Genomic DNA, 72,089 nt, shown 5'->3' on the forward strand with positions numbered 1-72,089 from the left:
TCTTTAGCTGCCTCTGTTCCAAAATAAGTGTTAACTTTAGTAGTAGTACAACTTTGTACCAAAGTTTGCACAAAGTTAAGAAACTTATTTTGGAACGGAGGGAGTACATATTTGCTATGATCTGTCAATCATTGACATGCAATAGCATGCATGTTAGTCTCCTTTGTATTTGATGAAATGTTGCAATGAGCAACCTTGGACGCAAGATACATGTAACAGAAGCTGGAAGCTTCATAGCATTGTACAAATTTATCTCGCTGATAAATTACAGTATGTACTATACTAGTACTTCCTCCATTCCTAAATATAAGTATTTGTAGAGATTTCACCATGAACTACATGCGGATCATTGAGCCTGCGTGTTTTCACTTCTCTTGCACGCCGCCGCTGTAAGAATGGAGAAAATTGTAATCTAGTAGGTATACCTCCTTTCGCCGAAAGCGTGGGACATCCAGCAGTCCTACAACCTCAGTAATAAAGACCAATGAGCCATCAAATCACATAGACCCAGCAGTAAGTTGGACGGACGAAGCAACCATCACTCTTGCTCCAGTGAGAGGTCGCGTCCGCTCTGCCCGGGCATGAATGCGGCACCAATTCTTTGGAGCGGCGCTGACCGTTTCGGGCGGGAAGTGCGCGCGGGCGATGGAGGGGCTTTGGGTGGGCCAGGCTGGTCAGGAGCGGGCGTGGCAGCTGTCCGCATGTCCCTACCGGACACGCCCGAAAACGAGAGGATGCACCGACTCTCACGGCTACAATCGTACACTACACAACATCTCTCTGTAGGAGTAGGTCGATCTGTCGCTCTATCTAACACACACATGGTGTTAAACACACACGCGCGCGCGCGCGCGCACGCATGCACCTTGGTCCCGTTGCACCTTCTAACGTGACTTATTACACCTAGACGGAGGGAGTAGTAAGTATACGAGATACGGTGGCACACTGACTTAAGTCGAATACAAGTGCCCAAATTTTGTGTGCATGTTATAATAAGGATTCAGGAATGTATAAAAGGTTATTTCCCTCTCATTGAACATAACGGGAGGGTTGTGTAGCTGGTTAGCCTATTCGCTCATCAAACTTGAGGTCTCGGGTTCGATAACTACACTTGAGCATAATTTGTGCCAGGAGGATTCTTTGACTGGTCAAAATGTTTTCTAGGGTTTGCACGCTTCACACACTCTCTCCAGTATATATATACACGCTGGAGCCTCAGCACTTGTAGTTGCTCTCTTCACACACTCTCGCCCTCTCCCGCTGGAGCCTCAGCACTTGTAGTTGCTCTCTTCACACTCTCTCGCCCTCTCCAGATCTAAACAAGACTTCGTTGGCCTCTCTCTCCCCTCACTGCTGCTCAAAGAGCCGACAGGATCCGTCCACCAGGAAGGGAAGGAGGCTTAACGCTGCCGCCGTCGGCGAGGGACTATCGGCGCAGTTGTTCACTTTCCATCCAGCAGCGGCGCGGGAGGGCCTCCGACCCCTTCTTCTTCGCCGTCGTCCTGTTGCTCGCCGTACCACACCCCAAGAACCTTAAGGTATAATTTACTTACTCCACATGCATTGCTCTAGCTGCATGTATACCATGAATCTAGGACGTGGTTCAAAGAGGAAAGGAGTGGGAAAAGTTGTATATAGCATGAATCTAGGACGTGGTTCAAAGAGGAAATGAAGGGGGAAAGTTGTATAGCATTAATCTAGGACGTGGTTCAAAGAGGAAAGGAATGGGGGAAAGTAGTGGGGAAAGTTGTATCGCATAAATCTAGGACGTGGTTCAAAAAGGAAAGGAAGGGGCGAAAGTACTAGTTCAAAAAGGAAAGGAAGGGACAAGGCTGTAGAGTTTGAGCAAGACTAGATTTGCTGCGCTCACATAGGGAAAGGCGTCTGATAACAAAACTGGGACCAACACGGACTGACACGGAGTTTTTTTAGTCCCTACACCAAAATGTCCCTGTAAACAAACACCCTCTAATAATGCCGCTGCAAAATTGATGCAATGCCACAGTTAGAAAATAGCTTATTGAAGGGAATTATAGAGAAAGGTGTTTACAAGAGCCTTGCCGGGAGTAAGCAATTCGAGGAAATTGTACGCAAGCAAGGAAGGCACCGGAAGAACCAAGGTATTGGTTTTGAACGAAAGTTCAATGCCAATGGAGTAGAGTGGGAAGAAGATCAATACCCCAAGATGAAGTTTGTTCCTCAACAAGAGAAGTATGATCCTACTTCTTTCAAAGGGACACAAGCTCAAGATGATCTTCCACCACAAGACCACAAGCAAAAAGGCAAGGATAAGCTTCAAGAGGAAATTGATGCATTCGAAGAAGCTCCCAAGGCCTTGGTCAAGTGGGTTCCCAAGACTACATTAGGTTCTACCTCATCAAGTACAACTATGACTCCAAGGATTCCCGTCAAGATGGTGTCGATCCAAAAGAAGAAGAACTAGAGAGTTCTTGAGGGTGACTCCGCCAACGTACTTCACTCTTATCATTTTGGCAAGAACAAGTGTAATCAACTTCCACATCTTGCAATAGTTCAAGGAGTCACAAACCCTCTTGTTGGTAAGACAAGGGACAAGGTAACCTAATGCTTTCATAGACATCATCTTATATGTGCATCACTCTATGTCTATGGATATCCTTGTTTGTTCCTTGTGGGACTAACCCGTGTAGGTATTGAAAGTGCAACTCACTCCAAAGGATTGCTCCAAATGATCTACATCAACATTGAGCATCCACATCTTCAACACCTACATGAAGTCATCATCGACAAAACCCAAGGTTAGTTCATCCCTCTTAGGGGGATCTCACATCGAGGGGGAGCTTTATTCTAAGGATTGAGCTAAAGCAACTCTAATGGTGTGAACACAACAATGCTTTATGTAAAAGTGGTAACCCCACTTGTGCTTAAACGATGAGTATGACCTATGATCAAATGTTCTCATTTGGCTCCTAAGTCAATATACTCATATATAGATGACCTAGTCATCACCAATTGCTTGATAGATGTTAGAATTGGATGTGCATGCTTTGCCACATATTTCATTTGCCATTTTATTGTGTGAGCATGTTGATTGCATAATTCACTCATTTGAGGACATCCACTTGTTGTTTTGATTGATTGGTTTCTTTTTTCTCTTGCCAAGTGGATGGACAAGAAAGCCTAATAACCTTCTCTAGCTATCTATGCTTTTCTCATCTCAAACTCTATTCATGATGCATCACAAAGTTTGATCAAGTCAGATTCGAACCACTCTGTGTGAGGAGCACTTGGAGTCCCCGATTCATCAGAGACTTAAACTTCCAAAACCTCTTTGTGCATCTCGGTTAGACCGATTCATCCTTTTCGGTCCTACCGAGATCACATAGTTGATCTAGGTTTTCAATCTCAGTGCAACCGATTTGAACTTTTTGGTCACACTGAGTTGTTGTAACTGCTTGCAGTTATGCATCTCGGTGCCACCGAGTTGTTCCACTCGGTCACACCGACAGGGTCAGGCTATATATATCCACGGGAAAAAAATTGGAAATCTTTCTGAACCTCTTCGCCCGCGCCCAGCCTACTCTGCCTCCGTGGTCTCCGGATCGTCCTCCTCGTCGCCAGCCACCTCCAGTCGCTGGTGTCCGCCGCTCGTCTCCGCCGTTGCCGCCGTAGCGAGTCCATCGCTGCATTAGGGTATGGACTTGATCCTTGTGTTGTTCTCACTCCAATTCCCCAGCACATTGTTTTGCCATGTATCTTGCCACGATTGAAATCACTCTATCCATTGAAAACACTTCGTAGATTAGTCGCGGATTGAAAATTTAGGGTTAGGTTTCCGCCGAAACCATCTCGGACCGACCGAGTTGATGAAATCGGTCCCACCGATTTGGCTCAGGCCATTGCACATGTGATTCTCGGTCTGACCAAGAATTGCAAATCGGTGTGACCGAGTTCCAGTCTTTGTGAAACCCTAGAACTCTCGGTGCCACCGAACTGTGACTCGGTTTGACCAAGTTCACCAATTTAGGTTCCAACAGCTGCTTCGGTATCACCGAGATTTCAAATCGGTAGATCCGAAATGCTTTCTGTGGAAAACTAAAACTAAGTTTACGATTCATTCTTTTGCAAAATCCTCTGCACTTTGTGATGCTCATCCACTCTACCTCATCTATAATCTATTCACAGGGTCAGCTGTCAGTGTTTGCATCATGTCAGATCAAAGTGATAGTCAGAACAAGTCTGAGGAGCAGGTTCACTTAAGTTAGGGCACTAGTCCCTCTAGCAGCTCAGATGATGGTAGCAAAGAGACAGCCCATGTCAAAAGCCAGAAAATCAACTGCTGAAGCTTCAAAACCAGCTGCTAAAGAAGCTGAAAAAGGCAAGAAGAGGAAGGAAAGGGTCAAGAAGACCATTGCCACAATCATTGGGAAATCATCAATAATGAGATCAGATGATGAAGCAGAAGAGGAAGAGGTTGCTACACCAGCACCTAAAGCTCAGAAGCTTATGGGAGATGCCATAAGGTCAGGGGCTGCTCCATCTAAGCCCGAAGAAGCTCCCAAGACAGCTGCTCCAAAACCCATAACTGCACCCAAGAGGAGCACCAGGAACATCCCAGCAGCAGAGAAGAACAAGGCCCTAGTGCCTGAAGCTGCAATGGAAGAAGAAGATGATGAGACACAGGTCTTGAGGAAGCTGAAGCCAAAAATCCCAGATCACAATGATGCTCATCCAGTTGCTGAGAACATGAAGATAAGGAAGGACTCAGGATTGAGGCTACGGAGAGAGTCAGATCCATATGCCACCAGAAGAAGAACTATTGTGGATTACAGGTTCCATACCAAGGAACAGCAGGACTTCTATGAGACAATTCTGCTTTACAAGAAGCCAATAGTCTGTGACATGAGATGGGTTGACTGGAAGTACATCAAGGAGAATGAAGAGCACTATCCTGGAGTCTATAATAGTTTCAAGGCTTGTGGAGTTGATGAGTTTGTGGCTCAGAAGCTCACAAAGTGGAATGATGAGCTTATCATGCAATTCTACTCCACAGCTCACTTCTACCCAGATGGAAGGATTGCCTGGATGTCTGAAGGCACTAGATATCATTCAACAGTTGCAGAATGGGCTCAATTGATCAATGCTCCCGAGGAAAGAGAAGATGACTTGGATGTCTATGCCAAGAATAAGAAGGATCACAACTCCATGGCCAGCATGTACAAGGAAATTCCTGATGAAGATCTTGAAACTCACCAGTTTGGATCAGTGAAACATTTGTTGTCTGGCCTGCCCACAATCAACTGGATCCTCAGGCACACTCTTTTGCCCAAGTCAGGTGATCACAGGATGATCAGAGGTCACTCCATCAACTTGCTGCACATTTTTGATGTACCACAGAGATTCAAGGTCATGAGCCTCATTGTGGAAACTATAAAGAGGACAACAGTAGATCAGAAGAGGAGTTGTGGGTATGCCCCACAGATTCAGGAGCTGATTAACTCCAAGATGGGCACTAGCACATATCTTTTGGACAAGGAGCACCTGCCCATCTACCTAGACTTTGAGGATAACACCATAGTGATGGATGAGAATGAACCATCTTCTGTGCAAGAACAAGCAAAGAGGGGAAGGCAAAGACTGAAAAGGCTGCAAAGATGCCTACCATGGATGAGGCATCTCGGTATCTTCTGAAGAGCAAGCAAGATCAGATGGGCTACTTGATTGCATCCACTCTGAGGATTGAGAAGGGACTGGCCACCTTGACTCAAAACCAGGAGAGCTTGGAGAGGATCATGGAGCAGAAGTTCTATGATTTAGATGTGAAGGTCACTGAGATACAGTCTGTTGTTGAGCAACTTCAGGAGGAAGTGCAGGAGAAGAAGGGTAAGACAACCATTGATGCTTTTTCTAGAGTTCCCAGAGGTCAGAGGTCTGCTGCTATGCCTGTCACAGACACCAGAGCAACTTCATCTGCACCAGCTACAACTTCAGTGCTACCAGCTCCAGCATCAACTCCTCCAGCACCATCTGCATCGACTGAAGCCTTCGTCCTTGGAGTTCTCCGGACACCACCACCTGAATACCAAGCCTGAGTGTCGATCTAGCACTATGCATTTTTTATGAACTTTTTGGTAACTTGTTGCCAAAGGGGGAGAAAATGAATAGATCATAGGCTTCGAGAGAGAGTGTTGCTTTTGTTCTCTCTTGCATTTCTTTTTGGTGGTTGAACTTTTTTATTCGCTTGTTTGAGATACTTTATGCGTGCGTGACTTGGATGATCATGTATTTGATCATATGCTACTTTAATGCTTGTTGGATGACATTATCCATTTTTATTCCATATGATTACTCACTTTGCTTGGTGATGAGTGCATGTATTTTAATTATTATCATTTTGAGCACTCCACCAAGTTGTATGTGACATGGAAGAGTAACCCATGATCCTAACCCTTTGTGCATTTGCAGTCCAAAGCAAATCTTAAACTATGCACAAATTTAGGGGGAGCTCTTGCTTTTCACATACTTCTCAAAGCGACAATGTTTTTCACTCTTATTATCATTTGTCGAAGCTTTGATCTATATGTTGTCATCAATTACCAAAAAGGGGGAGATTGAAAGTGCAACTATCCCTAGGTGGTTTTGGTAATTCCTAACAACATATAGCTCATTGAGCTAATACTATTTCAAGACTAATATTTTAGGAAAGCTCAATGATTGGCATGGCATGGATTAGAAAAGTGGACCCCTCAAAATACTAAGGATAAAAGGATTGGCTCAAGCTCAAAGTTCAAGGCTCTACATTTTCTATTTTAGTGATCTAAGATCACATTGAGTCTATAGGAAAAGCTAATTCTATCAAGGAGGGATGAGGTGTTGCTTAATGAGGCTCTTGCTCAAAATGCTTAGTGATATGCTCCATAGCCCTCAACTACTTTCTCATATCCACATATGACCTAAACCCAAAGTCAAACTCGGCCCCACCGATTCTTTCTATCCAGCGCCACCGAGTTCAAATGTCACAGCCACTGCCACAAACCCTAGGCAAATCGGTCTCACCGATAGGGATCTCGGTCTCACTGAGATTGGGTTGTAATCTCTCTATTTCCCTTCGTAACATTTCGATCCTACTGAGATGAGCGATCGGTCCCACCAAGATTGCAATGTAAACTCTCTATTTCCCTTTTGTAACATTTCGGTCTTACCGAAAAGAGCAAATCGGTCCCACCGAGTTTAACTGACCAACTCTCTGGTTTGCTTATTACCAAAATCAGTCTCACCGAGTTTGTGTAATCGGTCACACCGAGATTACGTTATGCCCTAACCCTAACCATATCGGTCATACCGAGTTGCATGTCGGTCCCACCGAAAATCCTAACGGTCACTAGGTTTGCTTAATCGGTCCGACCGAGTTTATCAATTTGGTCCCACCAAGTTTGGCAAATTGTATGTAACAGTTAGTTTTTGTGTGGAGGCTATATATACCCCTCCACCTCCTCTTCATTCGTGGAGAGAGCCATCAGAAAGAACATACACTTCCAAATTACATTTTCTGAGACAGAACCACCTACACTTGTGTTGAGGCCAAGATATTCCATTCCTACCATATGAATCTTGATCTCTAGCCTTCCCCAAGCTGTTTTCCACTCAAATCTTCTTTCCACCCAATCCAAATCCTGTGATAGAGAGTTGAGTGTTGGGGAGACTATCATTTGAAGCACAAGAGCAAGGAGTTCATCATCAACACACCATTTGTTACTTCTTGGAGAGTGGTGTCTCCTAGATTGGCTAGGTGTCACTTGGGAGCCTCCGACAAGATTGTGGAGTTGAACCAAGGAGTTTGTAAGGGCAAGGAGATCGCCTACTTCGTGAAGATCTACCGCTAGTGAGGCAAGTCCTTCGTGGGCGACGGCCATGGTGGGATAGACAAGGTTGCTTCTTCGTGGACCCTTCGTGGGTGGAGCCCTCCGTCGACTCGCGCAACCGTTACCCTTCGTGGGTTGAAGTCTCCATCAACGTGGATGTACGATAGCACCACCTATCGGAACCACGCCAAAAACATGCGTGTCTCCAATTGCGTTTGAATCCTCCAAACCCTTCCCTTTACATTCTTGCAAGTTGCATGCTTTACTTTCCGCTGCTCATATACTCTTTGCATGCTTGCCTGAATTGTATTAAGATTGCTTGATTTGTTCTAAGTTGCTAAAATCTGCCAAGAACTAAAATTGGGAAAAGGCTAGATTTTTATTTGGTCAAGTAGTCTAATTACCCCCCCTCTAGACATACTTTTGATCCTACAACCGTGGTCACGCCTCTCACCCCATCAACGACCAACATACAGGATGGGGGAGGGTCTATGTGTGATGCGGGCGCCGTCACCATGGACGGGGGAAGGAGGAGGCGACAAATACGCGGCCATCGGTACGGAGATAGGGGAGACACGCGGAAGGGCCAGAGGGGAAACGGAACACTCTGGATCGCGAGCGTGGTGGCAAGGGGATCGGTGGAGGCGGGATCGGCGGTGAAGGGATCGCCGGCGGCGGCAGCGAATGGAGATAGGGATCTGAGGGCTGCTCTGTACGGAGATAACGTGATGGCGGTGGGGAAGGAATGTCCTCTGGCAGGGTTCTCGCTCGAGGGCTCTCTGGACGCCTCGCTCGCTCACCCTGGAACTTTTTTCGCTGGTTTAATTTCGTAGATTTTTTTCCATCCGTTTTTCTGGCGTAGCTCGTGCGAGGGAACTATTTGGACACATCAGGAGGGTGCTGTGAACGTGGTTTTCGAGGGTTCAGGGGGGATCGATGGGATGTGGGAGGTGGGATCGAGGACGAAAAAAACCCGTCTCTGGTGGGACGAAAATTGACCAGCGGAGACTACCAACTGAGACATTAGGAGTAGAGATTATAAAACTAATTACACGAATGAAAGGGAAATCGCAAGACGAATCCATTAAGCCTAATTAATCCATCATTAAAGATTGTTTACTATAGCAGAACATTGTCTAATCATGACATAATTAGGCTCGTTAGATTCGTCTCGAAAAATTAGGTAGGGGTTATGGAATGGGTTTTGTTATTAATCCATATTTAATACTCCTAATAAGTGTCCGAAGATTTGATGTGACGGGTAGCTGGAAAAAAATTTGGGAACTAAATAGGGCCTAAGGATCTGGACGGGTGCGGGAGGGAGAGCGGCGGAGCGGATTGGGTGTGGGGCGAAAGATAACCAATCATACATAAAAGAATTCAGAGAAGATTCAAATATTGTTCATAGATAAACTTGATCATAAACCCACAATTCATCGGTCTCAACAAACACACCACAAAAAGAAGATTACGTCGAATATATCTCCACAAGAGAGGGGGAGAACCTTGTATTGAGATCCAAAAAGAGAGAAGAAGCCATCTAGCTAATAACTATGGACCCGAAGGTCTGAGGTAAACTACTCACACTTCATCGGAGGGGCTAGGATGATGTAGAAGCCCTCCGTGATGACGCCCTCTCCGGCGGAGCTCCAGAACATGCCCCAAGATGGGATCTCGTGGATACAAAAAGTTGCGGCGGTGGAATTAGGTTTTTGGCTCCTGTTCTGATCGTTTGGGGGTACGTAGGTATATATAGGAGGAAGGAGTACGTCAGTGGAGCACCGAGGGGCCCACGAGGCAGGGGGCGTGCCCTAGGGGGGTGGGCGCACCCCCCCACCCTCGTGACCGCCTCTTTGACTCCTTGGAGTAGGGTCCAAGTCTCCTGGATCACGTTCGGTGAGAAAATCACGTTCCCGAAGATTTTATTCCGTTTGGACTCCGTTTGATATTCTGTTTCTCCGAAATACTGAAATAGGCAAAAAAAAACAGCAATTCTGGGCTGGATCTCCGGTTAATAGGTTAGTCCCAAAAATAATATAAAAGTGGAAAATAAAGCCCAATATAGTCTAAACAGTAGATAATATAGCATGGAGCAATAAAAAATTATAGATACGTTGGAGACGTATCAGGCATCCCCAAGCTTAATTCCTGCTCGTCCTCGAGTAGGTAAATGATAAAAAGAGAATTTTTGATGCGGAGTGCTACTTGGCATAATTTCAATGCAAATATTCTTAATTGTGGTATGAATATTCAGATTCGAAAGATTCAAGACAAAAGTTCATATTGACATAAAAATAATAATACTTCAAGCATACTAACTAAGCAATTATGTCTTCTCAAAATAACATGGCCAAAGAAAGTTCATCCCTACAAAATAATATAGTTTAGTCATGCTCCATTTTCGTCACACAAGAATGCTCTCATCATGCACAACCCCGACGACAAGCAAAGCAATTATTTCATACTTTAATAATCTCAAACTTATAAACCTTCACGCAATACATGAGCGTGAGCCATGGATATAGCACTATGGGTGGAATGGAATATAATGATGGGGGTTATGTGGAGAAGACAAAAAGGGAGAAGATCTCACATCAACGAGGCTAATCAATAGGCTATGGAGATGCCCATCGATTGATGTCAATGCAAGGAGTAGGGATTGCCATGCAACGGATGCACTAGAGCTATAAATGTATGAAAGCTCAAACAAAAAGAAACTAGTGGGTGTGCATCCAACTTGCTTACTCGCGAAGACCTAGGGCACTTGAGGAGGCCCATTGTTGGAATATACAAGCCAAGTTCTATAATGAAAGATTCCCACTAGTATATGAAAATGACAAAACAAGAGACTCTCTATCATGAAGATCATGGTGCTACTTTGAAGCACAAGTGTGGAAAAAAGGATAGTAGTATTGCCCCTTTTATTTATTTTCTTTTTTGGGGCCTTCTTTTTTTCTTTGGCATTTTCTCTCTTTTTTTGGGGGGGGGGGACAATACTCTATTGAATGATGATCATCACACTTCTATTTTTTTACAACTCAATGATTACAACTCGATACTAGAACAAAGCATGACTCTATATGAATGCCTCCGGCGGTGTACCGGGATATGCAATGAACCAAGAGTGACATGTATGGAAGAGTTATGAACGGTGGCTTTGCCACAAATACTATGTCAACTACATGATCATGCTAAAGCAATATGACAATGATGAATGTGTCATGAGGAACGGTATGGTGGAAAGTTGCATGGCAATATATCTCGGAATGGCTATGGAAATTGTTGGGGATATTACTACTGGGAGTAAACCGACCAAGACAGGCCAGGTTAACTTCATCAGTAGTTGAGTACGTTAGAGCCCATGAAGGCAGATGAGGGCTCAAGGCCCATTATCGGTTTAAGGCATGTAGTCGTAAACCGGTGTCGGTATACAGCTTGTATTGTAAGTCAGGGATAGTAGAGACCGAACCGGACACATCTATGAGTCGGTCTCGGGACTCTGTAAATTGACGGGCGTCACCCATGTATATAAGGGGACGACCCGGCGGCGGTTCAAAGAAAAACAGACAACAGACAACAACTCGAGGCTTAGGCGAAGCTTGTTTGCTCCCTAGTCATCGAAACCCCATCAATTCCATCATAACTAGACGTAGGCTTTTACCTTCATCGAAGGGGCCGAACTAGTATAAACTCTCTTGCGTCCCTGTGTCCGCTTTAACCCCTTCAAGCTAACACGTAGCGATGGCTCCACGACTAAGTCCTTTCATGAGGACATCTGCCGTGATAAAACCACGACAGTTGGCGCCAACCGTGGGGCTATCGCACGATGGTTTCAAGTTCTTGGAGGGCAACTTCGAAGGACTCAAGGGTTACGCCATGGGCCGGATGACCAAGAGTCGTCGCGGCAAGCTCTACATCGATGATGCAGGATGGGGCCCCGAGGCCGGCTCAATTGAGTACGGGTACCGGGTCCCCTTTGGTGGCATACACGTCTTCATTGGCAAGATCGGTGAACCAGGCCCTGAGCCGGACATCTGCACCGACCTCGTCGAGACGGCTCAGTGTGCACGATCCGCCCAGGTTAAACCGGTCATGAAGCGTGCCTTCGTGGGAGTCATCCATGGAGGGAGATACGAGGATGGATCAGAATCTGGTGGTGAGACCGTTGTTTATTCCGGAGACGAGTCCTCGACCGGAGAAACTGAATCGTTGTATCAGTTACATGATGGCCGGATTGGGGGTTGTTCCGATGGCGACAGTATTCCGGACCCCTCGGATCTGCCAAACCGGGTTGGAATATTCATGTCCGGTACACAAGCAACGATCCACTCTTCGACCGCAGCAGCGATGATCTCCGGGTCAGGGACGGCAACAGCAGCCGGGGCAAGAGGCCCTGTGCACCCGCCGGCTCAAGTTCTATCTGATCTGTTTGATGCGTTGGCTACACTCATGGCGGAGTCTAACCCGGCGAATTAGGACGCCCACAATGCGGAGATTGCAAAGGTGAAGGATCAGATTACTCAGGCTAAGGCCGACCTAGTAGCCGATAATGCCAGGATGGCCACAGAGCGGGCCACTTTGGACGCACAGGCTTATAGGCTTATGCTGGATTAGAACGCGTCACATGAAGTCCTGAAGAGGAAGCACCGGTCTCACCTGCCTCCGGTGTACGAAGCTAGGGACCTCTTCAACACCCCAGGAGCAGGGACCAGTAACCCGCCGGTGTTAAACCGGGCGGAAGCACCTGGAGCGGGTGCGCCAGTTCAGCCACGCTTGATGGATCCGTCTCGTCGGAACAATATCATACCTCAGCCTGTCCCAATGCCTCTGGGTCATTATTCCAATCTGATGGACAACCTTGTGGTTGCCGCTTCACAACTGGAGGCCATCCCAATTGAAGGTGATTCTCCGCAGGCGATGGAGATGCGCCGGGTTAAGGAGCTTCTTCGGACAGCTTTGATCCAATAGGAAGCATATTCGTACAGCCGTGACCGAATTCATTTCACCCCTCGTCCAAGCCGGAGCTACAGCATGCATATGGATGAACCGGCCGTGTCGAGCAATGCACGAAACCATGAAGCGCCCCGCGGCAACAACCCAGCAGGTGGTGTCGGTGATGCTCAGGAAGTGGTGGACCGGGCCCGAGCGCGCAGGGAGGCCGAGTTAGCGGCGCAGTATGAGGCTCGTCAGCTTACGTCGGTTCGTCCAACTACCTCAGTCGAGCCAGGAGTTACCTCTAGTTCTTTGGGGGTACCATGCCTTGTCCCCGCTTTACACAATGTGCGCCTGCCCAAGGATTTCAAGGGCCCGCGCAAGGTGCCAAATTACACTGCCGATTTGTCTCCAGAGACATGGGTGGAGAGCTATGAGATGGCCATGGAGATGCTTGATGTGGATGATGCGGCGTGTGCAAATTATTTCACCATGATGCTCGAAGGGACGTCCCGTACTTGGTTAAAAAGTTTACCGGCCAACTCTATCAGTTCATGGGCCGAGTTGAGAGCCCGGTTCATCCAAAATTTCAAGGATACATGTAAGCAGCCTATGTCGATAGTGGACTTAGCTGCCTGTGTCCAGGAGGAAGGAGAATCGACGACCCATTGGGTGCGCCGGGTCTCGAAGATTTTGCATTCGTCAGACCGCATCAATGCCCATACAGCAGTTATAACCTTGGAGGGCAACTGCCGGTTTGAACCTCTGAAGTTGAAATTGGGACGGCTGAAGTGCCATTGCAACGATATGGGGACCCTCATGGCTGCGTTAGTGAAGTATGCTGACTCTGATAGTACCAAGGATCCCGAGTCTGACGATGACAAGACAGGGAAGGGAAAGAAGAGCAGCAACTCCAAAGGGCAGCAACACAACACGGCAGGTCATGGAAACGGAGGCAAGCGTAAAGCGGATAACAGCATGGACTTTGTGGCTAATACCAACGCGCAGGACAAGGGCCAGCGACGAAAGGGTAAACCGCCGAATCGCAGCGGAGCACCTAATCCTAACCCGGACCGCTTGACTTATCTGTTAAACCAGCCCTGTCCAAAGCATGGGATTGCTACATTATGCAAGAGTTTAAAAATTCTAATGCTTTCCGATATGATCACGGACCAGGTGGCAGTTCAGGGTCCGGATCTCATGGGTCGGGTTACGGCGGAGGAAATTCCGGTTCAGGATTCAATGGCAATCAGGGCGGATAAAACAATCAAGGTAACCAGAGCAGCCAGGGTGGTTACAATCAGTAGCAACAGTCGGGTTATCAGAGCCACCTGAAGCAGTTAAATAGTGGGCAATATCATGTTTTCACCACTAGTTTGGACAAGCGTGACCGAAAGGTTAAAAACGGGCAGTAAACTCTGTTGAACCGGCAGTGCCCCGATACTTACACTGATCTGAGCAGCCAAGTGTGTGGAGCAGAGAGGATTATCTTCCCCAGGTTGACAATCCGGGTCAGCTAGCGTTGGCGGTGGCGCCTCAGGTGGGAGGTTATAAGTTCACCAAGGTACTCATGGACGGAGGGAGCAGTATTAACATCCTCTACTATGAGACCTTCCGTCGCATGGGGTTGACAGATAAAAATCTCAAACCGTCTAATACGATGTTTCACGGCGTGGTACCTGGTAAATCGGCATATCATGTTGGCAAAATAGCTCTAGAGGTGGCCTTTGTGGATGATTATGACTCCAGATCAGAGATATTGACCTTTGAAGTGGTGAAAATTCAAAGTCTATATCATGCCCTGTTTGGACGGCCGGCTTATGCTAAGTTCATGGCACGGCCTTGCTATGTCTATTTACAGCTCAAGATGTCGGGTCACAAAGGAACAATAACTGTTCATGGCAGCCGCAAGATCGCTTTGGAATGCGAAGAAGGTGATGCGGCCTATCCTGAGTCGGTTTGTGCCACGGAGGAGTTGAAGTTCTACAAAGATAATGTTGATCCGACAGACATGACTCCGTTGAAAAAGCCAACTACGGAGCACGATCCGGCCCTGAAGTTCAAATCGGCTGCTGAGACTAAGCTTGTTGACTTCGTACCTGGCGATTCGTCCAAGCAGTTCAGTATCAGTGCAAACTTGGATCCAAAATAGGAAAGCGCACTCATCGAGTTCATCCGTGAGAACCGGGACATCTTTGCGTGGAAGCCTTCTGACATGCCAGGTGTACCGAGGGAACTCGCTGAGCACACTCTTAATGTTGATCCTAAGTACAAACCGGTGAAGCAGTTTCTCTGCCGGTTCAACGAAGAAAGACGCAAAGCTATTGGAGAGGAAGTGGCCAGGCTCTTAGTGGCTGGATTCATCGTTGAAGTTTTCCATCCTGAATGGTTAGCTAATCCGGTGCTGGTTCTTAAGAAAAACGGCACCTGGAGTATGTGTGTGGATTACACAGACCTCAACAAGGCTTGTCCAGCAGATCCTTTTGCCCTCCCCAGTATTGATCAAATTATTGATGCCACGGCGGGTTGTGAGCATTTGAGCTTTCTAGATGCATATTTTGGTTATCATCAGATCAAGATGGCAGATAAGGACCAGGAGAAGACGGCGTTCATCACTCCCTTTGGAGCCTTCTGCTATGTGTCTATGCCCTTTAGGCTCAAGAGTGCCCAGGCGACTTATCAATGGTGTGTGTAGAACTGCCTTCATAAGAAAATCGGCCGTAATGTTCATGCCTATGTGGATGATATTGTGGTCAAGTTAAGAAAGAAGGAGACTCTGGTTGACGATTTGAAGGAAACCTTTGACAACCTACGAACATACAAGATGATGCTCAACCCGGCCAAGTGTGTTTTCGGTGTACCGGCAGGCAAGTTATTGGGCTTTCTGGTGTCCAACAGGGGGATTGAGGCTAATCCAGAGAAGATCACAGCTATCACCTCCCTGGCTAAACCAAAGTGTATCAATGATGTTCAACGCTTGGCGGGCCGGATTGCCGCGTTGAGCCGGTTTTATCAGCCGCCTTGGTGAGAAGGCCATTCCTTTGTATCAGATGCTGAAGAAGACGGATCAATTTGTCTGGAGTTCTGCTGCTGATGAAGCGTTTGAGGATTTAAAGCGGCAGCTAGCCAATCCGCCTACTCTTGCTGCTCTGATTGACAAGGAATCGTTGCTACTATATGTGGCAGCTAATGCTCGCGCAGTCAGCGTAGCTATTGTGGTGGAGCGTAAGGAGGCATGCAAGGAATATCCGGTTCAGCGTCCGGTTTACTATATCAGCGAGGTGCTTATTGAGTCCAATCAAAGGTACCCACATTGGCAGAAGCTGGTATATGGAGTCTTCATGGCAAGCCGGAAGCTTAAGCAATACTTCCAAGGTCATCCCATCACAGTGGTCAGCTCTGCTCCTTTGGGAGATATAATCCAGAATAGGGAAGCAACTGGCCGGTTGCCAAGTGGGCTATAGAACTTGGGCCTCACGGGTTGAAATATGTACCTCGGACGGCGGTCAAGTCTCAAGCACTTGTGGATTTCATCAATGATTGGACAGAACTACAAGCACCTGAAGAGAAGCCGGATCACACTTATTGTACTATTCATTTTGATGGGTCCAGGCAATTGGAAGGCTCGGGGGCTGGAGTCGTGTTAACTTCCCCATGAGGTGATAAGTTCTGTTACGTTCTCCGCTTAATGTTCCCTTGTACTAACAATGCAGCTGAGTACGAAGCTTTACTCCATGGTCTACGGATGGCTAAGGAGATGAATCTAAGCCGAGTTAAGTGCTTCGGTGACTCGGACTTGGTGGCTCAACAAGTGTCTGGCACTTGGGATTCCAAGGATCCGCTCATGGCAGCATATCGTCGTGAGGTGGATATTGTTGCGCATCATTTCAAAGGTTATCAGGTGGATCACGTGGACCGACAGAAGAACGAAGCGGCGGACGCTTTGAGCCGGTTGGGCTCTCAACGTAAACTGGTCCCGCCTAAAGTCTTCTTGGATGTTCTGCATAATCCGTCTGTCAAGCTCCCTGGTGAAGAGGATTTGGCTATTCCTGATCCAGAGGCTCAATTGGTGGCGGCTCTTCATGTCATCCCGGATTGGACGGTTCCTTATCTTGCGTACATGAACCGGGGCGAGTTACCAGAGGATGAGACTCTGACCAGGCAGATAATCCGGCGATCCAAGTCCATGACTATTATCAATGGCGAGTTGCATCACTGCAGTGTGTCAGGGGCGTTTCAACGTTGTGTGTCTCCTGAGGAAGGCTGTGAAATCTTACGAGAAATCCATGAAGGAGATTGTGCTCACCACGCCGGTTCAAAATCTTTGGTGGCTAAAGCGTTTCGCCATGGCTTTTATTGGTTGACTTCTCATGTTGATGCGGAGGACCTGGTCAGACGATGTGATGGCTGTCAGAAGTTCTCACGACATGCGCATGTGCGGCTCAAGAACTGAGGATGATTCCAATTACTTGGTCGTTTGCAACTTGGGGGCTGGATATGGTTGGGCCTTTCAAAAGGTCTAAGGACAAGAAAACCCATCTCTTGGTGGCGGTTGACAAGTTCACAAAGTGGGTGGAGGCAGAACCCGTTAGCAAGTGTGACGCAGCCACGGCAGTTCAATTCATCCAAAAGGTGATCTTCCGGTTTGGTTTTCCACACAGCATCATCACTGATAATGGTACCAACCTGTCCAAGGGTGCTATGAAGGAGTTTTGTCAACGTGAGCACATCCGGCTTGATGTCTCATCAGTGGCTCACCCACAGTCCAATGGCCAAGCAAAGAGGGCTAATCAAGAGATCTTGTGAGGCATCAAGCCCCGGCTTATGGTTCCTTTGCAACGGACGCCGGTTTGTTGGGTTGAGGAGTTACCATCTGTATTATGGAGCATCAACACCACACCCAACAGGTCGACAGGATACACACCGTTCTTCATGGTTTATGGAGCGAAGGCGGTTCTCCCCGGTGACATCCGTCATGATTCGCCTCGTGTAGCGGCATATGTTGAAGCGGACAACGAGGCGGCACGACAAGACGCGCTGGACCTGTTGGACGAGGAACGTGACATAGCGGCTGCCCGTTCGGCAATTTATCAGCAAGATCTCTGTCGCTATCACAGTCTTCGAGTTAGAACCAGAACCTTTCAAGAAGGAGATTTGGTACTTCGGCTCATACAAGATCAGACGGATATGCACAAGTTATCCCCACCTTGGGAGGGACCTTTTGTGGTCAGCAAGAATCTGCACAACGGGTCATACTACTTGATCGATATTCGAGAGCATAAAGACTCACGTACATCAGAGGAGGAGACCAACGGGCCGTGGAACATAGCTCATCTTCGGCCTTACTATACTTGAGCCATCGGCTCTACTTATGTACATATTATGACAATGTATATATTATGATCAATCAATAAACCGGAACCTCAGCTAAAGCGGGGTCTCTGTTCTTTTTACATCATTTGTGGTTACACGGAGTTTCTGTCTTAAAGCGGCCTCCGGTTTACCCCTTGAGTTAGCTTCTCAAAGCTTTATATCATATCACTTGGGGGCTTGGTCGTGTCCGAACCATAGCAACGCCATTTGGTAGGCGAAAGCCACAGCATCACTTGTGGACTTGGTCATATCTGGACCATAGTCACGCCTCTTGATCGGCCTAGTGCCACAACATCACTTGGGGGCTTTGGTCGAACCCGAACCATCGCTACACCTCTTGATCGGCGTAATGCCAATGCATCATTTTGGGACCTGGCTGACTTGAACCATAGCTACGCCTTTTTGGGGGCATGGTCTTGTCCGACCATGGTAATGCCACTTGATCGGCCCAAAGCCTCATTTGCAAATGGTTTTATCTTTGCCTTTGCTTGAATTCAGTTCTTTTTTGCTAAAGACCTTTTTTGTTGCGTTTTTAAACCGACATTATTAAACCGGTTCAACTCTCAATTACACATTGACAGAACATGGTTAAATCTTAATTCGGAGACTAATTGCCTGGTTTAATTTTTTATTACCATCCTATTATGGAGTGAAACTGGTGTTTATCATAACCCAGAACGGTTTACATTGTAAACCGGCCTTATATAAACAGGAGCTGCTTCTCCTCCAACAATATGGGTTTATTAAACTCCGCTTCAAGATTGGCCAAGCCAACTTCATGCCCAATGACGGCAGGTATTATGTATCTCAATATTTGATCATATGCTTAAATCTACGCTATTATCTTTGATTTCACATACATAGATATCATGACCCGCCTGGCAATAAACCGCGGCGGCGCTTTAAGTTTTTTTGGCTGCAGAAAGCACTTTAGATATTGATAAATCAAAAGAAGCATCAGTAGTGATAAATATGCACGAAGGCATATCAAGACCAAGTGTATCCGCTAGCCTATTACAAGGCAACATGGTGCCCAAATAAGATCATTGTTTTCTGCATAACACAATGTGCAGTGATTTAAAACGGCTTCCGGTTCATGCTTGGTCACCAGCTTGACCTGATGGTTGCGGTTCAGCTCGCGCCGGTTCAGCCTCTTCCTCCCTACCCACTAGCTGGAAATCAACAGTTGCCCAGTCGATTCCAATTAACGCTTGAAAAACAGCTTCATCACTGATCAGCAACGACGGTTCAATGTGAGGGGCGTAAGTATGCTTACGGATTGGAGGTATAAGGTTCTCCACTTCGGGAATTGATGCAGCCACTCGTTTGTTTTGATCATCATATTGGGCTTGATAGTGGGACAAATCCGCCTCTTCAACCAATTGACAAGCTAGAGGGCGCACTTCCCGGTTTATCACTCGGAGATCATCTTCACTGAACTCTGTCCCGTCTTCCTTCAAGCTGGGGTAGCCTTGGGCCGCTTCAACGGGATCAAAATCCGGCACCCACGCTTTTACCCGGATTAAGGCGTTTATAGCGCCAGTTCTAGCAGCAGATTTCTTCAGCTCTTCAACCCGGGCAGGAAGCATAGACAACCTTTTAATAGTGTCCTAGATCAAGGTGGGCGGCGGGTTGTCGTGGGAAGCAGTGAAGATGATCCGTTGCGCACCAGTATACAGTTGTTCTATCAATGTATAGGCGGCTTTCAACTTCTTCCGCACATCTGATCCCAAGTGACCAATGTGTGTTCCTGTATCATTGCAAGGGTTAATAAACCGGCAGTTACATGAGAAGGCTTAGTTACTTCAAAAATCAAGAAGGCTTACCAAAGACAGCAGCGGTCATGGCATGAACTTGCCGTTTTATACTGGTTAATTCATCCACCACCGGTTTGAGTGCAGCTTCGGCATTCTCCGCTCGTTGAGTTAAAGCGGCTTTCTCAGTGGCCCAATCCGCCCGCTCTTTGTTGTAGCCCTCCTTAAGCTTCTCCATGACGCTTAAAGCGTTGGTTAATTCCTCTTTTGCCTTCAAGGTTTCGGCTTGTTGGGACTTCAGGTTTTCTTGCAGATCGACGATTTGACTTTCTCTTTTGCTCAGCTCAGCCTGCATACAGATACTCATATGATGAAGATGACGGTACGGAATTGAAGTACCAACCACATAACAAGTTATGCCCTTGGTACTTGGGGGCTAATGCATATTTGCTTTTCATCATACAATTTCTATAAAGTCCCAAGCTCAATGCAAGTATTCAACTTGGCACTTGGGGGCTAATGGCTATTTGCTCAGTTATTACTGACGCTGGAATTTTTATTATCTAAAGTCCCAGTTTAACTGCATTAAGTTGAACCGGCCCTTGGGGGCTACGTCGGCAAAGTACAGTTGAATTGAAGTTCACATTGGAAAGTCCCGGTCTAAGTTGATATCTTAAATCGTCACTTGGGGGCTATTGGAGTTGACACACTGTAACATACAAGCAGAGAAGCATATAGAAATTACCTCATATTTGTCCTTCATCATATTAACCAGACCGGCTTCATAATCACGGCTGGTGTATAGCCGGTTCAGATAGCCGGAATGGAGATCTTGGGCGTTCAGAGCAGCATAGGTTGCCAAATCGGCATTCCATTTGCCTTTACCAATTGCAGTAAATTCATCTTTGGCAGTATGCTTGGATAAGGCAACAGGATTGCTTGGCTTCGTACGACCAATGCCAGTACTAACAACATCATCATCTTTTGCTTCGCCGGTTCATACTGGGGTCGCCGGTTTGTCAGTATGCTTCGATGGACTCATTGTTTTGTCAATCCGGACAGGGCTTGTGGGCTGATCAATAGGGCTTGTGGAATCAACATGTGCCTCTTCAGCAACAAAGTCATGGTCTTGCAGTGGTGGGTTGTTCAGCACATCATCACGGATGGTTTCTTCAGGATCTGGTATTTTGTCCGGTTTAGGAGCGATATTTTCTTCTGCCGCTTTGTCCAGACGAGTTTTCTTGCTTGGCCTGGGTTTGGCCCTGAAAAGAATAAGAAGGATCAGTACAGCGTATATTAAAACTAATATATCAAAGGTATTATAAGGAATGTGGCTCACCCAAGCCCCGTTTTCAGTGGTGGAAGCTGGGTGGCTGATGACTCGCCGGAAGACGAATGAGAAGTGCCCTGATAATCGGATTCATATGGATTAAGAGGTTGACGAAAACAACCCGCTTTAGGGCAAGCATTGACAAGAGAGTTAGAGACCTCTGAAAGGCGTTTCCGAACCGGACTGTTCGGTAAACCAGCGGAGGTAACTACCTGCCCGCTGTGCCGGGTTGTCCGGCGAGCTTCGTGCTGTTGTGTCTTCACAAGAAAGTTTGGGTCCAAATAAGCAAGAGGATGAGAAAATTTAACTTTCCGGTTTGCCCGACGGATTTTTAGTGAAGGCAAAGGGTTTGAATCGAAGGAAAGAGCGATTACCTCTACAGCATCAGCGTGACTGATTTCAGCGTCGTCCTGGCAATGATCATTATCAATAAGGCATGTGAAAAATAAACCAAGTGAGTCAAGCTCTATCTCAAGGTCCGGGTTACCCACATCATCGTCAGCTGGTGGATCGGAGGACGCAGTGGTTTTCTTCTTGTTAGCCGGTTTCTTCACAACTCTGGTTTTGGGCCGGGTTGGTTTCTCCGGTTTCTCTTGTGGAGGCTTATTGCTCCAAAATGGATCATCGCCCTGTTTTAAAGATATTAACATTGTCAGAGGATATTTTGAACAAAAGCAGATTCAGTAAAAGCATAAGGTATGAGTCTTACAGCTGGCGGTTTGTTAATGGCACAGAAAGGAGGTAGGCCAGTTTGAGCACAGACAGCTTCTGGTTCATTTAAAATCTTTTTCACAGCCTCAGTAACTTCGTCATCTGTAAGCTGGATATCAATGTGCCGTTGAGGGTCTTTTACATCTCCAGTATACTCGCACATCAAACCGGGGAGCTGGCTTAAGGGTAGTATGCTCCAAGATATCCAGCAGCGAGCAAGGTCAACCCCTGTCAACCCATTAGCCATGAAGGCCCTAAGCTTGGATAATTGGGGAGCATATTTACTTCTCTCTTTAGCAGTCAGCCTTTGTGGAAAGGGATGTATATTGCTCAGCCGCTCCGGACGATAACCCGGCAAGGGATTTTCTTCAGAAGGAGAGGTATCTTTGTAGTAAAACCATGTTTGATTCCACTCTTTGGGGTGGTTGTGCAGTTTGGCGTGAGGATAAGTGACCTGTTTCCTTTTCGAAATCACCATACCACCTAACTCTGTATTAGGACCGTCGGTAAATTCAGTACGGCAGTTCAGATGGAAGCAATCCTTGAATAATTCAACTGTGGGCTCCTCCTGAAAGAACACCTCACAGCGTACTTGAAAGTGGCAGATGTTGGTTACGGAGTTGGGACCAGTATCTTGTGGACGCAGTTGGAAGTTGGCTAGGACGTCCCGGTAAAATTTTGAACCGGGAGGATTGAAGCCCCGGGCTAGATGATCGGCAAAAACAACAACTTCTTTGTCTTTGGGCGTGGGAGGACATTCTGGGCAAGGGACCCTCCAGTGAATGGCATCTTGTTTGCTTAAAGCGCCAGTTTTGACCAAGTTGTTGAGTTGATTTTCGGTCACTCGAGAAGGGACCCAGTTGCACTCATACACTTGTTTGGCCATGGCAAGATCTACAAGGCAGTAATTACCGGTTCAAGAATATGTTGGAAAGGTGTACACTGACGCATATATTGCTAAACCAGAGGCAGTTATCTATAAACCAGAGTTCTACAAAGCGGCAGTGCCCTACTAAAGGATTCTGGTGGTTCAACAAGGGGACTAATGATATATACCGGTTTGTCAATTCTTGACAAAGTTAAACCGCCTGGTCTAAACATTGAAGAGTCAAGATTGCAGATGATTAAATATGCAAAAACAGATTTTACAAAGTTATATTACAGTTCTAGATCTGGGGCGTGTTCAGAAAAGAGATAAATATTCAAAGTCCAAAGGGAGCAGTACCGAATCAATGAGCAAAGGTATAAATGAGATCTATGGTCTTGAGATGCGTAAGTAAGGACAGAGGTTAAAAACTACCACTACACAGAGCAAAGATTCGCAGATTCATCTAAGATCTATCGTATGAACAAGAAGCAGATGATGAACACTGAAGAACTTGGAAACCCTAGAACGGATCTATGGTGGAAAGGGTGAAAGACTTACCAGAGCTGAGGAAGAAACGGAAGGTCGCCGCAATGCTCTGGTACACTCAGGGTGATGCAGCGGCCAAGGTTGGAGCAGAAGTCGACGGCGGCGGCAGAGCTCCGAAGGTGGGCGGTGCAAGGAAGACGAGGCAGAAGGGCACGAAGGGGAAAAAGAAATGACCCCTCGGTCCTATTTATAAAGCAAGGGACATGTGTCAGGCGCGAAAATCAAGGGGCCGCAAGTTTGGAAACGGAGTTGTCGCCTCGATTGTCGCAGATCTATTAAACAAGAAGGTATCATGGATAGTTTCTTTATGACAGATGACGTCACGCTGGTTTACAATGATCAGAGAAGATGACGTCACGATGGTTCACCAAACTATAAGAAGACGTTGAAGATGAAGTTTTTTGCTAAGGATTGACATGAACCTGTTCAAATCAATCTGGGGCCTAATGTTGGGGATATTACTACTGGGAGTAAACCGGCCAAGACAGGCCGGGTTAACTTCATCAGTAGTTGAGTACGTTAGAGCCCATGAAGGCAGATGAGGGCTCAAGGCCCATTATCGGTTTAAGGCCTGTAGTCGTAAACCGGTGTCGGTATATAGCTTGTATTGTAAGTTAGGGATAGTAGAGACCGAACCGGACACATCTATGAGCCGGTCTCGGGACTCTGTAAACCGACGGGCGTCACCCATGTATATAAGGGGACGACCCGGCGGTGGTTCAAAGAAAAACAGACAACAACTCGAGGCTTAGGTGAAGCTTGTTTGCTCCATAGTCATCGAAACCTCATCAATTCCATCACAACTAGACGTAGGCTTTTACCTTCATCGAAGGGGCCGAACTAGTATAAACTTTCTTGTGTCCATGTGTCCGCTTTAACCCCTTCAAGCTAACCCGTAGCGATGGCTCCATGACTAAGTCCTTTCATGAGGACATCTGCCGTGACAAAACCACGACAGAAATGCCATAATAGGTAGGTATGGTGGATGTTTTGAGGAAGATATAAGGAGGTTTATGTGTGAAAGAGTGTACCATATCACGGGGTTTGGATGCACCGGCGAAGTTTGCACCAACTCTCAATGCGAGAAAGGGCAATGCACGGTACCGAAGAGGCTAGCAATGATGGAAGGGTGAGAGTGCGTATAATCCATGGACTCAACATTAGTCATAAAGAACTCATATACTTATTGCAAAAATCTACAAGCCATCAAAAACCAAAGTACTACGCGCATGCTCCTAGGGGGATAAATTGGTGGGAAAAGACCATCGCTCGTCCCCGACCGCCACTCATAAGGAGGACAATCAAATAACACCTCATGTTTCAAATTTGTTACATAACATTTACCATACGTGCATGCTACGAGACTTGCAACCTTCAACACAAGCATTTATCAAATTCACAACTACTCAACTAGCACGACTTTGATATTATCACCTCCATATCTCAAAACAATTATCAAGCATCAAACTTTTCTTCAACGCACTCAAAAGAAAGTTTCGCAAATCTTGAACACCAAGGATATTTTTATTTTTAAGCAAATTACCATGCTATTAAAGACTCTCAAAATAATCTAAGTGAAGCATGAGAGATCAATAGTTTCTATAAAACAAATCCACCACCGTGCTCTAAAAGATCTAAGTGAAGCACATAGAGTAAAATTATAAAGCTCAAAAGATATAAGTGAAGCACATAGAGCAAAACTACATAGCTCAAAAGATATAAGTGAAGCACATAGAGTATTCTATCAAATTCCAATTTATGTATGGCTCTCTCAAAAGGTGTGTACAGCAAGGATGATTATGGCACACTAACAAACAAAGACACAAATAATACAAGACGCTCCAAGCAAAACACATATCATGTGGTGAATAAAAATATAGCTCCAAGTAAAATTACCGATAGAAGTAGACGAAAGAGGGAATGCCTTCAGGGGCATCCCCAAGCTTTGACTTTTTGGTGTCCTTGGATTATCCTAGGGGTGCCATGGGCATCCCCAAGCTTAGGCTCTTGCCACTCCTTGTTTCATAATCCATCAAAAGATTTCACCCAAAACTTGAAAACTTCACAACACAAAACTCAATAGAAATCTCGTGAGCTCCATTAGAGAAAGAAAACAAAAGACCACTTCAAGGTACTGTAATGAACTCATTCTTTATTTATATTGGTGTTAAACCTACTGTATTCCAACTTCTCTATGGATTATAAACTATTTTACTAGCCATAGATTCATCAAAATAAGCAAACAACACACGAAAAACAGAATCTGTCAAAAACAGAACAGTCTGTAGTAATATGTAACTAACGCAAACCTATGGAACACAAAAAATTCTACCAAAATAGGGCGACCTATACAATTTTTTTATTGATCACTAGCAAAAAGGCCCGTGCGTTGCAACGGGTAAAAATAGGAAAATGCAAGCACCTTTACCTGCGAAAACCGCAATCGATGATTAGTTTTCCACTGTAGAAATAGAGTGGAGCAAAAGTTTTTGAGGAATTAATCTAGAAGGTATGTATATTCACTGTTCGGAAATACGATGCAGCAAAAGCTAAGAATGATGTGGCTGATAAATCACATCTTGTAGAATATATATGACCATTGATGTGGATATAAACATTAAGGGGCAGCAGAACTACTTGGCTTTTTTCACGGGTTATAACTCAGAGGTAAGATTTTCTCTATTGATGAAGGTCCTTGATCCAACAACACATTCGTGCTAAGCAATCTGCTACCTCTATTCTGATCTCTATGAATTTTATGAGGAATAAACTCCGTAGGCGGAACAATCCAAGCTTTTACCAGAAAGAATTGACAACGCCATCGCTGAATCCGAATTCACGATGATAGGAATGTCAAAATATTATATAGCTAGCCCCATGCAAATTATTATCGCATGTATCTCCGCTTCGAGAGCTTCCTTGCAATAGAATAACTATCGATATGCAGCGAATATCACCGAGTCATCCTTCTTCCAAAGTACCATTCCGGCCGTTGCTGGCCCTCAGCTTCCACGAACACACCATCAACTGGGAGAGTGACCATGTTTGCCGGCAGTGCTGCAGCGGAACTACTATTTTCTAGAATAATGCAGTATTGTACACCTAATTTGTAGAACAATAGCAAAGAACCGGTTTAAATTTATGTATGTATGTTGATTGAATCCTAATGACATGGAGCCTATAGCTGACATATCTTTTGTATTCTAATAGTGAAAATCCTAGGCATCAATTTTGAAGTAATGATATGTTAATCAAAAATAAACTATTAACACTGGACATAACACAATAAAGTTTGTGTTGTCAAAAATATCTCTAGTGCTTATATAATATCTGTATAGCACATATCCCCGTGCGCTGCAACGGAAGAATTATATAACTATGCTCTCCAATAGCTTGTCTTAATCTCACAGATTATTCCAATTAATATCCACGTATGCTCACTATTAAAGGATTCATCTCCTCCGTTCTGGTTGATTCCCGCGTTTGCTTGTTGCCAGGCCACTCGCGGGTAGCGACTGTATAATAATTGATGTAAAGAGTTGAGGTGGGACTATTAAACTGTGGAAACCTCACATAAAAAAATTGTGGAAATCTATCCGTCCTCCATCTATAATACATTTTCTAAATCTTTTCATTGTAGTTGTGCATAGATGCTTGGCATAGTTGGTAACTGTAATTCTCCTAATACAGGAGATCCTTCATTCCATTCTTCACCCTGATGATTATTTGTTTTCTTCATTTTGCAGCAGTATGCCCACTTGCCCGCCCGACGGCCCATAAGGGTAGCGTGCAACAACTACCTGGCCAAGTGTGCGGAATATTTTTTGTTTCTTATAGCAGGAAAGGAATTAGTACCACTTCGGACTTTTTAAAAAAAATCTCAAAAATAGAATATGGGTGAACGGATGAAACACTCCAGAGAAACACACCTAGAAAAAGTGCGCATGCGTTGCAGCGGGTACAAAACTAATAACAAAACTAAATCGCATATTGCCTGGAGTACATTTTTTAAGCAAAGCCTACATACAAGCCTCCATGCATGCACGCTGCATGCCTTCTCTAGCCGATCCATGCGTAGGATCAGCTAATTGGACTAATTAATGGAGGCTTGTATGACCTTTTTTTCCAAATCCCTACCTGCCCGCTTACTCCTTTGGTCTTTGCATGCAGCCTCCTATAGGGGTATCTTTTTTATATTTCTCCTCCTATAGCCCAATATATCCCATCATTTATCCTTGCCTTATTCTTCATGCATATATGTCTCACGGATCACCACCCTCTCTATGAGTCTTTTTTGCCATTAATTTGACCATCGCGAAATCCGGATTTCTACTAATTCCTTCCTTTCCTTCTTCATATGCATGCCTTAGGAAGGCAATGATAATTTGACCATGCACTAAACAAATTCCGGATCTCAATTCCTTTCCTTTTTCATGCATGCATGACAAATCTGTGCGTAAACGGGCCCAACTCTTTACCCTTTCCTCCTTATTAATTCACAAGGCTGCTTATTGATTTGGACTCACTAACATATATAAATTGGTTGTATTGCCTGTAAAAGAGCGAGGTGGTACTATATAAGATAAACACATTACACAAGCGGGCGGCCACACGTGGGCGAGACGTGAAAAAAGGCCACGAGCGACGGCCCAAGCTGGCCCATGTGTGAGAGGCGTGCGCCAATTGAATAGACGCCTTACCCAAATTTCTCAACACAGTAGTTCCTGGTTGAGTTGGACAGTGACACTGTTGTGTTATACTGAAGGTCTTGAGTTCAATTCAGGATAGAAACAGATTTTGGCATGCTTTTTTTTATAAACGGGCTAGATGGTGGGCCGACTTGATCGGGACAGAGCATGGGCTGCGTGCTTCGGACGGGCCGAGGCCAGTTGTCATTATTATTTTACCCGAGCTTGTGCAGAAAATAGTACCACCTTGGATACTAAGAAAATCTAAAAAATAATATAGGTGAACGGATGAAAACTTTGGAAAAACACACCTTGCTTTATTAGTAGGTATCTCTATTCCTAATGGACGAATTGGTTGAATAGTCCCCCCCCCCACTTTTAACCGGTTTATTTTCAACCGGTTTTTCTTCGTCCCACCTCCCACCAGCCCCTCCCACCGGTTTTTCTCTTTTCTCGTCTGACCGGCAATACCCAACGTATTTATGGTAATCAATCATAATTAATCCACGTATGGTAAGGCTATAAACTTAGAAATCTCAAATATGATAATTATACTAATAAATCAATCCATATATGGTAAGACTATAACTAAGGAAATTTCGAATATGGTAATTATCACCAGAATCAAAGCTTTCCAAAAAAGTTCTTCTTGCCATACCCTAATCGTGACCTCCTCATCCCGAGGCATTATTTCCATCTATTTCTCAGCTGAATCAGAACTTTCCAAAACTTTGTCTGACTAAATCACAATTTTCCTTCCTTCCCTATCATCTCAATCGAATCATGAGCTATAAGTAAGTCATTTCGTTCTCCACCTCGCGGGTTGTACTGATTTTTATCATGGTTTGGCCCCCTGCCGTTCTCCACCTTGAGTTCAATTCAGGATAGAAACAGATTTTGGCATGCTTTTTTTTATAAACGGGCTAGATGGTGGGCCGACTTGATCGGGACAGAGCATGGGCTGCGTGCTTCGGACGGGCCGAGGCCAGTTGTCATTATTATTTTACCCGAGCTTGTGCAGAAAATAGTACCACCTTGGATACTAAGAAAATCTAAAAAATAATATAGGTGAACGGATGAAAACTTTGGAAAAACACACCTTGCTTTATTAGTAGGTATCTCTATTCCTAATGGACGAATTGGTTGAATAGTCCCCCCCCCACTTTTAACCGGTTTATTTTCAACCGGTTTTTCTTCGTCCCACCTCCCACCAGCCCCTCCCACCGGTTTTTCTCTTTTCTCGTCTGACCGGCAATACCCAACGTATTTATGGTAATCAATCATAATTAATCCACGTATGGTAAGGCTATAAACTTAGAAATCTCAAATATGATAATTATAGTAATAAATCAATCCATATATGGTAAGACTATAAGTAAGGAAATTTCGAATATGGTAATTATCACCAGAATCAAAGCTTTCCAAAAAAGTTCTTCTTGCCATACCCTAATCGTGACCTCCTCATCCCGAGGCATTATTTCCATCTATTTCTCAGCTGAATCAGAACTTTCCAAAACTTTGTCTGACTAAATCACAATTTTCCTTCCTTCCCTATCATCTCAATCGAATCATGAGCTATAAGTAAGTCATTTCGTTCTCCACCTCGCGGGTTGTACTGATTTTTATCATGGTTTGGCCCCCTGCCGTACAAGCCGCTCGATTCCTCCTCCCTCGCTCAATTCCTCCACCCTATCTTCTTCTTCATGGTGAGCGACCCAGGCAGCCCCGAGAGGAGCCGCCGCCGCCGCCGAGAGGAGACGCCCCAGCCCCGATAGGATCCGCCGCCGCCGCTGAGGAACGAGGTCGCCGCCGCGTCCCTCGCCCGCGGCCACGATGACCGATCTGGCGTTGGCGTCGCAGATCACCCTCTGGTCCATGGCCTCGACTAGGTACGAATCCCTCCTCCACTTCTTCTGGTTTGGTTATTTCCGCATCTTGATCTGATTCGGGCGTGTGTGCAGTTTGCTATGATCTGGCGACGGGGATGCAAGGAGAAGCTGCTGCGGTTTCAAGGGGCCGTGAGGATGCCCACCATGAAGGCGTGTCTGGGATGATGGAGGTGATATCCGCCAGGTCCCCGTTGCCGTCGACTGGCGGCGGCCACCGTCTCCTCTTCCATGGCGTCGTCGGGGCCTTCCCCTGCCAAGCGCAGCGGCTCTTGGCTGGATCACCGTCGCACACCTCACCGGCATGGTCGGCAAGATCTGCATCTTGATCCTCGCCACTCTCCATCCTCTTGCAGGTAATAGGCTTTCCGCCCCCTCTTTTATCTCCGGCGTTCTCGTGTGCACGGATTGTGAGCGTGAAGGAATATTTGTCTTCTATTTCATGGTGCTGTTGTGCTCCTTCTGCTTTCACACTGCACATATATAGATTCTTCAAAGGAATTGGATGCTGATAATATCAACTAAGTTCCCGGAATGTGATATATATTCTTCCATCGCTTTGAATTGATTGCCCCAAACAATATATCTGTGGTTGACAGTCATGGCCTATTATTATTGTTGTTAATTTACAACACTCTGCGCTGTATTGTCCAATCATGGTCCAAACTTCAACTTGGTTGTGGATTCATTGTATGTACCATATGCTGTTCATAGCTACAAAATTGCAATCTCGCGAAAATGTTCTTGAATACAGTAATTTTTTTGTCACATAACCCATATGCTGATGATAAAGTTTGTTGTATGAGCTTGTGGCATACTGATCCGACAGGTGGCAGGTATGCATTCAGATGTTGCAGGTCTAAGGAAGGGTAGTATATGGCACATGGCTTCGTGGGTTGTTCGACAAGAAGTGTTTTGGGCATATTCGAAAGGCAATCTTGTGAAAATTATACATCGATTTTCTTATTCCGTCATCAGCTTCTATTGATATGAGCGATACAAAAAGTTCAGCACTGAATTTTAGTATGTTAACTTGCAAGATTTCTCACGACTATGTTTTTTTGTTATAGGTTTATAAATTTCGAAATATAGTTGCAGCTTCACGGAATGGACGGCCCAAATTATGTTAGTGTCTATATGTTTACTTGGTGGTGGTCTAGCGTGAGAGACACCTGCATCTGTAACTTACCCATTGGATGTTCTTTGAAATCACCTGACAACACAGGTGATGCTTTTCTTCCTTTCGTGATTTGTGAATAACACTAAGCCAACCAATCAATCAATATAACTTCCAGTTAGAACTTAGAGCATCTTTACCTAATGCTTTCATGCAATGCAGCTTTACAGACCAAAGGAACATGTTTTAGTAAGCTAAACTTTCATGTGTATAAAATTCTGCAGAAAACCACTAGGTATTACAAGGGCATCTTTCACACGTTGTCTACAATTTGTAGAGAAGAGAATGGTAGAGGATTGTAAAGGCCTTTGGTCCACCTTATTGGTAAGCCATATGTTTCTGCTGAGAATTGTTTTTTAGTTGACTTCCCAGTAACTTTTATGTGTTACAGGGAGTTGGACCTGATATATCAATCAACGTTTATGTATATGAATCCCTGAGGTCTCATTGGAAAATGGAAAGTTGAATGTCAAACTGTGCGACCAATGATTTGATATGGTACCTCCCTCTTCTCTCTTCTATGAACCCTATAACACACGTCTCAAATCTTAATTTCTTTTATCCTATTGCAGGTTAATTCCAGTTGGGTGTGTTAACCTACAGTAATCAATCAAGTCAACAAATAAAACAATGATACTTTGTCTTCTGATTTTTGGTGATGATTTTTTTTGTGACTGAACTAACAGGAGTTGAAGCATGTGTTCTTATTTTTTTATATGACTAGATGCATATGAACTGAAGCTCCATAATTTTCTTTTCAAGTCGACATTGGTGGCAACCAATACAATTAGCGTTATTTACAACCAATGAAGTCTTATAATTTTCTTTCTTAGAAATATACAGTGACGCTGACTATCATTTAGTAGCTCTACAGGCACTAGCCAAAAACAATAATGTTTATTTATTTAACCACCAAATAGAACAATAGGTTATTCTGCATTATGGGTACACAAATCACAACACTATATTTCAGCTGTAGAAATCTGTGTGGATGCCTGCTGATATTTTAAGCCTACATATTGCCGATTTGGTTTGAGTAATGCTTGAGGCATAATTTACTCCCTAATGTGCAAATAGCAGTATCATTTTTTGTCAAGAAACTGAGAAGACGGAAGAGAGTTGGTGTTGTCACTGTGGTGAGCCTATGCGGCAACCACAAGGCTGAAGTCTGCTTTGATCGTTGTTAAGATTTGAGCCTTGGCTCCGGTTTTGATAGCTCTATATCAGTGAGTTTAGTCCAGTAACTATTTTAAGTATCTTTACTGTGCATAGTTGCATAAATTTTATTCATGGATTAGTCTTGGTAATATTAACATTTGAAAAGCAATTTTTGTGTGACCATTTTTTCATCTTAGTATCTCCATCTACCAGCAAAAGTCAACGTGCACAAACCTGTATTTAACATGCAACATGAGATAGTGTGCATCGAAACTATGCTTATGTTTGTGACATTCATGTGGCATCTCATGCAGATAGATTTTATTATCCATTTCTGTAGCATGCAATGTTTATTTTCTTCTTTTGGTCCATAATCCCTCCTCAAAGAAATATAAGAGTGTTTAGATCACTAAAGAAGTGATCTAAACACTCTTATATTTCTTTACATATGGAGTACATGTCATGATTGTTGGATACACATGCAGACTTTCAGCGAGTTTTTGTTCTCGGACTTGGGATCCACAGTCCAAAGTTGATTGGTGGATCAAGTGAACTTGGTGCATCTCCATTCAAGCTGGAGTACAATTACCAGCCTGCTTGTTTAGCGCAGTCTCCATAATCATACAAGCAAATGAGCAGCTGGCGACCCAACACACAAAGTTTCTATCTTCTTATTTTCTATACAAGTAGCAGCTGGCGCAGCGGTGGTGTTGATGAACAACACCCAATGCAGAGGCGGCAGTTACCATAGGGAAGAGGTCAAGAACATCTAGCTCTTGTGGTGTTCCTCCTCATTATTGTCATCGCCATCAACAGCAACAATGACGACCGGCTCATGAGACAGCTACTAGAGAGGGAGCGAGGAAGGGGGAGACAGATCTTTCAGGTACAATGGTATGGCAACCATGTTCTGAACTATCAATTAGATTTGGTGCTAAGTCAGCATCATGTTTTATCCAATCTATCAAGCACCATAAGTTTCATGTCGAATGTGTTGTAGAAATGTTCTTCCATAAATATGGTTTTAGTCCTTCATATTTTAGTATCATTGTAAATTTATCCATTCACATATGACTCTGAGAAACATTTTTAATTGGGGGAAGGAAGAATGGGAGAAAAGAAGAGTGCTTTGACGTAAAAAAAGAAATCGTCAATATAGCCCGTTGCAACGCACGGGCGTTCTACTAGGAGATGCGAGTGGAGTGGAATAATGAAAATACATTGCATCAAATACATTTTTGATTGTTACTGTAATTTTTTTCTATACATGTGAAATTGGAAATGCATTATGCTTATGTTTGCAATCAGAAAAAAAATTAAAAGGCCCGTGACAACGCACGGGCATTGTACTAGGGAAACAAGTATTGACATTGTACTATGGAAACAAAACGAATAGACATGCAGACTAAGCTCCATATCCAAGGGATTTTGGTAGTACATGCCATGTTTATGCTCACTGTTGAATAGTTTGTATATAACTATTTATGCAATACTTGGATCATAGGAGCAATTCATTCTGTATATTTTGCTGGGGATTGTGCCTTGCAGTCAATTTATAGAAGGGTAAGATGTATCGCAATATCTTTGACTTGCATTCTCTGTGATGTCAAGTAAGAAAATAGAATATATACTCTTTGAATTATATTTCTTTTTTTCGATGTCTCTGTCTTACTTATATAATCCAATTGGCATTCGCTAGAGTTTCTCTTGATGAAACATTTGTTTTGTGATGTGAGGAGGTTCTGTTTGTGACTTTGCAATCAATATTCGTAGATACGGTTCGTAGATCATGATATCTGCACAATCTCAATCTACTTCCTGTGACCATATATTGTATTAATGGGTTGTGTCAGGGTTATTTTATCAACTACTGGGTTGTTGATCTACATTACGGTTTAATTCTTACACGAATTAATGTTGACTCGATTCCCTGTAGTAGGTTGAGAGGCTTCTCCTCTCATGATTTACTATGATTAGTTTGCTTGGCTCCATGCTCCTCATGATTTCTTTGTATTTTTTTTGTAGGATCTCGGTCAAAAATCACCTAAGGAAAATATGTTGTTCTTCTCTACAAGGGTTGCATGTGGAATTTGAGGAGAATCTGTGCACCAGCATCCGACTCTTTGATGTTGCTCTGATCATATTGTGTAAATATATTTCTAATAAAGCAATCGTCCGATGGTGTACATGTTATAAATAACAAGAATCATCAAGTGTGGGAGATGGCAACATCATGATGGGATGGTATGTACTGTTGTGCTCATCAATAGAGTTAGATCACTTTTCTGTCTGAGAGTCGATTTTTTTGTGCGGTAGATGGATTGACAAGTACCAAACATTGATGCCAAGCAGAACTAAAACCTATCCATGGATTACCTTCAGTCCCGCATTCCAATCAACAACATTGGGCTGAGTGAGCGCGCGGGTGGCGCAAGAGGCAATGGGCAGCCGGTGGAGACTGAGTGGAGAGCGGCGGTGGCAAGGTCGAGAGGTTGGCACCAGCGGCGAGTAGGCAATTACCGTGACGGGCGAGCGGACGGGGCTTGTAAGTGTCACGATTGCATCACAATTGGAATAAAGTAAACAATGCATACTCGTGTGGCCATTGACTGATTTTGTGTGTTGTGTGCTTGTGTTAACAGCCAGCCAAATCAATCAGCCAAGGGCCATTATGTACGTGAGTGTGTTAGCTGTGGGTATATCTGAAGATTATTTCTCAACTCGGCATGTGGGTAGAGACTAAAAAGACAATGCCATGGTAGCATGGCAGACCTGGCAAGTGCTACGAACATCATGATATTCTTCCTTTTCTTAATTCCTTGATTTGAAAAATAATTTGCTCTGCGTGTATAGGAACATAGCAATCGGGCAAACAACACTTTGGCATCTTGATCTATCAAGGGAAATATTTTTTTTTACTTTAGAAAATGTGGGTTCGGATTGGTCTGTTGAGTTATGGCTGGCTGATCGGAATAATTTTTCTATTTAAAAAATGTAGCAAATAGCATTTCATTAAAGATTGGTCTATTGAGTTATGGCTGGCTCATCGGAATAATTTTCCTATTTAAAAATGTAGCAAATAGCATTTCATTAGAGATGGCTTTGCAGCAAAACGCAAATCACGCAAACCAAGCTATCGCCGCCTCGTCGCTCTCGCCGGGAGCGACAACAACCGCGGGTCTCTTCTTCGCCTTCTTAGTCGGCATCTCCTCCATCCGGATGCCCTGCAGCATGAGCCACTCCGCCACCGCCTGGGACTCGACCTCCAGGAAGTTTAGGTCCGTCTTCGTCCATTCGACACGCCACACCGCCACGTCGTAGGCACGAGAGGCCTCATCGGCGGTAGGATACGTGCCGAGCCACCAACGTTGCCCGGCATCGGAGAACTCCAGTCCAAAGTTCCCGGAGGGCTTCGCCCTCATGCCGAAGAAACCGGACTTTCCCTTCGGCGTCTTCTTCGGCGCCATCGGGTAACGGGCGACGGCCGAGCAGGGAGCGGGGCGGCAACGTGCGGCGCGGGGCGGAGGCGGACGGAGCGGGGCGGCAGTGTGCGGCGCGGGGCGGAAGCGGACGGAGCAGTGCGGCGGACGAACCGGAGAGGAGGCAGACGGAGCAGGGCCGGAGAGGAGGCGGACGGAGCAGGGCCAGAGGGGAGGCGGACGGAGCAGGGCCGGGCGAAGGATCGACCGGAGGCGGAGGCGTCCTGAGAGGAGGCGGGCGGGGTCGGGGCGGAGGCGAACGCGATGGGCAGCGCAGTGGCAGGCGGCGGCCTAAGCGGGGTGGAATCAGTGGTGGGGGTCTGGATCTATGGCGGGGCGAGACCTTAAAAAGTTAACATGTAACTCTTGCAAACTATTTCAAGAGCCCGTGGCAATGCACGGGCATTCTACTAGTAGATATAGATAAGCAATTGGAATCAATTCAGGATAGAAGCAGATTTTGGCATGCTTTTTTTTATAAACGGGGTAGATGGTGGGCCGACTTGATCGGGACAGAGCATGGGCTGCGTGCTTCGGACGGGCCGAGGCCAGTTGTCATTATTATTTTACCCGAGCCTGTGTAGAAAATAGTACCACCTTGGATACTAAGAAAAACTAAAAAATAATATAGGTGAACGGATGAAAACTTTGAAGAAACAATTAGTAGGTATAGATATAGATAAGCAATTGGAATCAGTATTTTATCACGTTGTGGTGATTTTTAACAATTCGGGCACTGAGCGCAAAGTTTCTGGAAATTACAGCAAGATCAAATAACTATCATCCAAGAAGATCCTATAGGTCTAACTTGGCACAAACACTAATTAAAACACAAAATCACATCCAAACAGAAGATAGATGGATTATTTATTCCTAAACAGAAACAAAAACAAAAAAACCAAAAATAAAATTGGGTTGCCTCCCAACAAGCGCTATCGTTTAACGCCCCTAGCTAGACATAAAAGCAAGGATAGATCTAGGTATTGCCATAATAGTTGTATGGCAAATCATGAAAACTTCTCTCATATTCTCTACGTCCAGCAGTAAGTTTTCTTTGAGGCAAGCAAAAATAATCAAAATGGCTAAATTTAATGGGACAAAAGTCCCCAAGATCAATCTCGGGAGGTATGGGTGCCTCCCTAGGCCCTTTGTATTGCACAACCAATTCATCATTAAGAGCATTCTTTTGGCAAAAAGCTACAATCCTTCATTCAAAAGGAAAACCTAGTCCATTATTTTGAATAGCAAAATCATCATTAAGCTCGGAAATTTTATCAACTAGAACATCGGCAGGAACCTTTTTCCTAAGATTTTCATTATAAGCAATATGATCTAAAGATTGTAAAAGCATCATGTCTTCTTGATTAAATAGGATAGCTTCAATGGGAGGATGACTAGCATCCACCCTATAATGCGAAAAGATTTCTTTGGCCTCTTTTATTATAAATCTAAACTCATGAGCCAAAAAGATAGTGACGGCACGCTTAACAGAAGAATGCTCAATATTAGAGAATTCTAAGAAGATTCGTTGTATGCAAGGATGCATGTGCATAAATTGCCTTTCAAGTTCAACTATAAGCATTGCAATAGCGTCCGCAAGACTACTGCTTCTATGAAGAATAGAACCGCCCATAAAAGGCAAAGCACCGGCACAAGTAAAGAAATCTTGAATAACTCCTTTTTGAATAATGTTACCGCTACCAACACAAATTTTTTTAGGGACATTTACATCTGTGCCCCTAACTCGAACCCACTACTCATATTTGCCCCTAATTTTGAAGCATGCTCAAATTTGCCCCTCCGCCGTTAAGTCACTACTCAGAAATGCCCTTCCGTACAGTACTCTAGCACTTTCCGTCCAATACTGTAGCACTTTCCCTCTGCTACAGTACACATGGGCCTTTGACGGTCAAAGGCCTTTGACTGGACGGAAGGGCATTTCTGAGTAGTGACTTAACGACAGAGGGTCAAATTTGAGCATGCTTTGAAATTAGAGGCAAATCTGAGTAGGTGGTTCGAGTTAGGGGCAGAAATGCAAATGGCCCTTTTTTATATGCAAGGTAGGGGGTTCTTCAGCAGGAGCATCAGAATTCTCCATGATATTATTATTGTCCATATCGGCAATAATTTCCCCAAATTTAGACATAACGACAGGCAAGCGAGAAAAAGCAAACGGAAAAAGAGAGGAGGAGATTGGGAAAGAGATGGCGAATAAAACGGCAAGGGTGAAATGAGGGAGAGGAAAACGAGAGGCAAATGGCAAATAATGTAATGCGGGAGATAGAGATTGTGATGGGTACTTAGTATGTTGACTTTTGTGCAGACTCCCCAGCAACGGAGTCCAACGTATCTAGAAAGGATGTGGTTTGTATGACGATAGCGGAGGGAACTTATATAATGATGAGTGCTTGAAGGTAGGTACCATCTCGAACACTAATCATGACATGGAAAAGTTGATACGTTGGGGGAGTTGATACGTTGCAAACACAACTTATATAATGATCATCATACCACATGTCATGGAGCGATAAGTAGGCATTGTGGTCTCTGGGGCGTGGGATCTGTTGATGACATTTGGAATGTGTTTGACACCGCACCTCGTGTTTACCCGCCGCCTGTACCCAGCCAATCCACTGCTCTCCCGATATCATGTCGCGCCTTTCCCCTCCTCACGCACCACTTCCTCCTTCCGTGAGCCCCGGCAGCCGTCCGCACACGCCCGCGGTGATCTTCCCCGGCGAGATGTGCCTGTCACGGTGATCTTCCCCGGCGAGGTGTGCCTGTCACGACCCGCCCCGTGACCGCCAGAGGTGCTGTGAGGAACCGACCAAGTTAATCCCATTTAATCGAGCCATCACCACTTATCAACCCAATTAAAAAGGAATAACCCCGATAGTCCTTGAGATGTGTCATGAGCGATGCCCAGGATTTAAACACACCTCACTAAGCACAATAATAAATAACCAATAACAAATCTAAACACCATTCATCACTTTGCATAAATAGATTCAAGTTGATTTACAACAAATTCAGAGTATTTACAGTGAAAGGTTTTAGCATGGCACTCACGATCACCTAAACGGAAGGTTGACACTATATGAAGATAGTGTCTTCCTCCAGGCCTAGACCTTCACTCCCGTCCATGGAAAAGCTGCGGGTCACCTGCAAACAACTTAACGGCAGCACCGTGAGTACAAAAGTTACTCCGCAGGACTTATCCAACATATGGGTATATACTTGCCCGACTCTCAATGAGTATGCATTTGGTTTAGTAGCAAGGAAGGGCAATAGGTAAATAAGTTGCATAAAAAGGAGAAAGGCGTTTTGGAGGCCGAGCTCCATGGAGGCCTTTATTTGAAGAATTCAAATTCAAACTTTTATGGTTCAAAAAATTCTGAAAAAAAAATATGCGTGTATGTAAGGATGTAACTCACATGTGTGCAAAAATTCACGATGAAATACCTTGAGTTGCGACCTGTACAAAAAAGACAAATCTATGGCCTAGGAGGATGAATAGTATCATGTGTTAAACAGCCCCAGATTTGTCTTTTTTGCACAACCCTCATTTTAATAAATTTTGAACTGAAAATTTACACACGTGTGTATTATGCCTTCATGTATATCTGTAATTTTTTTCAAATTTTTTTGAAATGTAAAAATACGAATTTCAATGAAATTTCAGATTTGAATTTGGAGGCCTCACTGGAGCCCGAGCTCCAAAAGGTATTTCCGCATAAAAAGCACCTAGTAAAGTTTACTGTGATATAAACAAATAAAGACCTGTCATTCTATGCTCTAAGCCAAACATCAAGCAAGTACATGAAGTAAGGTGATCAAGTATATGAGCTCAGTCTTCCATGAACTCCCAACGGTAACTCTACTTTGAGACTCTAAACTCAAGAGCGTGCTTCGTGACCTGGAGCGAGGCTATTGCAATAGATTACAACCCTACAGGGGTGTACAACTGTACCCACACGAAAGGCAAGACCAACGACCATATCCCTGTACACAAGATAAGTGTTAATTCATGCCCCCAACCTTTCACATACCCGCACCCCACTATGAACGAACGGCCGGAAGTGTATAGGTGCACCGGACGCAGCCTGATCACACCTCATCACACCCTGCTCTCGAATTTCGGTCAAGGAACGGTGCGACTTATGCTACTTGGCTTACCTACTCATAATCAGCATGTGGTTTGTACGAAAAAGTGCTCAAGAGCCCAGCTACAAAGATAGGTCCTCAATCAACTCAATCAAGTCTAAATCAAGTGAGCTCCAATCTCAAATGACCCTAGCACACTTGCTCAAGTCTCGAATCATGATTATCACGGCTCAAATTTTAAACCAAACATAGCTATCCAAGTATTATTAGATCAAGCATAGCTATAGCTCGCGAGGGGTGGTGACCTTGCCACTTCTCGACTTCTACCGAAGCTAAGCATGGATAAGCAATTATAAACGTGACACCTAACAAGCATACTCACCTAAAGGAGGTTATTCTAGATCAAGGAAGGATAAATGCATAAAGATAGGAGCTAAGCAAACATATACACTAATATTGACTTATGCACATACAAGACACATATACACATTTGATCCAAATTAGGGTTCAAAGAATGCTTAGGTGCCTGCCTTGGGTGCCAACCGAGGCATCGTTGGCGATGGGGTCTTGTTGGGACTCGGCAACCTCTTGCTCCAGCGCTTTGGTCTCTACACGAAATGCAATGATACAAAATAAATAAACATACCATGAATGAGTGCAATGACATGAGAAAAAATATACTCAAATATGATCTAACAAAATTGGTTTCATGATTTTTGGACTAAAAGAGAATTAACTATGCAATTAACAAGATTAAAACTCATATAATTAATTCAGAAAATTAATTAATTATTTTGCGAGAAAACTCATTTTTAACAGGTTCTTTACATCATTGGAAAACCAACAAAATTTGTTTCACATTTTTCTGAGCTATATGCAATTTTATATGAATTTTACAAAAATGATACATGGGCTGTGAATAGTAACTGCGGACCGTCCGTGGTCAACTAACGGACTGTCCGCGGTGAGCCGACGGACTGTTCGAACCTCATGTACGGACTGTCCGCGGGACCCCGAAAATCCAAAATTGTCTCTGGATGATTTGGTTTTGATTACGGACAGTCCGTCCGGGACTCTCGGACTGTCCACGGATGAGGCGTGGCTCGCCGTCGAGCTCGCCGGCGGCGACTCCGACCATGTTTTTGGATGGAGTTTGTTTCTATGGGTTGCTAGAAGTGTATAGAGGTGATTCCAAGTGATAGATTTGAGAGAAAACAAGTTTTAGAAGCTTGAACCCATCAATGGTGATTGGGAACCCTAGGTTTCCATAGATGGGGCTAGGGAGCTCGATTGATGGCAAAGGAAGAGAGGGAGCGGTGAGGAAAGCTCACCGACGATGAGTAGAGCATGATCTTGATGCCGCTTGTTGACGTAGGGCAGCGTAGAAGTATATCGGGCCGAGTTCATCCTTGAGAGCTTGGGGAAGAAGAAGAGGAAAAGCTTGGGCTTGACCTTTCCCATGGTTCCCGGCGAGGAGGAGGTGATGGAGAAGCTTGTCGGGGACGTCCTCCGGCGATCTCCGGTGAGGTTGGTGGTGGATTTGGTGGGGGGAGGAGTTTGCTCCCTCAATGGCTCCATGGGGAAGAGAGGAGGAGAAGGGAGGCAGTGGGGGAGAGAATGAGAGTGAGAGAAAGTGAGTGAGACGTACGGGTGAGCGGATAAGCTTATGGGTGGCTTTTGATGCGGTCTGACGAGCTCGGGCGGACTGTCCGTGCCCTACGGACAGACTGTCCGTGGCTATGGATTTTTGGTTTGTGACAACTCTCCCCCCTTAAGGAATCTCGTCCCCGAGATTCAAGTAAGGACGGAAAAGGGAAAAAAATGAGGAGATGATAGGAATGGCGATGAAGCAACAGAGAGATAGGGTTTTCTCGATAAAGAACAAGATAGATTAGAGAAGCTCATACTTAATAAGTGCAAGATAGATTTGGAAACTTTTTTACTTGATAGAGTTATAGCACCAACAACATATGGACATCTTGATAAGAAATTGGTTCTTATGAGCTTGTAGAGATCTTTTGGTAGGAAGAAGAAAAGAAAGAATCATCATAGTCACAGAGTTTAGAATCCAAACATTGCCATAACCTTCATCCAAGAAATCAAGATAACACTTCAAGAAGATAAGGAAGCAAGCTTTTGATCGAGATATAGATGCAGTTGGCTAGATTGGATGAAGGTAGCTTGGCTTAGCAATTCGACGGGGACGTCGAATTCCAAGGGTGGGTGAGTTGTAATAGACCAACCCCAGTGGGCCGTTGTTGGGCCAAGGTGGGCCGGTCCAGAAGCTGGTTACTGTAGCGCGGCTACTCTAGCTGCGCTGAAAACACTGTAACGCGAGTGGGAGTGGGATTTAGTCCCACATCGCTAGCCTGAGGTGAGCCATACCAAGCTAAATAGTTGGTCCTGGGAGGCCTGTTAACCTAGATTGATCTTTTTTGCGTGAAGCGAGGACGAAAGCGTAAGAGGTTAACTGATAGGTGTGGTCCATTCAACGTGTAGAGTGGGTCTTAGCCGTCATCCTAGGTCGGGTCGTTACGGGTGATAGTCTTATCTTCAGTCTTGCATCTAATTTAGATATGACAAAAAAAGACGTCTATTCCTATAAATATGGTGAGACATATTGTGCTAAGAGATCATAGCTTGTTTCCTAAGATAGCACCATTGTACATGCCCTTATATGCCTTCTCTCCCCCTAACCTTACAGGGGGAATGTATCCGGTGCACCCACACTTGTGGTGCTACCGGTGCACCGGATGCCATAGAATATTTTTAAAAATCTGAAAAAAAAATCTAGCATGTTAACACATCATCAATGTATGATGTCACAAAATTTCGTATAAAAAATTGAAATATTTTTTGAGATATAAAAATGACAAATTTGACATCAGTGTGATAATGGGCCAAATCTAAAGCCCAAGTTATGTTACGTACTATTCAGTGTTGAATTTGTCATTTTTGTTTTTTGAGTTATGTTTCAACTTTTTACTTGAAATTTTGTGACAATCTACATTGATGTTATGTGTGTGTGCTAAAATTTTTTCCAGAATTTTTTGAACATTTTAAACGCATAATACTATGAGCTCGGTGCACCGGTAGCACCACAAGCTCCGGTGCACCAGATATTTTCCCCCTTACAGGTGGGCCCTTCTGTCCATACACCGAATCCACGGGTGTTACAGTGCCGCGGCCCCGCCGTCATCCACCTGCGTTGCCGCCGCGGCCTTCTGTCCACCAACGCCACCCCTTTCTCTCTGATTGCGCGGGTGGCCAGATCCGAGCTTTGGCTGCTCCATGCCTCCATCGCGGCAGCAGCAATGCCTCGGCCGGGGTGTGGCCGCGGGGACAAGAGCGGCGACGGAGGTGGGCAGGTGCGTGGCCACCGGCACCCGGCATGCGTGACTAGCGTGAGGTCAGGAAGCAGCGGCGGCAGGCCAGGGCTGGGACGAGCAGTTCAGGGGCGCGGGCCACGGCACCCGGCCTGCCTCCTACGCTGATCTGCAGCGCGCGGCGCACTGGGGCGCGAGGGCCATCGCGGCGTCCTCGACATCCTCGCGGCTGAGTGCTGACGTGGTCCGACGCGTGCCGTGGTGTGGACGGCCGCGCCCCTCGAGGCCCGACGCGACGCGCGACTACGGCGGCTGTCCGGCACGGGCCGGGGTTGCGACGGCCGCCGCGCACGCTCTTCAGCTTCAAGGACAAAACTCCCCATATGTCGAGCCCGTCTCCGCGGCCGCTCATCTACTGATTCCGCGTCCCCACGTACTGGTGAACGCTCCCTATTTTCCACTTTGCAATGTCGTAACATGTCCTGTGTTGGATGATTCGATCGACGCTTGCATGCTTCGCGTAGTTACTGGTATCTGATGCAAGACATCCCGTCACTGCTACAGTATTTGAAGTACAGCAAGGTCAAGTATAATGGGCTAATGGCATCATATACCATTCCATTAATTGAGTAAATTATTGAATTAAGTGAGAATAATAAAATTGAGATGGCAGCTGCTCTCTTGCTTGATAAATTGTTTCTCTTCAGGAATTTGCAAACAATCTTTTCAATAGAATGGGCGGCTAAATTTTCTTTCTTTGTTCGAGATCTGGAGACTTATGTTGGATATTTTGCTTATTAATAATATTGGCCGTATGCATCATTCAGATGCAGAGGCTGGGGCATGCCCCCCTTTTCGAAAAAAAATGAAAAGAATGGCGGCTAAATAGAATGACGGCATAGACTGAAATTATTGAGTGAAAGCTGTCAAATGTGTATTCTCTTTCATTTTATTTATGAAATCTGTCATACTATCTGCATCTAATCTGTCATACTACCTTCATAGACTGAATTACATTACTTTGTCAGATGAGAGCTGATGGGGTGGCTCCTATTTCATACCAGGAAAGTAGCAGCACCCTTCAGATCAGCTAACTATCTCCTCAAGACCATGTCATGACTTAGGGATTTGTGCTGCAATAATTATTACCTTGTGCAAGGAGGAAGTTGACATCGATTCAGTTACCGCATCCCATAGACGGTCAGTTTCTATTCTTCCGAGTTCTGCCGCTCCTATTTATATTTATGAACCATCCAGTTATTAATTGAAATAAATTATCTTCGTGGGAGTACCCTTTTGGTACATCCCTTATCCTTCTATGATCCTCCCTATTTTGCTGCCATATGGGCTTTTAGAGATCTGATCATAGATTTCATTCTCCATGTGGCATGTATCCTTATTGAAGTTGCACATTTAAAGATACGCAGCACCAACATTTTTAGACACGGCTGTTGAAAAACCAACTTGTCAAAAAATTCTTTAGCAGATTGAATATCAAGACTAAGGTCATCAGCACTCTCATAATTTCAGTTTGAACATATTGGAAAGTTTGCAGGTTTCCAGAACAATACAAGCATCTAAGAAACACTGCTGCTATTTAGTAGTAGGTATAAGCTACAACCTGTACATTGTTCCTAATTTTATTGCAATATGTAATGCTTTTTTATTCTTTTGTCAGAATATTTTGAATCATTAGGCAATGAGGGAATCTGAGCTCCCAACCCATGGTCGTGTTGCCAAGGTATGTGGACACAAATCAATCCCGACTGGTTACTTTGTTCCTTCTTATTTGATGTGTCACTTTCTTGCAATTTCAAGCGTGCTCATATTGTTTTCTTATAGAACAAATGCTCCTTGTTGAGTTGCAGTGGAAGCCATCTAGAAAAGAATGCTCTTACTAATGGAGGTCAATTTTGAGTGCTTCACTTCTAGGTCTTGGATTGTTTTTGATAGCATATGTTGTATCAAATTTTTTTGTAGCTATATATGATCCCTCACAGATTAGTATTTCACATTCATTTTCAAAGTTACTTTCACATCGGTGCATCCTAATGAGCAGGGAGATGTATTTTCATCATTTTTTCCTCATCATCATATATTCATAAGAAAGGGACCACCTACCTAACAATAGCAAGTGAGGATCGGTGATGGCGGCTTGACTCAGTTAGATATTGCTTTATTCATTTTATGGTTTGTTCTCTATATGAATTAGTATTTTTCATGGGTTTGCAGCAATGCTTATCCTCTTAACATGGTGGACATTAATTTTTTTATAACACAGGTAATTTTTTATCCACTGAACATATGGAATTAACTAAAAGTTCAGATGAAACTTGTACTCTACAGGTGAAAGAGTGACAACATTTGTACATTTCTGGAACTGAAAGGATACATACGACCTGTTGTTTTCCGGTAGGTATGTACAATGGACACCTTGCAAATTCAGAATGCTTAAAGAATGGACACCTACAGGAAAACATTTGTAAACATTTGGATGTTCTGTATTATATAATTTTGGATTCTCTATAAATGTTTTTCTGGAAAGGGCTGGTTTGAAGATTATTCTGACTAACGACACTAGCCGCACCTGGAAAAACATTGCTTGATAGAGTTGAATTCTATGAATCCGATCTTCTTTCTTACTGTAGAGACAACAAGATAGAGCTTGATCGCATTGTTGGATGCATACCACAGGTGCAGGCAATTGTCCCCCTTGTTTGGTGAAATAAAATGAAAGAAAAAAATGCTACTCAATTACATGTCTTTGTTTCAGATTCTTAACCCTAATACAGAGGCAATGTCAAAGATTGTAACTGAAAATTCAAATGAGAAATTTTTGTACTCATTGAGTAACTACTGTGCACTTTAGGTTAGTTTAAGGGTGTCTTACATACATTCTTCACTCAATCAAAATGCAGTCGCATTCATGAAACTTAAAATCAAGCCCCATTTAATTAAATTGTTTTTTCTTCAATTTTTTCTTGATCTGGAGTTAAGGATCTGTACTAAATCTATTTATGCATTGTATTTCATGTAGCTTTGTGTGCTCGTTTAAACAATTGTTGTTGAAACACCAATTAAATAAGTGAATGTACTTATAGAACTTTTGTTTTATTGAATCTTCTATCAGGGTTGCAGTTAGCATTATTTTTTCAGCATCATTACCAATCAATTGCCTTGTTGCAGGCTGCTGACACAGATATTTCAGCCTTAGTTGAAATTGAGAAAAATAGCAGACATCGCTTTGAGTTCTTCATGGATCTTGTTGGGGATCAGCCTATCTGTGCTTGCACTGCCTGGGCATGTATGATGAAATCAGGTGGCCGCATTTCACATGCTTTGTCTGTGTATAGTTGTCAACTTCGCCATCCCAACCAGGTTCCTTTCTGTTCTGTATTGATTTCTATAAGTTGCAATATGACAACAGAAATATTTGAGTTTCTTAAAGATGGATTTCATGAAGTCAGCAATACCCTCGATTTATCCTTTGATGATGACTCTGTTGCTGTCGAACAAATTCCCTTCCTAGCAACCTAGCTAGTTTTTTTGAAAGAGAATAAGTCCAATTCCTGTGAGCCACCAGCTAGATGTCTAAACGATTTATGAAGAGCTACCACCACATTCCTCTAACTCCTGATGTAAGACTTGTCAATATTATCTTCGAACTCTACTGATTATATGCCTATGCTTCTGACCTATAATTCACATGATGCTATTTTTTCTCCTGGTTCCTAGAATGTTGTTGTGTTCCCTTCTCGTGCTGTGGCAATAGAAAATGCTCTTCAATTGTTCTCACCGGCGCTCGCAATTGTTGATGAACATTTGACCAGACACTTGCCCAAGCAATGGTTAACATCTTTAGCAATTGAGGTAGCTTGCTTTTGTTCTATATCTTTGTTTATGATCATGGATCTGGTTGTTCGCCAACACTCACTTTTTTTTTTTGGAAACTTCAGGCTAGAACAGAGTACAGTTACTGTGACTGAGGCACCACGCCAGTCAGATTTACTGATTGAGTTGATCAGGAAGCTAAAGCCTCAAGTTGTTGTTACTGGGATGGCTCAATTTGAGGCTATCACAAGTGCTGCTTTTGAGAACTTACTAAATGCAACAAAAGATGTTGTCTCCCTGGTTATTCCTGGATATTTCAGAGCATCTAGAGTTGTCTAGTCTGCCAAGCTCTAATGGTGTATTTAAATATCTTGCTGGAAAGACCCTACCTTCCCATGCAGCTATACTGTGTGGTTTAGTAAAGAACCAGGTGCCTACAACTTAAACACAGCATTTAATTCCATTGGTGCACTGTACTGCTATGAATTAAAATTATAAGTTTCGCTCGTAATTGCTTTCTGATTTTGGTTGTAGGTTTATTCCGATCTGAAGTTTCTTTTGCCATATCTGAAGATGCAGCTGTATATAAAGCATTGTCACAAACTATTGAGCTATTAGAAGGCCACATGTCTTTGATCAGCCAGCACTATTATGGTTGCCTTTTCCATGAGCTTCTGGCATTTCAAATTGCTGACCGGCATCCACAGCAGGAGGTAAACATGCTTAGGTCCAAATCTGCCTCATCCATAACCCATCCATACTAATTCTTTGTAATGGTTAGTGAACATTCCCCTTACTCCCTTAGTGTAAATCAGGTAGTTCTTAAATCTTCTACTAGTTGGGTAGTACCTACTATTGTGTGGTAGGATGCTTTATTGTGTTTTTCAATGATTTTGTATAATTGTGAGCAAGGTAATAACGCATCCAGAGCACAAGGATATTTGGTGGCCTTATTAGTTTCCTTAACTTGTTATCTTATGTATCCCTTGCTCTTTTTCAGAGGCACCGGCAGAAGTGATACCTCATCAGATGATAGGATTTTCTGATCCAGCTATGTCTACTGTAAAGGCAGCTGAAACTTTCATTCATGATTCAAATGAATCAGTGTCACTCATATGGATTTAGATCACAGCTTTCTGCCAGTACCTTCTGCAGTGAATGCCTGTGCCTTTGAAAGTTTTGTCAGGTGAAACATCACTGATTCTGAGACCGATGTTCATTCCAGCATCCAGCAGCTGGTGAAAGATAGCTATGGTTTATCGGTAGATGGTTGTTCTGAAATTATCTATGTCAATACCTCTCTTGCACTCTTCAATAAGCTTGTTCTCTGTTGCAGGCAAGAACAGGGCACCTTTCTTTTCCCCTTGGGCACCAATGGCCATTACATCTCTGCAGCAAAGTTTGTGAATGCAAGCACCTTGACTATACCTACAACTTTCAGTTCAGGATTCAAGATTGAGCCAAAGGTTCTAGCTTTTTTGCGAAACAGCGAAAGGTTCTAGCTGACACTCTTAAGAATGTATCTCGGCCATGGGTGTACATTTGTGGCCCCACGATCAACCCTACTGGTTTTCTGTACAGTGACAGTAATATTCAAGAGCTGCTCTCCGTCTGCGCTGAATATGGAGCTACTAGGGTAGCGATAGATACCTCCTTCTAGGCCTGGAGTGGTAATGGATGGCTGGAGTCGGTGGAATCTGGAAGGATGCCTTTCTTCTTTAAAATGTTCAAAGCCCTCATTATCTGTAGTCCTGCTAGGAGAACTGTCTTTTGAGCTGATTGCAGCAGGACATGACTTTGAGTTTGTAATTTTGAATGACCCATCCTTGGTTGATGCGTTTCATAGTTTCCCGAGCTTGAGTCGGCTGCACAGCACATTTTCAAAAAGCTACTTGGCCTGAAGAACTAGAAGGATCAGCATTTCTCTGATCTAATGGCGGAGCAGCAGTACGAGCTGATGATCATTCTTCTGTACATGCTGATGATCATTCTTCTGTAGTTTCTATGCTTTCAAGCTATGTTTGACATTTTCTCTTGTGTCACCGTTGCACAATGAACAGACGTTGCAGAGTTGTGGCTGGGACGTTGCCAGCGGTTGTGCTGGCATATCGATGCTGGCGAAACCGACTGCCTACATTGGGAAGCGCTTCAAAGCTGATGGCTTTGAGGGCAAGCTGGATGCGAGCAACATCAGGGAAACCATCCTCAGAGCCACGGGGCTGTGCATAAACAGCAGCTCCTGGACTGGGATACCCGACTACTGCCGGTTCAGCTTTGCGCTGGAGAGCGGCAAATTTGAGCGCGCAATGGGATGCATAACTCGGTTCAAGGAGTTGGTTCTGGGAGGCAATGTTCAGGCTTAGATGAATGGAAACTGATGGCAGACTGGTGATTGATCGATCGCCTCCATCCCATTCCCGTTCTGGGAGGCAATCAATTCATTGTTTGAAAATCAAACCTTAGTGCTATGAAGTAGTAATATTGCCCAAATATGTATGTAAAGGAATATGGCTACATGTTGTACCTGAAGTCTGTCCCGTCCAGCTTACACATTCTCTTCTCTGTCAAGTTAAACTCAGATTATCCAACTTTCTTAACCTACGCAATTACGTGTGCATGCTTCTTGTACTGTTTTCTATTTGTAGTATCTCCATCAGATCGGGGTAGCTCTAGACAAGGTTTTCAAATTCCCGGACACTAGTTCTATATATTTGTACTACTTCTATCATGAAACCAGAGATGATTATATTTCATCGGCAAAGTAAAAATGGGTCCCAACTAAAATTGTAAAATCAGGTTTGATTCCGAATCAGACTAACCAAACAGCATTTTTATTTCATGCCGAACCAAACCGCCCGAAACGGGCCTCATTCCGGGCCGTTCCGACACGGGATGGGCTCTCCTGCTGGGATCCCTGCACGCACTATCGTGCAGGGCCAACCAGCGGCCAACACGTGGCCTGGTGGACCCCATCACTAAAACAACCAGCCCGTATCTCTCTAATTACATAAAATCAGTAAAACTGCCTTTCTTTCTCGCGCGTATCAACAGATTGCCGCCAAAATCGCCAACATCCTTTCTCCTATCTATCTACTCCATTGTGGATCACACGAGAATAGATCAGGATCGATAGAGAATTGCCCTCTCACGTGGACCAGCATCTACGGTGTTCTTCGGCATGGAAGGAGCTCCTGCGACTTCATCCATAGGTTTGTTGTTGTGTCTTGAATCTGCAAATTATCAACACTCTCACCATATGGAGGAGACAAGATTAAACAGAAACAAAGGAAGAGCTTAATTTATGACATGCAAATTAATCCTTGAGACTTAGCTCCACGTACTTCATCTTCCATAGGTCTGTTTCTCGTGTCTTCTTTGCCAATTGTAATGATAGAGATTATTGTATCTAAGAAAAAGGACAATGTTTTGCTAATGCTCCTATGAATACAGTGTGATATTTTGCAAAATATGTTGTCCCATCTTCAAGTGTTGTTCAGGTTTCACTACAACAGGACTCTGAATATTGTGTTTTTTTTAACAAAACTGTGTCGTCCATGAACTAATTAGTATATGATATTTTAATGTTGTGTAGATCATGAGACCACTAATGTGGGAGAGGCAGGTCGAAACACAGATGATTATTACAGCAAAAGGTTAAAACCAGAGATAGGAATGGAATTTGAGAATGAAGATATAGCATATGAGTTTTATAATGCATATGCAGGACATGTAGGTTTCAGTGTTAGGAAATTTTGGCATGATAAATCCTCAACGAATGTTATTCGAACAAAGAAATTTGTATGCTCAAAGGCAGGTTTCAAGGACAAGAGCAAGGAACAATGCCAGCGGAAGCGAGCAGATACAAGAGTTGGCTGTCTGGCAGAGATGGCCATCAAAATAAGTGCTAACGGAAAATATGTTGTAAGCAGCTTGGAGGATGCCCATAATCATGAACTCGTAACTCCAAGCAAATCCCATCTACTGCGATCCCAAAGAAGAATTACAGAAGCTCAAAAGGCCCAGATTGACATATTGAATGATTCGGGTATTAGACCAAAATCTGGTCATGAAGTGATGAGTAGGCAAGCAGGGGGCCGACAAAGTCTTTGCTTCGGTCACAAAGATTATAAAAATTATCTCCGATCAAAGCGTATGCAATCAATCCAAGAAGGAGACACAGGTGCCATTCTTCAATACCTACAGGACAAGCAAATGGAAAATCCTTCCTTTTTTTATGCAATACAAGTAGATGAAGAGGATATGATGACCAATATATTCTGGGCAGATGCAAGATCAATATTAGATTATCACTACTTTGGTGATGTGGTATGCTTTGACACAACCTTTAAGACAAATAGTTATGGAAGACCATTTGCCCCTTTTGTTGGTGTCAACCATCATAAACAAACAGTGGTTTTTGGAGCTGCATTATTGTACGATGAAACAGCTGATACATTTGAATGGTTATTTGAAACATTCAAAAGGGCTATGTCAGGGAAAGAATCAAAAACAATATTGACCGACCAATGTCCTGCCATTATTAGTGCCATTGACAAGGTTTTTACCAATTCAATACATCGTCTATGTGTGTGGCACATGTATCAGAATGCTGCAAAACATTTGAGTCATGTTTTCCAAGGTTCAAAGACATTTAAGAAAGATTTTGGCAAGTGTGTTCATGATTTTGAAGAAGTTGATGATTTCTTAGCAGGTTGGAATGATATGCTAGTGAAATATAATTTGGAAGACAATGACTGGCTACATAGATTATTTCAGAACAAGGAGAAGTGGGCTTTGGTTTATGGTCGGCAGACCTTTTGTGCGGATATGAAATCTACGCAAAGAAGCGAGAGTATGAATGCACTATTGAAGCGATACTTGCATGTTCGCCTTGATTTATTAGATTTCTTCAAGCACTATGAGAGGGCCGTGGATGATAGAAGGTATGCTGAAGTGGAAAGTGATTTCTATGCGAGTCAAACATCACCAGAAGTGCCACATATGCAGATGTTGATTCAAACTTCCAAAGTATATACACCTGCTATGTTCGAGATATTTAAAGAAGAATTTGACATGGTAATGGGATATTGTGTGTATGAAAGTGGCCGTACTGCCTCTATTTCTGAATTCAAGGTTACCCATTCAGCTAGCCAAAATAGTCATACAGTGAAATTTGATCACGACGGATCAAAAGTTTCCTGCTCATGCAAAAAGTTTGAATTTGTTGGGGTCTTGTGTCGTCATGCATTGAAGGTGTTGGACCACAACAATATTAAGGAGTTGGCACCGGAATATATCTTGAAAAGATGGACAAGGCAAGCAAAATCAGGGCCATCATATGCAATTCAAAAGTGCGCTGATGATGAAGATGCTAGAGTTGTGCTAGCTAGGCAGTATGGATCACTATGTCGCACTTACAATAACATTTTGAGCAAAGCAACAGCAAACAAAGAGGCATATGCACTACTGCAAAGTATGTCAATAGAACTAATGGAAAAGGTGGACCAGATTTTACATGGAAGCAACCAATCGAAAGATATACCATCAAATCATGAACAAGCCGAGAAACAAGCAGAGAAACAGCCAGTTGAATGCAACAATGAGAATGTTGTCCAAGCAAAAGGAATAAGGAGAAAAGAAAAAGGAAATAGCAGTAAGAGGATTAAATCTGGATTGGAACTAAACAAAAAGAATACACACAATAAAGGTATGGTACAGCTCAAGAAATGGCTACATAATTATCTCCTCATGTTATTCAAATAGATCTAACAGTTTCTTTTCCAAATAGGTCAAGCAACAACATGCAAGAATAGGAATGGTGATTGTGCTTCTGCCTCAACTGAAGCAAATCCTAGCTTCACCATGTCAAATCAGTACTCCAACTTGCAAGTACTGCAGAGTGCCATGCCTCTAGTACCACATGCTACGAACTACAGTTTGCAAGTATCATCGCACGCTATGCCTCCACTACCACATGCTGCGAACTACAGTTCGCAAGTATTGTCGCACGCTATCCCTCCGAACCCACAAGCTACGAACTACAATTCGCAAGTATTTCCGCGCGCTATGCCTCCGCACCCACAAGCTACAAACTCCAATTTGCAAGTATTGCCGCGTGCTATGCCTCCGCAACCACAGGCAGAAAACTACAATTTGCATCTACTTCCTCAGACTATGACACCAGTGCCACAGCCACAGAATTATAATTTGCAAGTACTGCATCACGGCCTGCCTCAACTACCGCAGGCAGATGCTACTTCTTTTCAGCAGTTACTCGGCTTGCAACCACAGCAACCATATTTCTATTATGGCACTCAACCAAGTCAGGTATATTTACTTGGTTAGTCGTTAAAAATTAAGATGAACATGCATAGGTCATTCACTTCCATTAACTTTAAACTGTATGTAGAGTTCTGTATTGATACCGAACTCGGAATGGCCAGCATATCAAAATGACCAGCTGCCGACTAAGGTATTGTTTCACTTACAAGTCAGACTCTCAAATTCAAGTTTATTTCTCACACGAAATCGTTCCTTTTTTTTATTTCAGGACTTGGGTAGCCAATCAAGCCATGGACAAGATAGCACTTTTAAATAGCTCATTCGCAAAAAAAATAAAAAAAATAGCTCTATATAAACTTTGCTTCTAAGGATTGCTCTACAAAACAATTACGTCCCCATGTAATAGTTTATCTTACTGTTCCTTTTGGTGTGAGATGTATAACGGATTTATTCTAAATGGATATATATAGGTGCACCGATTAGTTGCTGGTTATTTCTCCGTGGTTCCATCCACAAGGATCTTTCACCAATTTGAGATTTCTATGACTGTCGTGTGACTAAAAACAGAGAACATAGCTGAACATAGCTACATGACGCTGCCTAGTTTGAAGTCATTGAAAGCTAGTTTAATCTCAAATTAACGGTTATCTTAGCAACATACTAGCAGTAATTAATTGGATAGCCCTTGTACTAGTTTGAAGCCATCGTAAGCTAGCTACTAGTACACGATAGATGAAGAAATCAGCTACCAGCCTACCACTGACCTGTAACCTCTGTCCGGCGAGTGTGCATCTGGCTCCCGTCTTGATGTGCGCCTGCACGGCCTCTTGCGGCATCCCAGCGAAGCAGTGCTGCACCCAGCCGGCCGCATGCCCTGCAGTTCCCCACCTTCTCCAAGGGATCTGGTCGGTCCAGGAGGGGAACGGCGGCATGCCAGAGCAGCTGCTCCAGCCTTGGCTGGGGCTTGGGCGCGCCGGAGTCAGGCAGCGGCAGCCGCGGCTGCTCCCTCTGTTGCTCGCCACGACCACGACGCTGCCGGACGGCGGACCTCACTTTCTGGATCTCTCTATCTCTCTCACTCACGGAGCTTAGTTCAGTGGAATAATGGTAGTACTAGCTCGAAGCGTCCGCGGCGGATAAGGCAAGGAGAAGGACTTTTCAGAAAATTAAACAAAACAAAATCTGTTTATTAAGTGGTGGGGTCCACCAGGCCACGTGTTGGCCGCTGGTTGGCCCTGCACAATAGTGGGTGCAGGGCTCCCAGGAGAGCCGATCCCTTCCGACACAAACGAGCGAGTCCTCCAATCAAGGCCGAAGCCGAGCCGCCTACGCCACTCCGCACCCGCTCTCCGCCGCCGCCGCCGGTCCGCACCCGCTCTCCGCCGCCGCGCCGAGATGGGTATCAGGGTGAGTCCCCCTCTCCCTCCCGTTTGGATATCTGCTGATGTACTTAACTTGTTCCTGTCTTTCTTTAGGGTTTGATCTTGTTCGTGTCTTTCTTTAGGGTTTGATGAAGTTGATTTCGGAAGAGGCTCCAGATGCGAAGAAGAAGTGGGATTTAAGACATTACTCTGGAAAAACTATTGCCATTGACACAAGCATCTGCATTCATCAGTTTCTGGTACAGCTTTTCCATGACAAGCTTCTTTGCCCTCTTGCATTTCGATATGGTCACATCTGCTAGCATATCTTCTAGTACAGCTTCCTGCATTTTCTCCACCCTCCATGTTGGATTGTCTCTAATCTGCCTGAAGTATTTCCTAGCAATCACAATACTAGTCACCAGCTTATTTGTTTCTCCTAGGCACACAAGTGTGGACATGATTGTACCTGTGAACTATCAACTAGTCAGATTTGCTATTTATTGACCCATAGATGTTCCATTTGCAGCCAACCCAGCTACACTTGGCACTTACTCTCTTCTTCTCACCCTTAAGAAATATCAAATGATGAAAATTCTTCAGTCCATATTTAACTAGTGCATTTTTGAATTCTCTGCTGTCAGTAAAAGCCATGCCAAGTTCAAACTGGGGTGCTTCTGAAGTATCATCATACACCTTATGGTTGGTCTTTCTCCTTCTGACTGCATTAACCTCTCCATCACTAGCCTCAACATAAGAAAGATCATCATCACTTTCAAAATATGGAGTGTCATCTGCATCATCATCTAGCTTACATGTTTCTGGTACAATGAACTCCTCAGGAACATTGCAAGCTTTTGCTTCTTCCTCCCCTAGCATTTTATTTCTCTTTTTCTCCTTGAATTCTTTAGCATATTTTCGGTACTCAATGATTTCTTCATCTTCAGCAGAACTATTGCTCTCAGCAGGAGGCACAACATAGTCACTGTCACTATCACTGTCAGAGTCACCTGAAATATGCAGCTCCTCGGTTGCAACCCCTTTTCCTCTATTAGACACTAAACTTGCAGCTCTGAACACGGGCAATTTCGTCCTGCATTGATCACTCGCTGCATTTCTTTCCTCTGCCTGCACCTCCTCTACATGCCCTGCATGCCCATGCCCTTGCTCTCTCTGCATATCATCTGTATGCTCTGCTTGAAACTCATTTGCACATTCAAACTCCCAATCACTTGCTGAAAATCTGACCGAAAGATAGTCTAGTGGATCCATTTCCTAAACAAAAAATTCAGACAATAAACAACTGAATTAACTGAACTTCTGAACTTTTCTCAAAAAACTGTCTTTTTTTCAGATGAACAAAACCATACATCATCTATTCATATACTAAGCATATGCACATCGATTTCATCTACAGAAGGCACCCTAAAACGCCATCTAATATGCTTCCACCACTCTGTGAAAAAACATGAACAAAACCCTAGCCCCCAAATCAAATCCCCTGAAACCCCTAACTGACAGCCCTAATGTGGATAGAAAGGCAAGATTTGCAGAGGAATATTAGGGAGCACTGACCTGATCGTAGCCGCCGGTCGAGTTGTTCAGTACATGCCGACGATCGTCGCCTGCACCGCCGTGGTCGCCCAAATCACTGCCGCTGTGTCGTTAGAGAGAAGAGAGGGGAGCGGGAGATGAAAAGGTGAAGCGGAGCGGTCGAGGCAGGGCGAGGGGGTGTACTAGACCGTCACCACCCAACTATTGCCGACGTGGCAGCCCATTCGATTAAAATGCTCAACCACCCCTGCCCCTTGGGCAAAACCGGCCTCACAAACCCACCAAAACGGCCTCAGGGGGTGATTTGTCTGGTATATGTTAGTCTAGGGGATTAAGAATCCGGTTTTGCAGTTGGGGGGGTGATCTGCTCGAAATCTGACAGTTCAGGGGGGTATGTGGACTTCTTTCGTTTTCTGTGTTTGGCACCTGTGTCTCATCTATGTACAAAACTGCACATGGAAAGTTAAAGACCAGAAGGCATAGAAAAGCCCGTGAATTTTACTCTTTGCATTTTCTTAAACGAAAATAAAATGAAGATGAACATATAGTATGTATCTTGAGATACTACAAAGCAGTTATTAATTGTCGTATCTTATGCTCACAGGCTGTAAATGGAGAGATGAAAAATCATAACGGTCAACAAACAGGGTACATAAAATATATTTTAAGCATTTTAATATCTTAAGTTCTACTAACAGCATTTACTTTTTTATTTTGATTTTGTTACGCAGCCATATTCTAGGCTTACTTCAGCGAACTGCTAAATTTTTAGAGGCTGGAATCTATCCAGTGTAAGAACTCTCCTCCATCGATATGAATTAGTAAATGGATCATTGTTTTGTTTGATCACATTTTATTGATCACATTTTGTTTTCAGATACGTTCTTGAAGGAAAACCTCCTAAAATGAAGAAGGGAACACTTGATGAAAGGTATGCTTTCTTTCACTTTTGGATTGTTTAACGATATTTTGGACTTGGGTATATCTATTTTTTGCTTAAATTAGTGCCCCTCTCTTTTCAGAAAATTAAAGAGACAATTAAAGAAACAGACTGCAGAACATGAACCCAGAGGCATTGCTGGGCTTCAGGCAGCTGAAGATATCAGGAGGACTAGTTCTGACTCTAGCGTTTCTCCACTAACAAAGAAACCAAGGTATGATCTTATGCTTTAAAGGTGCTATCAGCCGCAAAATGAGATATTGTTGGGCCTGCTCTCCCATTCTTGAGACCCTATGTTCTTTCTTTTTCATTAGACTGGATAGTCCTTCAGCCACATAACAAGAATAGGTAAGGGCTAATAGGTTGTCGCAACCCCCTCGTTGGGATAAAAGCTTTTGAAAGTTCTCCATTAATTCGTACCACGTACCTCACATTCATCAGAAAAACCCAATTTACACATGACTCCCTGAAGGTATCTCCATTCGACTTTGTCATGTGCCTTCATCATATTTATTTTCAGAGCAAAAAGGGAGTGTTAGCCTCACATTGGGCACGCAGTTCGAAAGTCAACCGCGCAGTAGAAAAACAAGGGCACCAGGGGACCAAAGTCGGGATCTGGATGCAAGTGGAAGGCAACAGAAGTGCGCTGCGAGAAGATCACAGACGCACAGATGATCTCCCTACCCTGAATCACGATCTAGAGGGGATTGGATTTGGGGAAGGAAGAAAAATCGCCTCTCTCTACTGTTCAGCCAAACTGTCGAGAAAGGCTCCCCTGTGTGTCCGGCATAGCAGGGATATTTAGGGAAATAGAAATATAGCTAACACATAGAGAGCTACTAGACTTAAACTACTCCCTCCTTCCATCTATATAGGGCCTAATGCATTTTCTAAGACCGTCTTTGACTATTGACAAGATTAATAGTACATGACATGCACAATGTGAAAATTATATCATCGAAAGCTCCTTTCACACACGAATTTAACGGTGTGCTTTGTGTAAGTTGCATGTCATATATTATTTCTCTAATATTTGGTCAAAGTTAGCCTCGAAAAGTGCATTAGGCCCTATATAGATGGAAGGAGGGAGTATCACTAGGCACACACGACATCCGACTCAGACTCCTATTTCGCGTTTGACACAGGGCCGACCGAGTGTGCCGCGTCCGGCACTTCTTCTTCATTCTCTCATATTGCTGGCCCATAGAAGAGTCTTAACAATTTGGACTTGCGAGCTTTATAATTATTTTTTACCACGTCATGCAGGGTTGACGTTGCTTCACGAGCCCACGTCAACGACAAAGATGTACTTGAGGATCCAAGTAAAGCTGCAAAGATGAAAGAATTGATAGAAGGGACAACGATGGTAGTTTCTTCATTTTGCATACATTTAGATATTGTTTCCATAAAAAAAACTAAGACGATGTTTCCTTGATGAACAGCTCACAAACACACACTCAAATGATTGTAAAAGGTTGTTTGTACTTATCGGTGTTCCTGTCGTACAGGTAATTAAGCTGTGCCTATTATGACGCTGAATGTTATATTTTAAAGAATTATTAATCCTTTTTTGGTACTAATAGGCTCCCGGTGAAGCAGAAGCCCAGTGCGTCCAGTTATGCAAAGAGAGCAAGGTTCTTTTAACCTTACCTGTTTCCTTCGCTTTCTTTAAATGTTGCCTCTTTTGAGTTAAAGTATATTGTCTATTGTTTAGGCGCATGCTGTTGCCTCGGAAGACTCGGACTGTCTTCCGCTCGGGGCGCCATTACTTCTTCCGTTCTTCGGAACTTTAAGGCTGATGGATTTGTGGAGGAATACAATACCACCAAGGTATGCCCAGCTTCTAGTTTCCTTAGGCTGGTCATAGTGGGAGTAACATAGATAGTAACATACATGCCACATAAGCAAAAAAGATGATGTGTCAGGTAATTAATGAAGAGAGAGGCAAATAGAGTAACATAATATGTTACCATCACATAGCGGTTCCCAATGCAAAATGAGTCTACAAAGTAATAAATGAAGTGATGCATGACACTACACATATGTTACTACCCACTATAGAGGTAGTAACATAGACTAGTAACATATGCATGTTACTAGTCTAAGTTACTCCCCACTATGACCAGCCTTATGTGTCTATCCTCCTGCTCATTTAATTCAATGCCCTGGACACAGTCCCACAACTGCAGAAATTCCCAAATCACAATCCGTGAAAGAGCTCCACGAATTACAGAGACCCACCCATTATTGGCCAAAGCTTCTGCCACTGTTTGCCTTTTACGAATTCTAGGAGGCACGCTAGCGAATACCATAGGTGCAAGGTTCTCCAGATTAGCAATTCCTACCCCCCCAAGATCAAGAGGCCGCATGACCTTCTCCCAGGCGACCAAACAGCAGCCACCATTAGCTTGCTCCTTCCCCTTCAGTACTTGTCTTAATGTCACATTTTTGTTAGTGATGCAGCAAATTATGATGCAGGTGTTAAAGGGATTAAATCTCTCTCCGGAAGAGTTTCTTGATCTTTGTATTCTATGTGGTTGTGACTACTGTGAAAAAATTGAAGGTAACCAATATGCAGATTCTCACACTTCCAAAAACATTGTAGGTTGTGAAAACTTATTTTTCCTATTTATTCCTGCTTGTCCATCAGGAATGGAGAGCAAAGATGCATTGCATCTCATTCGTGAACACCGTAGTATAGAAGAAATTTTGGAGAAAACAGAAAGGTTCATCTATTTCGATTTAAATATCTAATGGCATTTAGATATTTATTTAAATATCTGATGTTCAATACTGCTTCGTGCATGTATTCAGCAGGTTCCAAATTCCTGATGATTGGCCTTATGCAAAAGCTCGGGAGTTATTCAGGGAACCTGATGTTACAAAAGATGTTCCTGACCTTCAGTGGACTGCACCTAAAGAAGAGGTACACTACTTGCCATTAATTGATTATTTGTCGCCATTCATCCATCATTAATGTTTCTATTTTTTCCAGGAACTCATTGCTTTCTTAGTCGGTGAGCATGATTTCATTGAAGGTCGTATGGAACGGGTATGAACATTTACTTGTTATAATTGCTAGTTCAATTACTATTTTACAAAAAAAAAAATCTCGAACATGCAGTAGAGCTGCATTTATAAGAGAATAGAACCCTAGTCTTTACCCTGATAGATTTTTTTTTGTGTGTGTAGGTAGTAGAAAGGCTTAGGAAAGTGATAGCTCTAAGATCGCAACCAACGTGAGTAATCTTCAACAGAATGTTTGTGTACATATTTTTTTTTTGAAGTTGATTATATTCTTTGACATCATGTTTACCAGAGTGAAAGGCCTTTTCCAGCAAGCGTTATCTAAGAAGAAACAACCGACGTGAGCACTATGATCCATCTCTAATGGAGTACTTATGCACATATAGTATTTGTTGAAATTGACCATATTATACTAATTTTTTACCTCATGTGATCAGCATTGAAGGACTTTTCAAGTCAACATGAGCACAAAAACGAAAGGTACTGCTAATGTTTAAACTAGCTGCTATTAAACTACTGAGAGAGCTACTGCTGCTCTCTACTTTATACGTACATAGCAAAGTCAGCTCTAGGTACAAACTAGAATTGAGTACTGTTAGTTGCTTGTATATGATCTGTTCCAGTTATTTCGTGCTAGTGGCTTCAAACATAGTTCTAGTAGTTTTCTGCAACAACTTAATCTTTCTGCTCAAGCGGATTCAGTTCTAAGTAAAATGTGATAACTGAACATACCATTAGACAGGTCCCTTTTATCATGGAGGTTATTCAGATTCAGTAATCTACCTCTGCCCCATAACCATTGTTGGGTACATGTGGGATGGAAACTCACTGCAGACTATTGATGTTTGAAATTCAAACTTCTTTTGCAGGATGACAAGTAGCTCGTCCAATTCTGCACGGCTCTCGGTAGAACGGAAGCCTTTTGAAGTGCTTGTAAAAAAAGTTGATGCCGGCTACAAAATGCCTTTTCTAGTCAGTTGTATGTTTCCGGGAGCAATTCTGCTAGTTTGACTTGTAACGTAAGATCGGAACGACCTCTGTTTCCGGGAGCAATTCTGCTAGTTTGACTTGTAACGTAAGACCCAGCCAGATGATGATGGTTGCAGTCGAGTATTACATTAACTGTTATGGTAGAGCAATTGACTGCAGACATGGGCTCTTCCCTTTTCTTTTTTTCCCCATATCTTGTGCAAAGTTTCTTGTTTGCTACTTTACGCTTAAAGGGCTGGTGATGATTTATGTATTTAAAAGTGATGTTAAACTTAGTTAAAGCCTGTGCGCTAGACATATCGCGGTGCTCAATTTTTCTCGGGAATCATCACCAGTCCAACATACGACTCCAAGTGAGGACGAATAATGACACGAACAGTGATTAATAAACTAATACACAAAACGGCAACAAAGCTTCAATAATCAATATGTTATATGTATATCCTTGCGAGGTTAGCCAACTGAAGGCCTAGTTCTCAGCTTTGGAGTTCACCTCGATTTTCCAGTCACAAGAATCAAACCAAGCAGCAAGCAGGCATGGATTGCAAATTTCCTATTCTTTTGATTTGACCGGTCGCCTATACGACAGGTAAATATGTGCCGTAACATGGTGCCAAAAAGCCATGCTGTTCCTTTTGATTAGGTTCCAATAATATGTTGACAAAAAAAAAACAGGCTCAGAATAGAATAGTGCGCAATTAGCATAAGAAAACAAGTGCGCTTTCACTGAGCCTTCCCCTGCACATGCTCAATCCACAAATAGAAAGCATGAAACTCCATATCCATATGTCCAAGAAAACGCTCAGTGACCCAGAAGCAAAGTCTATTCAGGAATTTAGCAGAGTATGCAGAGTACACAAGCTTTGCTGTGTTTATCATCTATCTAAATTGCTCCTCAAGTTCCAAGGCCCAATGCCACCACCACAGCATCAGAGGTGGTTTCCTATTCCCACTCAACCGTCGCAGGTGGCTATGATGTGATGTCCTGGCAAACACGGTTGATGCCACGCACGTTGTTGCAGATCTTGTTGACCACATCTACTAGGAATTCATGGCCAAAATAGTACCTGCAAATTTGAAGAGATGATGACATGATATGAGAATTGAGAAGGGACTGGTTAAGGAGATCCTCCAAGGTACCACCAACCACTACTGCCAGGTCCACCACCAACTCAGGTTTTTTAGGTAGTGAAGATGAACTGTTTAAAACACAGCCTGCAGTTTACTGTTACTAGCAAAACTACGAGGTAGAGAAGACAGTTCTGTACAATTTGCAGAGTGCAAAGCAGAAGTTTACCAAGACTACACAAGCTAGTCATCACATGGGCCTGTTACAAACTATAAGAACACTATAGCACTTGCAGTTGGCACATAAATAAGATGGCTAGAGTTTTGGGTTAACTACACTATATAACAGGAGCAACGTAAGAGTTTTGGGTTGAGCAAGAAAAGAAAAGAAAAGGGAAAAAAAACCTAACCAATTATATCGTGATGTGAGCCAATTATTTGTTACTAAACTAAGAGTGATAAGAATACAAGAAATGTTGCAGACAAGCAAAGTTATCTGTACGACTGCACCAAAATATTTCACTGAAGTACAGCTGTATCTAAACTTTAAAGTTTCCTAGAAAAAAAAGTGTAACAGAGCTGAAACTTCAGTGATACATACCAATCTGCAGTCATGCCATCCTCACTGGTGATTGCCCTTAAGACAACAGCATTGGAGTGGGTTCGCTGGTCACCCTGAACCCCAACTGTCTGTACTGGTAAGAACACAGCAAAAGCTTGCCAAATTTATCAGAGGCCAGCATCTTTAATAGCTTGAACAAATATCTCATCCACCTAAAAGAAAAAAAATGCTGATTCACAGGTTTATCAAAGGAGCTCTAGCAAAATTTCAAATTATTCTAGAAGTTTCAAACCTGACGAAGAGTGTCCAAAGCGTGTAACATCACCTAGGACACGTACAGCAAGACCAGGCCCAGGAAATGGGTGTCGCTTTAAAAATGAATCTGGGACATTCAAAATACTCCCCAACTTCCGCACCTACAATCATAAAAATTGTAATGAACAAATAATTAAATGTCTCTTTCATCATAGTATAACACCTGATCAAGTTTGAATTGAGAAATTACAAAGTTGATTAAGGATATTGATGCAGTTTGGTACCTCATCCTTGAATAGGAGCTTGAGTGGTTCAATGAGTTTTAACTTCATATCTTTTGAAGTCCACCAACATTGTGATGGCTTTGATGGTATGGGAATGTGTCCTTCCACTCCCAGGAGGTGGGCATGATTCAATTACATCAGGGTACAATGTCCCTTGAACTAAAAACTCAGGCCTTTTCCCAATCTTCTGTTCCAGCTTGTGACCAAAATCATCAAAAACAGCTATGAATTCCCTGCCAATAATCTTTCTTTTCTGCTCTGGGTCTTCGACACCCTTCAACTTGCTGAGAAATTGCTCTGAGGCATCAACACATGTACTCCCTCTGTCCGAAAATACTTGTCATCAAAATGGACAAAAAAGGATGTATCTAGAACTAAAATACATCTAGATACGTCCCCTTTTATTCATTTTGATGACAAGTATTTTCGGACGGAGGGAGTAACTGGCAGGTGCAAGTCACTTTCAAAGGTTGACATTACTCGTTCTTTCTCCTTGTACCTGCAAACACGAGGTTCTATGTTAGTTTCATTGCACGCACAGCCAAAATAAGCATAAGTTCTATTTAAAAGAACTTGAAGCAATAAGGCAGCATATTGTTACCTTAAGAGACCATTGTCAACAAAAACACAATGAAGCCTATCTCCGATTGCCTTGTGAACAAGAGTGGCAGCAACAGTTGAATCGACTCCACCTGACAAAGCACAGACAACATGCTCATCAGGGCCAACCATGGTTTGGATGGTCTTGATTTCTTCATCCAGCACATCTTGCATCTTCCAATCAGCTTTGATTCCACATACATCAAAGAGAAAGAGACGAAGTGTTTCCATTCCTTGGGGCGAATGTGTAACCTAATTAAAAAAGTTCAACGGTCATGCAAAGAGCAACCAGATGATACACAAAAAGTAACCACAATACAGTGGATACACAGTGGATAATACCAAATGATTTGTCATCTGTTTCGCTATCCATATAAGCAGAACTCAGTCCATCCATATCAACAGAACAATTCAATTGAATAACAACAACCATGTAGCTTGTTCCTAAGCACCTCTTTTCCAACTCAATTGGTACCCACTTTAGAAAGCATGGTGTTTATTTGGTTTTCTCATCAAGTATTTATGCAAAAGAATCCGGACAACTCACAATTCAAAATTGAAACAGAACAATCAAACGTACAGCTTCCCACAAAACGTCCAACTTTTGCCTTCTTTTCAAGAGTCAAGAACAGAGGGAACAAATTACAAACTTTGACCATATTTATAGAAAAAAGTAGGTACATCTAGAATACCAAATGCACATCATTGGATACATCATGACTTATATTTTCAGAATGTACATGTTTGATATTGTAGATGTAGAAAGTTTTCTCTATACACTTGGTCAAAGTTGGCAAAGTTTGACTTTCACAGAAATCTATAGACACTACATTGTGGAATAGAGGGAGTAACTTTTATTAAATCATAAGAGTAATCATAACGGTTGCTACCTCGGGTGATACTGGAGCCCATAAAAGCGCTTTTCCCGGTTCTCGATGGCTGCGACGGCGCCCTAGACGCTGCGTGCAACCACCTCAAACCCCTGCGGGAGCTTGACCACCTCGTCGCCGTGGCTCATCCACACCGTCTGGCGCTTCCCGGTGTCCGCCTCCCCGTACAGCGCGGAGGACGGCATCTGCATACCACTCGGCCAAAAAAGTAATATACCTGTATCTGCATACCTTTTTCCTTTTTTTTAAAGAAAATTATCATTTTTTTCTGTGTGCATTCCCTCTGTCCGTCGTCCAAAAGCAGCCGCCATCAAATTTTTTGGTTCAAAAATAGAGGGCAAAAAATTAGTTACGGGCCCAGTAAAAAGTACGCAACACCCAGGTTTTTTTTTCCGACCGGTATCCTGCTACAGTCGGCCTGCGGTAGCGGTATACTGAAGCGGTTACCTCGGCTACCGGTTAAAACCGGTCAAATTCAAAACCCAGTTCAACCGGTAGCGAGCGGTATACCGGTCGGTAAGACCAGTTTACCGACTGGTAAGATCGGTTAGCCGGTCGTTTGCGAATCAATGAAATGCATGTTTTCAAATTTGAATCAAAAAATTGAAAAATAAAAGAAAAATTCTTTAAAATATTTCAAGATGCGTAGAATCAAATGATGTCAAAATTTTGCAAATACTAGTGTGTTTAGTATTTTTTTACGGGCATTAGAAGTTTAACTGGCGAATTTTTTCTTTTTCTTTTTTGGTTGAACTTCTAATGCCCAAAAAAATACTAAATGAACTAATATTTGAAATTTTTTAACACCATTAGATTCTACGCACCTTGAAGTATTTTTAGGAATTTTCTTTCATTTTTCAATTTTTGAATCAAATTTGAAATTTTTGAACTGGAGCTGTTGGGAACCACCGGTTCCCAACGGTAAGAAAAACCCTGGCAGCACCAAGGTCATCACCGCACATCTGTTTTATGGGTGTCACAACTTGTCGTACCAAAATTTGAGCAGGCCAAAATGGACACGCTCTACCAAAATATGGGCATGTCATACCAAATATGATTCGATTAGATGCTAATCAAATGGGTGCCAAAGTTTACAGTCTTACTTCAACTTTGGCGTGACAGGATTGGAGTTCACCTCGATTCTCCTCTCTTAAAAAAATGCAGCACATACTTCCAGTCACAAGGAATAAACCAAGCGCATGGATTGGAAATTTCCATTTCTTAAAAAAAGCATGGACAAAAAGGAGCAAGACTTCAGCAAATTATTGCCATTTACATGCATGCAGCCAGATGCTTTTTTGCACATACAGTACAGCCTCTAATCTAAACAACGCTAGCCGTGCAGCATCCACATTATTTATTGATTTGCCTGTGATAGCATATTTGTCTACTACACTACACAGAATCTAATACAATGCAATCTAATGAATCAATAGGTATCTGCTAATTTACATGTCTCTTCTGCTGTCCACCTACTGCAACTCGGAAACACCTCTACAAGTTAAACCTCGCCACACATCATTCGTGGATCACAATCATGCACCAACCTTCTCCTTGATGTAAGCTAAACTATGAGTAATTTGTTGTTCTACGCCAAACATATTTTGACAAGAATATGGTTGTCTTTCAGGACACCAACACTGCCACTGTCTGTTATCCATCCATAGGCAAATGGCAATGCGATATCTACTTGCTTTTGTACATGCAGGTGACTGGCGCACATGGTAGCATCAGCTCAGTCGCTCAGGTATGGCATCACTCACTGGCGGATCGAACATAGCTCCCAGTTCCCTTCACCATCAATGAGCTTCAGCTCCAAGACATGGAAGGGTATCAGAGCAGGCCTCTGTAATAAACATGAAAAATGTTGCTTTCAGCAAAACTCTGCTTTCATTCCTGAGAACAAAGTATAAATTTTGGGTGATAATAGACAACAGTTCATTATCTTTTTTTACCTAAACATTAACAGTTCGCCAATATAAGAAATTTTGTGTTGTCACAGGGATTATCGAAGCACTTATTTGTGAGGAAGTGATCACAGTTATGCCCATGTTAGTTGCAAGCCTGTACAGATGTTCTTCAACATCAACACTAGTAGCACTGCAATCAAGGAAAATTTTAGGAACCATGGTAATTAATTAGCAAACAGTATTTTAAATTTTTTTGGAGAAGTCAAAAGAAAATCGTGACAGAAAGTGTACTTGGTGCACTCGTCGAGGATGCCATACTTAGGATGCTGGAAAAACAAACGGGCCTAGAACAAAGATGAGAGAGTTACTTTCAATGAACTCAACAACATACAAAATGAAAGAACAAATAAAGGTGGCTTGCCAGTTAATACTGACCATCCCAAGCTTCTGTTGTTCCCCTAGTGACAGAACATCTTCCCAGTTTGGTGTAGAATCCCACCCTTCTCTTTCTAGAAGATACACCAGCCGCACATTCTCTAGAATTGTCTTCAGGTGATCATCAAGCAGGATGGAAGCACTAGCCTTGTTGCCTATATTACCACAGTTTTCCCGTTATCAGGACAAGCAACGAAATAATTTAGTACGCCCTTTTAACTGGCATCCTCCTAGCAAATCATAAAGCTATGTTCACACTTTCAAACACATGGTTTCTTGCTAATCCAATAGACACATGTACCAAAAAGTAAGTGGGCCTACCAGCTTGATGTAGTGAGAGAACTTTCATCTCTGCTTCCTCCCGTGAGCGAGGGTATATGATCTGATCCCGCAGAGTACCTAGGCTGGTATATGGACGCTGAGGGACATGGAACATCCCTTCAGAGGGCTTGATAACTCTCCCAGAGAAGGTGGGCCACAAATCTCTAAGCACTCTAAATATACAACTCTTTCCACTACCATTGGGACCTTCAGGAAGGGTAAAATGAATCCTGTTAATATAAGGTCACTGTAGAGAAGAAAATAATGAAGATCGCATACCAGTCAGAAGAAGGCTTTTCCCTTGTACTACATTGCATGACAGTTTACTAGCCAATAGCTTCTGTGATGGTGTTATGGTGTCCACTTCATGAATTGAAATAATATCTTCTGAGGCTGCACTGATGGCATTGGAAGACACCATGGTATCTGGAGAATTTTAAAAGCATGTTCAGAATCGAAAACTTAACTAATGACAGAACATGAACACTAACTTCAACCTGGCGCAACTATCAAAGTTTTTAACTTGTTCAGGGTGGCAGCTATCAAGGGTACGTTTGGATTCGTAGCTGACCTTTGCCTAGCTCGGATATGCCCAGCTAGCCCATCCATCCAGGCAATAGCTCGCGGAGGCTAGGCACTCTTTGGATTTACTAGCACTTGCACACAGGACACCATGTCGTTTAGCAGTTGCCAAAAAATTTCTTTCATGCCGCACTTTGCTCTCGCGAGCGAGCCGATCCGGCTCGCGGGCAAGCTTTTTGCTGCGGTTATTGCCTAGCTTGCCATCAAAAGTGAGTTGTTTTCTTTTGTACCAAATGCCAGCCCTTGCCCAGCAAGGCAAGAATCATTCTTGCTTAGGATCCAAACACACCCTAAATTTTCTGCCAACTATTGGCAATTTTGCAAACACGCAACTGTTAACAAACATATAAAGCCCACCACACCATTTTCAGTACACTGCTACACAGCCTTACTATTTAACTTGGCATGATGGAATGGTAAAAGAATTGCTATAAGAATGTTGTTTCATAGATTTCACGTGCCAAACTCTTAGGCGGTGGCAAGTTCAACCATAATATGCTGAACAGGATTCGTCACAATATGTGCTGTATAAAATACCAGTACATTCTGTAGAGCCTAATTATGCAAGTTGACAGTTCAATAACAGGATCAATTACTACCCTAATATATTGTGTTTTAGTTTGTGTTATATTATGCACAATTAAAATGGGCTACATAATTCCTTACTGAAAAATCTAATTAGAGAATTTAACATGATTTTTATTGTCTGTTAGAAAGCCAACGTAATAGTGAGTGTGTGTCGTGATGAACAGGTTTTATCTAACTGGTGTAATTCTGTTCGTGTTCTACACCCTTTCTTCTTAATATATTGATACACAGTTCTCCTGCATGGAATAAAAAAGGTCTGAACTTACTCCTTTGAGCGGCACATGTAAGCTCCTCAAGCTCAAAGATACGGTTAATCCCACCAGAGAGTTCAAGGAATTTCTTATGTAACTCAAGAATGTCGCCAAAGGCTATGAAGCTCTGTGAAACCACTGAAGCCAAGAATCGTAGAGCATGTGCCAGCTCTCCTGTTACACAAACCAAAGGAACAATGTATTTCGGGATGTTAAAGATGAAAAATTAATGTAGAATGGAAGAGTTGTGAAGATTAGTAACCTTGAGTTGAGGTCAAAGCTCTGTCTCCCTTGTGCTCCAAAGCATATAATAGACTAAGACCCCATGTCACATTGTGAGGAAGTTGCTTTGTAACAAAATCATCAACAATACCATAAAGCCACTGTTTCCTCAAGAGAATCTTTGAGTGGTTAAGTAACTTTACGAATTTAGCCTCAACCATCTGATATATGAAAAGAATTATATGCTGAAAGTCAGGTTCATGTCATCTAACACAGCAAGGGTAGCAGAAGAGCTAGTTGGGGGTGGGGACCTTTGTCAGTTAGAGTTCATAAATATAACATGTCTGTTGGAACTGCAAATACAATTGAAAGAGAACCACACACGAACAGTTTCTAAAGTCTAAGCACTTAATGGTCTCTACAAATGCCATATAGAAGTATCAGAAAATGGAACTACTGGGTGTCCACATTATATTATCCTAGTTCTTCAATATTCCATCTCATGTACATGGCGTCATGGCTACACGCAATGTCTATAAATAAGCCACACTGTCTGGGATAATGATAACATTTTTATCTCATAATCTCTAAATATAACACATTGAAAAAAATTGAAATCAGGCTGCTACAAGCTACTCTTAAGAATAAAACAAGCAAACATTAACTTCGCTAGGAAGGTGCCAACAAGGTACGGAAAGCAAACTATCTCAGGCAAAACTAAATATAGAGTGATAAACACAATAAAGCAGTAAGGAAGCAATATCTGGTTTCATAAAGCTACAAAGTGAGAATGTAGTTACAAGTTCAGCAGAGTGGCTGAGTCAAAAATATGCTTTTTAAGTAAAAAAAAGAAGAAGCCAGCTATCATTCAACAATCCAATATTTACCTATCATTGCACTTCACATTTGAGGCTAAAATAATCAAACAAGCATTTAATTAACTGATGGTATTAAACACATGTCATTTTTATGAACTTGAGTATTGTCTGTGTAATGCGATGGAACTCACAGCTTTCTCTCTTGAACCACCACCAAAAAAAGCAATTGATTCAGCATGTGTCCGCAGTCTTGAGTGCATGAACCTTGCAAAAGCTCATCAGATTAGCACTTCAATTTTTTTTAAATGGCATGTTGGCTCTACCAAGACGCAACAACATATGCAGTATTTACCTGAATGTTCCTTCAAGTTCTTGTTCTTGGCCCGAGAGACGACCAAAGTCAGGGGATACTGCTCCCAGGAAGCCCAAACCCAGTAACATGTAAGCATATAGTATAGCAACTCCTCTTCGTCCTGACAAGAGCTTCATTCTCCATGTAAACCTGGTGAGTTTGGCTAGAATTATCACAATGAATTCTAGGGTAACTTTAAACCAAGTTCATAATTAGCAATAGATGCAAGGATAACTCACCAAATAATGTCAACCACTGGTTTTACCATTCCAGTAACTAGGCCAGCAAGATCAGTGGTCAACTTGTCTACATCAAGTGTTAATCTTTGGTCTGCATCAATAGTTTTACCTGACATGTTGAATACCTGAAAACATATACAAGGATAACTTGTTACTTTTCCTGTCCATCTCAACCCTAAAACAATTGTCATGCCACCACTAGACAGCATGATGGCTAGGCCATCTCCAGTCTCAGAACTCAGGATCTCCGTCTTCACAAAAAACTAGGAACAAATAAATGCATTGGAGTATAGAAAAGGGCATGGAGGCTACGTTACAGGTCAAACATATTCCCTTATTGTTTTTTATCCCTCTCCAAAATCCAAATTTCCAGCTTGGACAATACACACAAAGTTGATGCCCACTGGAGTGCCGGAGGTACCAGACTCCAGCATCTTGTTCCATCATGCAGACTGGAGCATCCAAATTAGAACCTCTAAAGTAACTGAATTTTCGAGAAGGCACAACTTCTAACTTGGGAGTATTTCTGCCTTATGATTTAACTAAAAAGAACATTTTGACTAGCTCAAATGTGTATAGGGTACGTTTTAGGCAACGGCTCAAGTATTTTACCTTTGCCATTCAAAGCCCATAATTAAAATTTCAAACAGCGGGCTCTGTGAGGCACACCCATACAATTACATAAGCAAGTGCCCAACAAAGCAACAACCCCAGCAATTCATACTGAACAAAATAGTCTCCAACTCTCCACTAGTACAGACTGTCACATAAATGATGCATTCAAATGAATATCAGAACAGCTATAACACCACCTACAAAGTCCTGTCATACCATAACTAGACTATTGAGAAGCGATAATGTGCAACAGGTAACCAGTAAAGGAAACTAAAGCAATAATGTGTTTCTGTGTTTTTGCTTGAGAAGATACCTTGTAGAATGCATTTCTTTTCAAATAATATCGAAGCAAATGATTGGTCAAGCGAATTCGCCATCCAAGGGCAAGTTTAGAGGTAAGGGTCCTGTACAGATACATGTAAAAGTTTCAATCCTACGTTAAATACTCCCACTATAGAAACCTTGTAGCATGCAATTCACTGATGAAACACTGTATGTTCTTCATTAAATTTTCTTAGCGAGATGTGCATGCAATTAAAACCAATCCCTGATACATATCAATTGTCAAATAATGCAACTTCCTAATGTTAAGATAAGACAATGCATCAAACAACTAGCAATATGCTGTCCTCATATATTGCTATGCAAGCTGCTGCTATCTTGCTGCATGGCTTCCATGCAGGCTATGTCTCTTTGATGCTTGTAGCCACATCTATAGCTGTTGCCCTATGTGCACTAAAGCTGCAGCAACAGACCCTATGGCATCCATGTGTAACAATTAACTAGTAATAAATCTTTGAAATGGAGTTAACCAATGATTACCTAAGAGATGGTGCCACAAAAGAATTTGCAGCACTTTGTAGAATACTGACACCAATCAAGCGAATGAAGGCAACTTTATCCTGCTCTAAGACAAACTTCACAGTTGTCCCTGGCAAG

General features: G+C 43.2%; 2 protein-coding genes, 2 long non-coding RNA genes and 2 pseudogenes across 8 annotated transcripts in view; 4 read left to right on the forward strand and 2 right to left on the reverse strand.

The window, feature by feature from the left end:
* The first annotated feature begins 29,904 nt into the window (after positions 1-29,904).
* Positions 29,905-33,174, forward strand: LOC123065553 (uncharacterized). 2 transcript variants are annotated; one of them, XR_006431063.1, is made up of 5 exons: positions 29,905-30,285; positions 31,000-31,154; positions 31,331-31,430; positions 31,498-31,604; positions 31,679-33,174. It is a non-coding gene; the product is annotated as an uncharacterized lncRNA (long non-coding RNA). The 2 variants fall into 2 exon arrangements; XR_006431062.1 differs by lacking the exon at positions 29,905-30,285 and having other exon boundaries at positions 30,328-31,154; positions 31,679-33,171.
* A 9,987-nt stretch (positions 33,175-43,161) lies between these two features.
* On the forward strand, positions 43,162-48,844 carry LOC123067548 (methionine S-methyltransferase-like; annotated as a pseudogene).
* On the forward strand, positions 48,028-49,610 carry LOC123070452 (methionine S-methyltransferase-like; annotated as a pseudogene).
* A 191-nt stretch (positions 49,611-49,801) lies between these two features.
* On the reverse strand, positions 49,802-54,416 carry LOC123070453 (uncharacterized). Its single transcript, XR_006433736.1, has 2 exons — positions 54,051-54,416; positions 49,802-50,234 (listed from the first exon to the last, which is right to left on the reverse strand). It is a non-coding gene; the product is annotated as an uncharacterized lncRNA (long non-coding RNA).
* A 292-nt stretch (positions 54,417-54,708) lies between these two features.
* Positions 54,709-59,995, forward strand: LOC123065555 (flap endonuclease 1-B). Its single transcript, XM_044488810.1, has 12 exons — positions 54,709-54,907; positions 56,806-56,849; positions 56,933-56,992; positions 57,079-57,132; positions 57,224-57,355; positions 58,408-58,507; positions 58,584-58,649; positions 58,725-58,775; positions 58,856-58,971; positions 59,620-59,704; positions 59,792-59,867; positions 59,959-59,995. Exons 1-10 carry the CDS (start codon positions 54,797-54,799, stop codon positions 59,624-59,626), a joined length of 741 nt encoding a protein of 246 aa, XP_044344745.1. The 5' UTR covers positions 54,709-54,796; the 3' UTR covers positions 59,627-59,704; positions 59,792-59,867; positions 59,959-59,995.
* Positions 59,996-66,004: 6,009 nt separating this feature from the next.
* Positions 66,005-72,089, reverse strand: part of LOC123070454 (ABC transporter D family member 1) — a 10,804-nt gene continuing 4,719 nt past the window's right edge. For 3 of the 4 annotated variants that reach the window (XM_044493684.1, XM_044493682.1, XM_044493683.1), the window contains 13 exons: positions 71,973-72,081; positions 71,464-71,554; positions 70,536-70,660; positions 70,297-70,446; positions 70,136-70,208; positions 69,167-69,347; positions 68,920-69,078; positions 67,763-67,909; positions 67,484-67,690; positions 67,163-67,317; positions 67,019-67,071; positions 66,839-66,917; positions 66,005-66,663 (listed from right to left, as the gene is read on the reverse strand). In XM_044493684.1, the coding sequence (XP_044349619.1) occupies positions 66,577-66,663; positions 66,839-66,917; positions 67,019-67,071; positions 67,163-67,317; positions 67,484-67,690; positions 67,763-67,909; positions 68,920-69,078; positions 69,167-69,347; positions 70,136-70,208; positions 70,297-70,446; positions 70,536-70,660; positions 71,464-71,554; positions 71,973-72,081 (1,616 nt within the window). In that variant the 3' untranslated portion in view covers positions 66,005-66,576. Of the gene's footprint in view, positions 66,664-66,772; positions 66,918-67,018; positions 67,072-67,162; positions 67,318-67,483; positions 67,691-67,762; positions 67,910-68,919; positions 69,079-69,166; positions 69,348-70,135; positions 70,209-70,296; positions 70,447-70,535; positions 70,661-71,463; positions 71,555-71,972; positions 72,082-72,089 lie in introns of all 4 variants that reach the window. The other variant, XM_044493685.1, reaches the window with a different exon arrangement.

Source organism: Triticum aestivum, chromosome 3B (assembly GCF_018294505.1).
Source record: "Triticum aestivum cultivar Chinese Spring chromosome 3B, IWGSC CS RefSeq v2.1, whole genome shotgun sequence".
Classification (NCBI taxonomy): Eukaryota; Viridiplantae; Streptophyta; class Magnoliopsida; order Poales; family Poaceae; genus Triticum; species Triticum aestivum.

What these genes read in the sequence shown, in the direction of transcription:
- LOC123065555 (XM_044488810.1), top strand. Translation starts at nt 54,797, where the DNA reads ATGAAGTTGATTTCGGAAGAGGCTCCAGATGCGAAGAAGAAGTGGGAT. An exon ending in TCTGCATTCATCAGTTTCTG is followed by an intron (nt 54,908 to 56,805) that starts GTACAGCTTTTC and finishes TTATGCTCACAG; the next exon opens with GCTGTAAATGGAGAGATGAA. An exon ending in AGTTATGCAAAGAGAGCAAG is followed by an intron (nt 58,776 to 58,855) that starts GTTCTTTTAACC and finishes TCTATTGTTTAG; the next exon opens with GCGCATGCTGTTGCCTCGGA.